Genomic DNA, 72,089 nt, shown 5'->3' with positions numbered 1-72,089 from the left:
AAGTGATGTGGCACTAAGCTAATTTAGAGCGGCCAAATCTAAAGCTGCTAACCGTAAGTGGCTAGCCCTCACCATCTTGAAAGAGCCAAATTATGAAGTGCTAATACCTAGGTGGATAACCCTTATAAGTGGACTGAAATAGCACTACTTACTTTAAGAAACATACCATAGGAAGCTAGTCCTAAGCGGCTAGCCCTAAGCGGCCAAGTTCGAGCGAGCAAAGAAAATATCGCTTTACATAAACAGCTTGAAACAGCCAAATTGCAAAGACCTAACACCTAAGAGACCAGCCCTAAACCCTAAACCCTAAGCGGATTGAAATAGCTTAACCATGCACCTACCCTAAGCAGATTACTGAAATGGCTAAAGTAATGTGACACTAAGCTAATTTAGAGCGGCCAAATCTAAAGCCGCTAACACTTAGTGGCTAGCCCAGCTTTTAAAATGTTTGCCAATATCTTGATTGAGCAGGTTCATGATGTGTTTAAAGATAATGATCTTGTTAATGCTTGGAATTTTTTTGTATAAACATGCAATAATGTATTAGAAATGTGGGGAAGGAAGTGGCTAATCAGAGATATTTTGATGAATCCAAGCTCATAAAGCAGGTTTTCACTCAAAATTTGTCTATGCTAACTGAATCAGAGTTGAAAAATCTAGCTGCAACAAGGCATATCCTAAAATATTTTGACTTTGGCATGGCCATCAAGGCAAGGTTCTTATGTAGACAGGCTGAACTCAAAAAGATGTACAATGTTCATCAAAGTCCTTCTTTAGCAGACTTAGGGAAAATCATTCCACAAAATGTATATCCAAAATAGTAAAAGAGGATGGCACCATTGTTAACAAACTCAAGATGATTATGGTAGAATGTAAAGAGTATTTTGAGGGCATTCTAAATAGGGAGGTTGATCAATATTATAAAGGGTAGCAAGTTGTTGATATCCTACTTTCTGTAGTGGATCCTTGTGTTGAGGAAAGCAATGCCAGAAGATTGAAAGAACAATCCGATCAACAAGAGCTACATTTTACTCTTAAAAAACTAGCTAATAATAGGAATCCTGGTATATGTGGATTAGCCAAGGAATTCTTGGTGGAATTTTAAGATCAATTGAAAGATTGGATTACTTTATCTATCAATAACATATGGCTAACTCAACACAAGGATGCATTACTGAAGCAGGGCATAATCAAATCTCTACCTAAGAAGACTTTTCCAACCTCTCTATCTGAATGGAGACGTTGGATGATGGGGGGAAAGGGGAACACAACCGACACAAAATTGCAAGCCTCTCTATAGCCCAAGATAATCATTGCACCCCGATCCACTAGACTTCACCTTTGAAACTCAACATTTCGTCTACAAATCTTGCACGCCCGGTGATTCAAATGCTCAATTGCAGATTCCCAACAAAAGATTTCTTTTCCGGCTCCAATTCCCCCTGCATGTGACACGCCCCGGCTATTCGATGACCTCAAACGATGTGTGTCAAAACTGGCAAGAAACATCAGACATCGCACTGCTAAGCATTGTTGGCAACTTCAAACTTCAATATTTGATCGATCTGGCCCCTGTTTGACGTGCAATCACTTCGTGTGGTCTCCTCACACTGCATACTTGGCATCCAAACCTGGGGGGGACTCCAAGATCATCAGATGGCACATTTGCGGAGGTGGCCCATCCTGCACAGACCTTGCCCCCAACAAAACTTCATATGGCAATAACTTGGTATATGTAGCTCTGATGGACGGTTTAAAAATATTGACACGCTCCATAAATAAAGCACTATATACCCATGGCTCCAAACTAGCATTGACCACCTGGCATCACTGGGCCTATGCATCTCAGATCTGCAACCACCTCCAACTTCAAAGCCCCGTATCTTGCACATCGTGGCTCCATTGGATGAGCCGTCTGGACCTGTTCCTTAAGCACTTAAAGCTCGACACATCTAGGCTAAAACCAACATCGGAAATTCTTCATCTGTCACCCTGCTAGGCCCTATCTGGAGCCCTTTTGGCCTTCAAAACCACATAAAGCATACATCTCCATTGCCACTTGCCTTCCCAAGTTCTTCCCCTCTGCTCTAGCCCTTTGCCATGTATCTATAAGCATATACATCACTCTCTGTGCCCTCTGCTAGGTTCGACACACTTTGTCTACAAAACCATTGCCTCACCCCCTTATTGAACATTCATGTTCAACCAAAAAGAATTTTTATTCTTCTATCTGCTACGAAAACTGCCAAACACTATCCAAAATTGTGAGCAAATAAAAAAATCTATTGTATGTATAGAATCTTATTCGCGGTTGATGTAAACCCTGTTTAGCCTGGTTTCCCAGCGCCTTCTATCAAAACCTGATGCACTACTGGCACCAATTCCCTCTCAAAATATGGTTTGAGACGCACACCATTCACCTTGTTCTTGAGAAGACGACCATTCATCCGCATCAACAAATAAGTACCATTAGGAAAGGCCTAATGAACTTTGTAAGGTCCTATCCACTTCTTCTTAAATTTTTTTGGAAGGTAAAATCTAGATAGCTTTCATACTTCATGACTTAATCCCCCTTCTCTGGCAAGTGCTGGTTGAACTTTGCTATTCTTTTCTCCCGCTGCTTCACATAGAAATCTGTTGCCGCTTCACGGTCCATCTTCAGAGCTTCAAGACTGGTTATCTTATCCCCTGCAAAACATCTTGGTGAGACTTGTTAACCCGCCACATACCTTTTAGTGCACCTGGCTGCACATGAACAGGCAGCACCGCTTCCTTGCCATAGACCAACGCATAGGGAGTAAAGTTGGTAGCCATCTTGTAAGAGGTCCTGTATGCCCAACAACACTTATCAAGGTTAGCTTCCCACTCTTCTACCTTTTTATATGTATACTTTCTGAGCATTTTGACTATCTGTCCATTTGCACTCTCAACCAAACCATTGCACTGAGGATGGTATGGAGATGAAAATCTATGCTGAATCCCCAACTTTTCTACTAGTGCACGCACCAGCTTGCTTCTAAAACCTTGACCTTGATTAGAAATGAGCACCCAAGGCACTCCAAAGCGGAAACATATGCAATAAAAAACAAACTAAGCAACTGTAAGGGCATTTATCTCCTTTACCGCTCTTGCTTCAACCCACCTCGTAAGATAATCAACGGCCACCACAATGTACTTCTTACCACTTGCAGACTTAGGCAATGGACCGATGGCATCCAATCCCCACTTCTCAAACACATTCTGAGCTATAATAGCCCCTTGCGGTTTAGCTACTAGCCTCCTTTCACCAATTGTTTGGCATGGATGGCATGTTTTGCACCAGTAGTGCACATCTCGTACAATTGAAGGCCACCAAAACCCACCCCTTAAAATTCAAAACATAACTTGATCCTTACCCTGATGACCGCTTTCCTCATGAAACTGTTCCAATACCATGCCGATCTCCTCTTTTTAAAGAACTCTTCTCAACTCTCTGTCTCTTCCGTAGGTCATCAAATCTTCTCCCACCAGAGTGAACCTCCGTGCCTTTTGAACGAATCTTCTCTTTTGCAGCTTTGACAACCCCTCTGAACATTGTTAATCTCAATCAATCAAATTGTTGACTCTAACAACCATCTTATTGCTTTTATGGTCGCTAGGAGAAGATTTAGACTGGGACATGACCTTAGAATTTCTTGGGGGCAGTTGTGTGCTTATGTACACAATTTGAGGCATCCATGCAATGAAGATGTCATTCAAATCTTTAGGGATTGGGCACTGCCAGACATTGGAACATATTGGTGGTCATCATCAACTAGAAATTTATATTTGCATCTGATCCCACAGTCTCAAATATAGCAAGAGGATATGGAAATTTAGTTACTCTCAAAGTTGGTGAGTAAAGAAACTATTGAATGTATGGTGTTCATCAAAGATCTTTAAACATAAATTATTCTTATGGAGGATTATGAGTGGGGCCCTCCCCATAGGTGAACTGTTGTCCAGGAAACGAATGTCTGATGGGAAATGCTCCAGATGTGGTTAACTTGAAACTTTTATAGACACTTATTTTGGAATTGCCAGATTGTACACTCATGGGGGCTGTTATGTTTGTATAATGTATGTATGATGAAATGGAAGGTCTAAATCTAGAAATACACTCTTTTCTTTAGAATTATTTAAATTGGTGTTGAAGTTCTAGATGTATGTATTGTTTGTCTCTCAGCATGGATGTTATCCTTTGTATGGAATGCTAGAAACTTGGCATTACTTGATTCACATCCTTTCCATAGTTTCACTTTGCCTTGGTCTATGATTAGAGACAATTTGATGGAAGATTGTGTAGCACATCCTATTCACAATTAGGATAAGATAATGAAATTTATCATCATGATGTAAACATGTAGCAAAATGTAATATAGAAATAAAGAGCCTCTCCACACACACACACACACACACACACACACACACACACACACACACACACACACACACACACACACACACACACACACACACACACACACACACACACACACACACACACACACACACACACACACACACACACACAGAGAGAGAGAGAGAGAGAGAGAGAGAGAGAGAGAGAGAGAGAGAGAGAGAGAGAGAGAGAGAGAGAGAGGCTTTGGTGGAGCTTCTTCTCACACTATATGGAGAGCTCCTTATTGTCCTACATTATCAATAAGAAATAATGAGATAGGATTAGTGATGGTATCAACCTAATGGCCTTTATCCCCAACAAGACAAAGATGTCTTTTATTGAGCTCATCAAGTTGAAGAAAAATATGCGATGATTAGTGTACCTAGGGATGGATACTAGGAGTCTATAATAGTGTTTGGAAAATGATGGATACTAGTGAATATTAAAGCTAAGACAAATTGGACTATAGTTGGTAGGACACCCTCAGTGATGCCCCTTGTTCGATTGTTCGAGCCCAGGAAACAGAGTGGTGAGGTTGTTATGACATGTGGATCTTCTTGAGTGTTTCATACAATAGTTTACAATCATCCCCTATCCTACCCATCCTTTTAGGTCATACTATTCTCTTGGTGAGATGTGTGCTACCTTTGGGTGTCTTCAACCACCTAGTATGGGAGGACACTTGATGGTTGTACCAATATTTCTTCTAATATAAGAGGCTACCTATAATGATTTGAAGGAACCATTCTTGGGTTCATTCTCTTTGTAACAAGTACGTTACAATAGTATATGGATTTTCTAATACCCTTTGGAAAGCATGTGATCTATAGCATACTAGATCAATGTACTAAAATAAAATACTATACTCCTAAGATTCTCTCTCTCTCTCTCTCTCTCTCTCTCTCTCTCTCTAAGGCCTATGCCTCTCAGTAAAAACTCCTAAAACACCTTCCTAGCTCCTACATTCTCTCACGTTGAGCTTCAAGTAGATAAAGCATCCACTTCTAGCATGCACGAACTTGGGTACTCCTAGGTGCTTCACCTTTCAACTCACATGCGTTTGCTTTCTCCTGTGCGTAGAGAGGGAAAGAGAGAGCCATATGCAAACAAATACTTGACTCAAATCCAAAAGTTTCACGAAAAGTACCTTACCTAAAGAATCTCAAAAAGATTCTATTTAAATATCTTGTTTCAAAAATCGTAGGTATATAGTAGATTATTTTCTATAGGGAGGGCAAAAACCACCTTCAACTTGCCTCTCTTCTTACAATTAGTTTCAAGTATTTTGAGAGACAGAGAGAGAGAGAGAGAGAGAGAGAGAGAGAGAGAGAGAGAGAGAGAGAGAGAGAGAGAGAGAGAATTGTAATTACATGTTTAGCTTACTCAAAAATGATGAACTTTTTTGTGCATCTACAAAAGAAAGATAAATGGGTATATACAATGATATGGCCCTAATGCGTGTGAGCCCACTCTATGTTACATCTTTAGCTTACTACAAAATGATGAACTTTCGGCCCATCTACAAAAGAAAGATAAATGGGTATATACAATGATATGGCCCTCATGCCTGTGAGCCCACTCTATGTTACACACAATAGCTTATGGTAGCAAATAAATAGTGATTTCATCTCTTTAGTACTAGTTCAATTGGGAACGTCGGTCCGAGCGGACAACGGGGAAGGAGGGTTCCATGTTGATGCCACAGAGTCCATCCGGGTCGGTAGAGCTGCCGTGCTGCATGCGCACGTATCATCCCTTAACCCATACGCTGCCCCACGAATTGCGTACCACCTAGTACTCCACTTGAGTATCCTTCCTATAGCCCACCACAACGACGCCATGGTTTAGACTCTTGCCGCAACTTCTAGTAAAAACACCCTGCACGCAGCAATGGGTGCAAGTTTTCTCAGATCGCGTTGTAGGATTACATATACGAGGTACGAGAGAGCAAAAAATCACACATACACTTTGGTACAGTTGGAAGTCACGGATGCTGGCGTCGATCGCCACACTGACAGGATGATTTTCCATGGCCTTGAGGAGAGCCTGCTCATCGGACTCCGACACATCCTGGTAATCCTCGATGGTTGCAATGTGCTTCTTCATCTGAAATAGTAATTAGCACAATAAGGGTCATGCGAGACTAAGCAAATCTTGAGCTCTCGAGTAGTATGATCATTTTGTGAACTTGAGTGATATATAGAAGACAGAGTCAGAGAGTAGAGAAGGAGAGAATAGACATAGAGATGGAGGTAGAGAAGAGAGAGAGGTGTGAGAGAGAAGGGAAGGGGGATTTGACACCAAGTAGAGGGGGAAATTCGAATTTGAATTGCATACAACCACTACTCTGGAACAATACAGAAAGGAGTTCCTTTTAAAGGCTTGGATAAGCAATCTACCTGTTGTAGGGATAAGGTATATGTGGTGAGGTTTGAGCTCCGCTTAGGTGTAAAGTGCATTGCACTTTCCACATCCCCCCTCAAACCGAAATCATAACAGAAAGCATAGAGCATTTGTGAGGAGATCCCCCCTCAAATGCGCATACAAAAATAAAACCATGCTGAAATACAATGAGTGTTGTTGAAGATGAATCTAGGGAGCTTCCAAACCGGCTCTTGCTGAGCAAATAATGTGTTTTCAAGGGGAACTGCTTTGGTAAGGAAATCGGCGACATTCTCTGTGGTAGAGATGTATTTGAGGTGGATGAAGTTGTCTTCTACTAGCTCCTTGATGAAGTGATACACGAGCTTTATGTGCTTTGTGCGCTCGGCAAGTTGAGGACTCTTCGCCATTGCAATTGCTGACTGATTGTCGCAATGTAGAATGATTCGAGGAGTGGCACATGGAATTGGCAGTTCTTCTAGGAGTTGGTGAAGCCACAATGCTTCTCGAGCAGCGAGGGATGATGCTATATACTTTGCCTCCGCAGATGATATAGCAAGTGAAGTCTGGCGCTTGCTTCGCCAAGAAATAGCACCATCTGCAAGAAGAAATACATGCCCAGAGATGCTATGCATATTTGGGTCTTGTCCGGCCCGGTCGGCATCAACAAAACCTTTGAGTTGCAGTGGTGATGAGTGGTGCTGACTATAATAGGTGAGAGAATGATGGCGAGTGTGGTGTAAGTAGCGCAATGATCTCTTGGCAGCGAGACCATGGCATTTGTGAGGTGCCTTCATATGGCAAGATAATACATGACCTGTAAAGCTAATGTCAAGCCTTGTGCATGATATGAGGTACCTTTGCGGCCGATTAAGCGAGAGTAAAGAAAGCTTGACATAGAATAAGTATCATCATCAGATGGTGGCAGAGAAGTGAATAATTTATGCTTGTCATGGAGTGGAGTAGAGAGTTGTGCATCGGAGGAGAGAAGACCATACTCACCCAATTTGTCTTCAATGTATTTTCACTGTGAAAGCTTGATGAATCTGCCATTTGGATCCCTGTTGACCTCTATGCCCAAGAAGTAGGTCATAGGGCCGTTGTCATGGATTGGGAATTCCTCCTTGAACATTTTCACAACATGTGAGACATATGTCTCATCACTAGCAATGATAGGAATATCATCGACATAGACAACAATGATTGCCCATCCATGAAAGAGAGTATGATAGAATAACTTTGGGTCAGAAGTGCATTGAACCCATCTCCATTTGATAAGAAAAGCATGCAAGCACTTGAACCGTTGTCGTGCAGACTGCTTGAGACCGTATATAGGCTTATGTAGCTTGCATACATAGATAGTGGGATCATCACAATAGAAGTAGGGCGGTTGAGCCATATAAATGACTTCATCTAGCCATCCATGTAAAAATGCAGTGCGAATGTCAATGTGATGAAGAGTAATGTCAAAGAAAGCGGCTAATGCAACAAGTATGCGAAATGATGTGATACCCATGACGGGAGAGTAAGTATCAATGAAATCTGTACCATGTTGTTGTGTATAGCCCTTCGCGACAAGCCTGGCTTTGTAGCGTTCGATAGACCCGTTGGGGTGATGCTTGTTCTTGAGAATTCATCGGCAACTGATGACATTGGCGTCGTCGGGCCTTGGTGTGATAGTCCAAGTCTGAGCTTCTTCATGTGCTTGAAACTCTTCCTTCATGGCTTCAATCCATTGTTCGCCTTCAGGAGAGGCAATGGCGTCTTCGACTGAGAGTGTGTTCTCTTCGAGTGGGTCGGGGATGTTGATGGAGAGGTCTTCTTTTTCTTGAAGCAAGAATGAGGTGAAGGAAGTTGCTTCGTAGATGGCTTTGAGAGAGTGGTGTCGAGGGCGAAGGGGAGGTGATATCCCTTCATCATCCATTGGGGCTGATCCGGAGGGTTGAATAGAATGATGATTGGATTCCTTGAGGGCTATGGAAGAAGAGGAAATAGTGATGGGAGTGATGGTGTTTCTACGAGTAGTAGAAGTAGGCGGGGTTGAGAAGGAGGATGATAGGACAATAGGTGTGTGTGCCATGCTTAGAGGCGAGGAAGGAGAAGCTGAGGGGCTAAAATGAGGGTTGTTGAGGGACGCTTTTGAATGAGGTAAGGGACTTGATAGCGGGAAAAAGAGCAGTGCAATCGGGTGGCCTCTGTACTCGTGCACACTCCACAAACGATGCCTCATGCAAACAAGCAAAGAACAAAACAAAGGGGGCACCACCCTAAATTAAGAGGTTTAGGGACCTCACACATAGTGCACATAGGCAAGTGATACTTTTGGCATTATGATGGCATCAAAACATATGGCAAAACACATAGAAACGAAGCTTAGGGACCTTATGTAGCATATATATACACAAGACATCAGCTTAACAATACAGCGGAATCTGATCATACATAACAAGGATATAGAGAAGCAAGCCAAGGATGGCATAACCCCTTGTCAAAAACAATCAACCCAGCAAGTAGGTATGATCCTACTAGCAACACATCAATACCTTAGAGAATGATAGCGAGGATGGTGGCCATGGAGCATGAGAGAAGACTCCTTATTTAGGTTTTAGGGCTAGTAATGTAGCATACTAGAGGGAGAGAGAGAGGGAGGGAGAGAGAGTAGAGCTCCATCCATAGCTCCTCGTTGTGAGCAATGTCGTCATAGCTTCGTTGCTTGGTGAAGTGGGTGAAGTGTTCGTTTTGAGTGAGAGAAGGCCTCCTTATATAGGTTTCTGAGAGGGTTTAGGATTAGGGATAAACATGCTTAAATCCGCTGATTGGGGTTACTTTTTGCTTAGGGTGGTCAACAGATTGAGGTCACCTGATATGTCACCATCAAGATATTCTCTAGAGTGATGTGAGAGGGGAGGGTAAATGCTGATTTTTCTGATTGTGACACATGGGGATAAGGCCTTGACCAGCATTTAAGAGCAGGTTAGGTGGCTGTTGAAACTGGAGGTTCTGCACATGTCAGGGGGGGACCTGCGGGGGGGAGGTGGCAGCTGGGTCCTCCTGAATATCAAATTCTCAAAAAATCCTCAACCATGGCTTCTTTTGACATGTGTTCTTTGAAAAAATCAGCATGTCTCTTTTCAACTCAAAAGTCTTTATCCCTGTTGACTCACCTTTACCATAAGATTTGCCCTTTTTCTCCTCCTGTAACTGCATTGTTGATGCCCAATCACTGCTTCTAGTAACAGTGAACTGTTACCTACCAAATACTTATGGTGCAGTAAAAAATATTTACCATGGGTAAACAGAGTTACTGTAGGTAAAAAGTGATTTGTATTTACCATGTAGGTGAAAAATATTTACTGTCGGTAAAAAGTGAAAACGGAGTATGCTGTGCTGTGAGTCCACACGAACATCCTCGTGTAAATTTCACTAGAAATTCACACCTAGAATGGGCTATTCTGTAAGATATAGGTTGTAGGCATGCATAAGAGCTCGTTCCCACGTATCTTCTGTCCATGGCACTTTTTACTCTTTGGTGCTTGTGAAGTAGATTTTTCTTCTCTTTCGAGATCCCTTGGACTAGAGTATCCTCATCTCCCCAACAACTGACTGTGCCTTTATTGCATTTTCAGAAGGGGTCCTAAAAACCATGCATCAGGACTGATTATGGTTGGAGCAAGAGATGGTGCAATGGAGCTTGTTAAGTGGAGCTCATGAGGAGATGAATGGCATGATACAGAGGGCTGAAATGGTGTGTGTGTGTGGCCTTCTGTAGTGTGCTGGAGAGTGGAAGAGACTGTGTGCGTGTACCATGAATTGGCGCATGTGGATGGGGAGCCAGTAGCGCTACCTGCTGTATGTGGTGTTGGCGTTTTTGATTATGTGCAAGCTGTGAGGAGTTGGAAGCTTGCGATTTTAAGCTCCTGAGGTATTGAGTTTGAATTAAAGTGGTGAAGGGTGTATTCACACCATGGTTCACTGAGTTGGTAAATGTAGTAGCTGTAGGATACTTACTAGATAGTGTATCTGGGGTAGGTAGAAGAGGCTCAGTGGTCGATGAGGGCGGACCATCACCGGGATGATTAAAGAGAAGAAATTCACAGAATACCACTGACTTGGAGAATAAAAACTTATTGGTTTTCGAATCGTAAAGGCGATATGCCTTAACGCCATGAGTGTCGCCGTATCCGCAGAAGATAGTGTGGATGCTCTTAGGAGAAAATTTGGGTTGAGGACTCGTGAGCAGAGGATATGCAGGGGAACCAAAGATCTTGAGATGGGTTATGTTGGGTGGGTGGTTGAACCGTAGCTGATAAGCAGTTTTGTGTGGATTGACGGATGAGAGGACTCGATTTTGAATGTAGGCTGCGGTAGCTATGGCTTCTTCCCAGAATGTAATAGGAAGTCGAGCGAGGGCTAGCATTGAGCGAGCAGCTTCAACTAAAGTGCGATTCTTGCGCTCGGTGACTCCATTTTGTTGAGGGTGATCCGGAATTGTAAATTCCCATCGAATACCATTTGATACACAATATTGTTGAAACTCATTGCTTTTGTATTCCCCACCATTGTCTGTCCTTGGTGCCTTGATTTTGCGATCCAGTTGTCTCCATCGCAACTTTGAAAGCTTGAAATTTGATAAATGTTGCAGCTTTATCTGCCAAGAAATAGACATGAGTGTATCTTGTATAGTCGTTGAAGATTAGGAAGTATTTGTTGCCAATGAGTGATTGTGTCTGCATTGGGCCGCATAAATCCGAGTGGATAAGCTCAAGAGGTTGAGCTGTATGGGACTTTGACCTTGGAAACTTGAAATGCTTAGCTTTGCCCAATAGGCATGCTTCTCAAAATGTAATTGGTGTAATTGTGGTTGGCAAACCTACCACTAGCTCCTCTGGTTGCATATCTTTGAGCACTTGTTGCGAGACATGACCTAGCGTGTAGTGCCAAGTAAGTGTCTCCTCTTTCTTAGGAGAATTGATGACTGTTGAAAGTCATTAGGAAAAGTTTGGACTCAAAAATGGGCCTTGTAAGAATTGTTGATGTGGCATAGCTTTCAAAAAGTGGGGATCGGTAAATTTTTTTGCAAATAAGATCCAAACTTGTCGGAGGTTGGATATTTAGAATCTACTCTTCAAATGCTATCTATTGATATATAGCATGCATGTATCAGACATTGCCTTCATGTAGATCTAGAAAAAGGTGATTTCAGATTACCGTAACGGTAACAAAACCTAGCTGATTGAAAAAAAATGGCATAACTTTCATAGAAGTCATCCAAACTTTTCGAACCTTGGCTGTTTAGAACCCATTTTTCAAGAACTTTGCAATGATAGGTCATATCATGGGGTTCTAAGCAATATTTAGAGGGGTCTACCGGGTTGCTTTCTTTTGTACAACTTTGATGATGTGGCACTCTTAAAAGGCCCAAAAATGAGTTCAAAATTTTCCTAATGTGCTTTGGCTTGGACTTTGCTGGAGCCAAGAGGATACAAGCGTCCTTCCTTGGGCCAAGATATAAAGAAAGGCTTGTGATTTCTGTCAAGTGGTTGCATGATGCACTTATCATGCGTGAAAGAAACTGTAATGCCCTTGGAGGTGAGCTCTCCTACTGAGATGAGATTCTACTTTAGAGCAGGTACATAGTATACCTTGTCTAAGTGAGCTATAGTGCCATTTGGTAGGGTAATGGAAACAATGCCATATCCTTGAGCATATTGAATGTTACTATCCCCCATGAGGACTTCAAGTGGGTGTTGAAGAGGAGTGTAGTGTGCAAGCCAATCAAAAAGATATGTCATGTGATGTGTAGCTCCAGTGTCTAGATACCAGATAGAAGAGTTGTGATGTGGCTTAGAGGAGCTGAAGATTGCAACAAAAAGTTGTATAGAAGTAGGGTGTGTATCATCATCATAGCTTGAAATATTAGTGAAATGAGCATGAGCTTTGTGATGATAGCTTCCATTTGCTTTATGTCCATTGAATCCTCCATGATTACCACCATGATGCTTGGTTTTGGACCTGCAGTCCTTTGCAATGTGTCCGAAATTCTTGCAGTTGTGGCATTGAACTTGACCATAAGGTGCATTTCTAGGGCGGTTAGAACCACCTTTATGCAACTGCCTTGCATTGTTGTAATGGTGGTTAGGACGGCCTTTTCTGAAATTGATATGCGCGGCTAGAGCCACTGGAGTAGAGGCATTAGACTGGTCTCTTAAAGCTTCTTCGTGACGGATTTTGGATACAAGGCCTTACAATTGCATCTGGGACAAGGCTTGAGTAGTAACAAAGGCTCTCCAACTTGCGAGTAAAGTCGCCAATAGAAGCATACATTGAAATTTCTCTGAAATCTCCATTCCAGAGATGAGAAATTCATCTAACAGTGGCTACCAATTGTCAAGGAACTTGAGTGCAGATTGGCCTTCTTGGATAGTATTGTTTACAAGCCTTTTGATCAGGGAGTCTTGATAAACAAGATCAGTGTGCTCATAACTATTGTTGAAGAACTCCCAAATAGCCTTAGAGGTGGATAGAGTCCACACCATTTGGACTTGCCTATCCTCACAATGGAGTATAATCTCCATTTGAGCCGTAATGTCCCTTGAATCCCATGCCGAGTGTAGTTCCGTGTCGGAGGCGTACTCGTCTTCACTTAGTCTTATTTCATCTCCAGAAACAATCTTCCAGAGGCCAAGTTGCTTCAAATATAGCTCTATTCTTAGCTTCCACACATTGTAATTTTTCCCATTGAGCTTGTCAATGGTGAAGTACCATGATTGGTGGTTGCAACCATAGGTGACGAGGCACTAGTCATGCTAGCCGAGTAAACCATGGAAGTGAGAGCTGGGCGTAAAATAGGCCGTTGCTTTGAGAGAAGGCTCGTGGAGGAATTATGAGCTCAAGTTCTAAAGCTCTGATACCATGTGAACTTGAGTGATATATAGAAGATAAAGTGAGAGAGTAGAGAAGGAGAGAATAGACAGAGAGATGGAGGTAGAGAAGAGAGAGAGGTGTGAGAGAGAAGGGAAGGGGGAGTTGACACCAAGTAGAGGGGGAAATTCGAATTTGAATTGCATACAACAACTGATCTAGAACAATACAGAGAGGAGTTCCTTTTATAGGTTTGGATAAGCAATCTAGCTATTGTAGGCACTTTCCACACATTTCACCTTGCGTCTGTTGTAGCAGCCCCACTGTGAGCGGTGTAAGGCTAGTCAGTTTTGGTGTCCAAGACGCCATTATTGTGTGGATGACATTTTTTTAAAGTTCGTGTTGCTGCCTCATTCAATCATGCTTGAAGCAATGTTCTATGTTGATTGACCTCTGGTGGCACTTCCCCAAAGTTTATTCACGGCAGTTGCAAAAGACCTTCAAGTTGACAAACACAAGGCACTTTTTGGAGAATTCTTTCCTCCAACAAATCTGTTGGTAGCATGTTTTCGTGAAGCAGATGTACTTCAACAAGCCCAAGAGGAGCAAGTAACAATGGTTGATGTTTTAAATCACTGATGATGCTTCCAGAGTCCACGCATCATGAAGAGAATTATTTAGACGATGGCCAGTCAGATGGTTTCCGTCTTCACAAAATCTTGGGTCTGATCCTCCCAAGCACCAATATGGCAGCAAATCACCAACATTCAACAAACAAAGATGCGGTCGCGATGATGGTAGGTCAAACTGCATCACCTTTGATGAAGCACCGACACAAGAAGATGCTTGCAATTATGCAGCCCCTACTGACGCGCCTATCCACCCAAGCCAGCATTGAATCTGCTCTCGACACTGTAGCTATCGGTCTCCAATCTAGTTCGCTTGCACACTTGCTGCAGGGCGATGAATTTGATGACATCATAGCCAATTTCTTGGCTCTCCTTGCAAAGGACCAAGTCAACCTTGACATGCAGATCATGGCTCCATTACAGTCCAGCAGAGAAGCATCTTGTTTGTGTGAGAAAGATTACATTAGTGTGTGTGTGTGTGTGTGTGTGTGTGTGTTACACAGAGAAATTGTTGAAAGAGAAGGTAGAGAGAGAGAGAGAGAGAGAGAGAGAGAGAGAGAGAGAGACACTACATGTAGAGATAGGTGGGTAGGCGGTTGTATTGATGGCTATGATAAACGCGTGGATACAAGGTTGTTATATAGGTTGATGATTAGGGATATGAGCAGGTGCTTGTACCCTTTGGGTTCTCGAGGCATGAAACTGGATATTATCTTTTATTTTATTCCAACATCCCCCCTCAGCTGAATGCCAAGAGAGAGGTGTTGATTATATCTCAATCCTAATACAAATGCATGTAGGAGTACCTATATGAGTTGGTTTGTGCTTTTTGTTTTTGTGATTGCAAAAGCAATCAATGTAAGAAGGAAAAACCAATTTTGGATTTGTACCTGGGACTTGGTGTCATCCTGGATCAATCAAGAAAGTGTTGAAGGTGGAAATTCGATGACAAGGTTTCATCTTCCATGGTGGCTTCAGATGCAACAAGCGTTGGTGAGAAAGCTTCGAGTGTCGTGGATGAAGTGCTATAGTTATTCCCCCCTTTTGTACATGACACGAGCCATAAAAAAGGATCACTTGTGCTAGCTGCAAACATTCAATAGCAAGGAGGAACATCAATGAGGCCAAGGAAGCATTGTTAATTGCTATTGCATTTTTTGAAAACTGTTCTTAAGCCGGTGGTACATGTGTATCCTTGACCATTGAGAGGCCGATTGCATCAGCAAATGGAAACTTAGAAACAACAATTGGAGCAATTTCACCATCCACATTGTCTCCCACAGGGAAAGCAACATAAGCTTGAGAAACATCTATGTGACAGAACGACTTCGGTTCTTGATTATCAGCAGCGTTGCATATATTAAAATCATTAGCCTTAAGAAATTCATGAGGACCGCAGATCAACGTGCCCATTTTCTTCCGCATCCATGTCACCAGCTTCATGGTGAAGAGTGATCTTCAGAGGGAGCCATGCTCCGGAATTCAGCCCAACAGTTTGTGGACCAAGTGCTACATTGTCTGATCCACCCTCTTGGCTTGACTCCTCTTCAAATGGGTAATCATCTACAACATCCATATTGGGCATCGAAGAAGGAGGCAAGTCTCCAAAATTTAGATTAGTGGGGCTGAAGTAATTTCATCTTGTTCATCTGCATGCGGATTCACATCAGGAAGGGTGTAATGACTACAACGTGAACTTGAGTACTATAGGAGTGAGAGAGGAGAGGAAGAGAGAGTAGACAGAGAGATGGAGATAGATAATGGAGAGAAGTGTATGAGAGAAGGGAAGGGGGATCTGACACTAAGTAGAGGGGGAAAATTTGAATTTAAACTACACACCCATTTGCACTTGTACAATACAATGGGGAGTTCCTTTTATAGGCATGGATAAGGCATATAGATGTTCTACGGATAAGATATCATTGGTGAGGTTTGAACCTCAGTGTTTAGGTGTAAAGTGCAATGAACTTTCCACATCCACCCTCAAACTAAAACCATAACAGAAAGCATAGAGCATTTGCCTGGGAGATCCCCCCTCAAATGTGAATTGGAAAATACAAAAATAAAACTATGCTGAAATACAATTAATGTTGTTGAAGATGAAGCTAGGGAGATTCCAAACCGGCCTTTGCTGAGCAAAGAATATGTTTCTTAGGAGGAACTACCTTGCTAAGGAAATTTGTGACATTCTCTGTGATAGAGATGTATTTGAGGTGGATGAAGTGATACGTGAGCTTGATGTGCTTTGTGTGCTCGGTAAGGTGAGGAACTTTGACATTGCAATTGCTGTCTGATTGTCACAATGTAGAATGACTGGAGCAGTGGCACATGGAATTGGTAGTTCTTCTAGGAGTTGGTGAAGCCACAATGCTTCTCGAGCAACCAGGGATGCTGCTATATACTCTGCCTCGGTAGATGATAGAGCAAAAAAATCTTGGTGCTTGCTTTGCCATGAAATAGCACCACGTGCAAGAAGAAATACATGCCCAGAGATGCTATGCATATTCGGGTCTTGCCCGGCCTAGTTGGCATCAACAAAACCTTTGAGTTGCAGTGGTGATGAGTGGTGTTGACGATAATAGGTGAGAGAATGATGGCGAGTGTGGTGTAAGTAGCGCAATGATCTCTTGGCAGCGAGACCATGGAATTTGTGAGGTGCCTTCATATGGCGTGATAATACATGACCTGTAAAGCTAATGTCAAGCCTTGTGCATGAAATGAGATACCTTTGCTAGCCAATTAAGTGAGCATAGGGAAAACTTGACATAGTATAAGTATGATAATCAAATGGTGGTAGAGATGTGAATAGTTTATGCTTGACAAGGAGTGGAGTGGAGAGTTGTGCATTAGAAGAGAGAAGACCATACTCACCCAATATGTCTTCAATGTATTTCCGCTATGAGAGCTTGACGAATTTGCCATTTGGATCCCTGTTGACCTCTATGGCCAAGAAGTAGGTCATAGGGCCATTGTCATGGACTGGGAATTTTTCCTTGAACATTTCCACAACATGTGAGACATATGTCTCATCACTAGCAATGATAGGGATGTCATCAACATACACACCAATGATTGACCATCCACGAAAGAGAGTATGATAGAATATGTTGGGGTCGAAAGTGCATTGTACCCATCCCCATTTGATAAGGAAAGCATGCAAGCGCTTGAACCATTGTCGTGCAGACTGCTTAAGATCGTATATAGGCTTATTTGGCTTGCATACATAGATAGTGGGATCATCACACTAGAAATAGGGCGGTTGAGCCATATAAATGACTCCATCTAGCCATCCATGTAGAAAGGCAGTGCGAATGTCAATGTGATGAAGAGGAATGTGAAGGTATGCAACTAATGCAACAAGTATGCGAAATGATGTGATACCCATTACGAGAGAGTAAGTATCAGTGAAATCTGTACCATGTTGTTGCGTATAGCCCTTCACAACAAGCCTTGGTTTGTAGCGTTCGACAGAACCGTTGGGGTGATGCTTCTTCTTGAGAAGCCATCGGCAACCGATGACATTGGCGTTGTCGGGCCTTGGCATGATAGTCCAAGTATGAGCTTCTTCATGTGCTTGAAGCTCTTCCTTCATGGATTCAATCCAATGTTCGCCTTTGGGAGAGGCAATGGCGTCTTCCACTAAGAGCGTGTTCTCCTCGAGTAGGTCGGGGATACTGAGGTCTTCCTCTTCTTGAATCAAGAATGAGGAGAAGGAAGTTGCTTCGTAATAGATGGCTTCGAGAGAATGGTGTTGAGGGCGAAGGGGAGGTGAGATTCCTTCATCATTCATAGGAACTAATTCAGAGGGTTGATTAGAGGCCTTGAGGGTTGAGGATGAAGATGAAATGCTTATGGGATTGATAGTGTATCTACGAGGAGTAGAAGTAGGCTGAGTGGACTATGATGATGAAACTACAATAGATGTGTGTGCCATGCTTAGAGGCGATGAAGGAGAAATTGAAGGGCTGAAATGGGGGTTGTTTAGAGGTGATTTTGAAGGAAGTAAGGGGCTGAGACTGTGAGTGAATATTGGAAGAAAATATGGCGCATGAGTTTTCTCTGTGTAGTGCTGAATTTCAGCCCACTTATGAGCATTATGTAGGAGCTTGGAGGGATTAGTTTGGGGGCATGGAATGCTTGTGAGAGGCGCTAGTGGATAGGGTACTGAGATGAGCGCGAGCGGCTCTGTGTGTGGGTGGCACATTACAGATGGTGCAAGCTGTGAGCTATTGGCAGCTTTTGATTTGAAGCTTGTGTGCATTTGATTGTGATTTAATGAAAATAAGGTGTTGTTCACACTATGGAGAAAATGGTTATTGAGTTTATTGTCCATGGTAATTAACGGTGTATCCGGGGTAGGCAAAAGAGGCTCATGTGGTGATGAGGATTGGTTGTCAAAGTGATGATCTGTGGAGTGACCAAGAAGAAGAAATTCACAGAAGATTACCATCCTTGAGAAAATAAATCGTTTGGTTGTGGAATCATTCAAACGATATGCCTTAATTCCATGTGGCTCGCCATAACTGCAAAAAATGGTGTTGATGCTCTTTGGGAAAAATTGGAATTATGACCAGTTAGCAGAGGGTATGCTGGGGAACCAAAAATACTGAGATGTAGTATGTTGGGTGGGTGATTATACCATAACTGGTAAAGGGTTTTGTGTGGATTAGCTCATGAGAGGACTCAATTCTGAATGTATGTTGCAGTAGCTATGGCTTCTTTCCAATAATTGAGTGGAAGTCAAGCGAGGGCTAGCATTGAGCGGGCAGCTTCGACCAATGTGCGATTCTTCTGTTTGGCGACTCCATTTTGCTGAGGGTGATCCGGAATTGTAAATTCCCGTCGAATACCGTGTGATATACAGTATTGTTGAAACTCATTGCTTTTGTATTCCCCACCATTGTCTGACCTTAGTGTCTTAATTTTGCGATCCAATTGTATCTCCATTGTAGCTTTGAAAGCCTGAAATTTGATGAAAGTAGCAATTTTATCTGCCAAGATATAGACATAAGTGTACCTTGTATAGTCGTCGATGAAGATCAAGAAGTATTTGTTGCCAGTGATTGATTGTGTCTGCATTTGGCGGCACAAATCCAAGTGGATAAGCTCAAGAGGTTGAGCTGTATGGGACTTTGACCTTGGAAACTTAAAATGCTTAGCTTTGCCCAATACGAATGCTTCACAAAATGTGATTGGTGTAATTGTGGTTGGTAGACCCACTACTAGCTCCTTCTGCTGAATATCCTTCAGCACTTGTTGTGAGACATGACCTAGCCTATCGTGCCAAGTAAGTGTCTCCTCTTGCTTAGGAGAATTGATGACTGATGAAAGTGCTCTGTCTTGGAATTTGCTAAAGCTGAGAGGACACAAGCGTCCTTCCTTGGGGCAAGTTATAGAGAAAGGCTTGTGATTTGTGTCAAGTGGTTGCATGATGCACTTATCATGCATGAAAGAAACTATAATGCCTTTGGAGGTGAGCTCTCCTACGGAGATGAGATTCTGCTTTAGACCAGGTACATAGTATACCTTGTCTAAGTGAGCTATAGTGCCATTTGATAGGGTAATGTCAATAGTGCCATATCCTCGAGCATGTTGAATGTTTCTATCCCCCATGAGGACTTCAAGTGGGTGTTGAAGAGGAGTGTAGTGTGCAAGCCAATCAAAATGATATGTCATGTGATGTGTAGCTCCAATGTCTAGATACCACATAGAGATTTGTGATGTGGCTTAGAGGAGCTGAAGCTTGCAAAAAAAGGTTGTCTAGAAGTAGGGTGTGTATCACTGTCATAGCTTGAAATATTGGTGAAATGAGCATGAGTTTTGTGATGATAACCTCTATTTGCTTTATGTCCATTGAATCCTCCATGATTACCACCATGATGCTTGGTTTTGGACCTGCAGTCCTTTGCAATGTCTCCGAACTTCTTGCAGTTGTGGCATTGAACTTGACCATAAGGTGCATTTCTAGGGCGGTTAGAACCACCTTTATGCAACTGCCTTGCATTGTTGTAATGGTGGTTAGGAACACCTTTTCTGAAATTGATATGAGTGGCTAGAGCCACTAGAGTAGAGCCATTAGAATGGTCTCTTAAAGCCTCTTCCTGATGGATTTTGGATACAAGACCTTGCAATTGCATCTGGGACAGGGCTTGAGTAGTAAGAAAGACTCTACAGATTGTGGGTAAAGTCGCCAATAGAATCATACATTGAAATCTCTAATATCTCCATTCTAGAGATGAGAACTTCATCTAATAGTGGCTGCCAATTGTCAAGGAACTTGACTGCAGATTGGCCTTCTTGCATAGTATTGTTTACAAGCCTTTTGATCAGGGAAACTTGATAAACAAGATCAGTGTGCTCATAACTGTTGTTGAAGAACTCCCAAATAGCCTTAGAGGTGGATAGAGTCCACACCATTTGGACTTGCCTATCCTCACAATGGAGTATAATCTCCATTTGAGTCGTAATGTCCCTTGAATCCCATGTCGAGTGTAGCTCCATGTTGGAGGCGTACTCGTCTTCACTTGGTGTGCTCATAACTGTTGTTGAAGAACTCCCAAATAGCCTTAGAGGTGGATAGAGTCCGCACCATTTGGACTTGCCTATCCTCACAATGGAGTATAATCTCCATTTGAGTCGTAATGTCCCTTGAATCCCATGCCGAGTGTAGCTCCATGTCGGAGGCGTACTCGTCTTCACTTGGTCTTACACTATGACATTTGGAGAAAATTACCGCTTAGATAGACGCACAAAAACAAAGGAAAAGTTCAAGCCAAAAAATCTCGAAGGTGGTAATTCTCGAGTCAATGCTTGCGGTAATGGTCCTTCAGCAATGCACGCGGTAATCGGCTCGGCTATATTTTTGCATTTATTTCCGCGGGACTTACCGCCAGTATTACCGCACTGGTTATCGCGCACGCGAGTATTTTAAAAAAAAAGCAGATGACCATTTGGATGGTCCTTGGTAGGACGCATCCAAATGGTCATTTGTCTTTTTTTTCCTATAAATTTAATAAATAGAAAAACAACAATTTCATTCCACAAAAACTTTGGACAAAATAGGCGATGCATGGCGGCTATACAACTGTGGCCAAAAGTTTAATTTTTTGCCCAAAGTTTAATTTTTGCCGCCATGCATTGCCTATTTAGACCAAAAAATTAAGCTTCTTTTGGCCACAATTGTATAGCCGCCATGCATCGCCTATTTGGACCAAAAAATGTTTAATTTCGCCTATTTGCACAAAATATCAAAACTTTGCTGCACCCTCGCCTCCACCTACCGAGTGTGCCTGCCACTCTCTCGTCCTCCAACTCACCCTGGGCTTTCTCCCACTCCTCGTCGTGAACATTTCCAGGGCGATAGTTGTGACCCTCAGATTCAAATGTTCGCTTTGCCGCCCTCTGCACACTGGACTTCTTATTTTTCAAGAAATTCTTGACGTACTCCTCGAGCCACTGCCTGGAGAACTCTTCCACTTCCACATTAGGAAACCGCATGAGCAATGTCGTTTGAATGTACGTCAAGTCGGCTGGGTCCTGATCTTTGAAAGATTTAAAGAAATCTTGGTATGTCGAGTGGATCAGTTGGTTAAGGTGCCCTCGAAATGTCCTCCCCAAAGAGGAACCTAGATCCACCTCCCCCCCTCAATGTATATAATAGTAGTAGCTACGAGCGTCCGGGGTGGGCGCATCGCGGTCCTCATCCTCATGTGGAGCTCCAAGGGGTGAGCAAGGAGGTCGGGGTGTAGGAGGAGGTGAATCTGTAGCACTGCCCCCTCCACCACCAAAGCAGCACGAGCCACTACCTCGACGAGAGCGTGAGCCACCACTACGAGAAGAGCGTTGGCCACCCGAAGAGCGCTAGCCCGAGCACGAACCGCTGGGTAGTGTAGGCGACGGATAACTCGACGGTGCGAGCGTGGATCGCTGCGAATGCAAGGTGGAGGGAGCTACGGGTGACAGGAAAGTCGAGGGTAAGGTGGAGGGAGGCCCACTGGGAGGCACACTTTGCACGATCGGAGTGCCGGCGTCCGGTGTTGCAAGCGGTGAGAGCCCATAGGCAGCAAACTGTGCTGGTGTGTACCGCCCACGAAGACTCTGTTGCGAGGATAGCCACTTTTCCTGGGCGCGGTATGCCCTCTCGAGGTCGGGGTTGTGTACTGCATCTCGGAACCATCGAAATGGATTGTGACTGGTGGGAGGAAGACTGCGAGTAGTAAGCATCACAAGCATCCTCGTAAGAGAGGCCCTCGGCGAGAAAGTCCTCTATGGATCGATAGCCGAGCGTGGAAGAGGATGCCATATCCTACAATTTCACAAAAAAAAGGGACCCTAATTAACATTGGATTCTAGTCAAAGTGAGATTCTTTATTGCATAGGATTCCTCCCTGCATAGGATTCTTTTTATCTCCTATTTAAGAAATGGTTTGTGTGCCTTTTTTTTTTGCATCCATTTAGAGTGTGTGTGTGTGTGTGTGTGTGCGCTTCTAATTAATCTATTGTGTGTGTGTGCGTTAGTGTGTGGCAAAGAAATCAATCTAGTGTGTGTGTGTTGGACCTTAATCTACCGTTGGGCTTCTCGGTGACCATTGGGGTCTCAATCAACTTCATCGCACACCCACATGGAGATATGTTTTGGTATGCTAATGCTAATGGAGGTGTGTTTTGGTATACTAATGCATACCCAAGCACACACTAATGCTAGAGTTAGTGTGTGCTTCTAACGCATACACACACTAATGCAAGCATTAGTGTGTGCAATTTTTTCACACACCAATGCTCACAATAGTGTGTGCTTGTGCACAAATTAGTGTGTAGACACACTAATTACTGCACAAGCACATACTAATGCAAGCATTAATGTGTGCTAGAGAGGTATGCACACACTAACGCTTGCATTAGTGTGTGCTTGGGCACAAATTAGTGTGTGGAAACACACTAATGCATGCACACACTAATGCTTGCATTAGTGTGTGTGTGTGTGTATAATGCATGCATTGTGCACAAAATAGTGTGTGAAAACACACTAATTTGTGCACAATCACACACTAATGCTTGCATTAGTATGTGTGTGTATAATGCATGCATTGTACACAAAATAGTGTGTGAAAACACACTAATTTGTGCACAATCACACACTAATGCAAGCATTAGTGTGTGTATAATGCATGCACACACTAATGCTTGCATTAGTGTGTGATTGGACACAATTAGTGTGTAGAAACTAACTAATGTGTGTGTGTATAATGCATGCACACACTAATACGGGCATTAGTGTGTGATTGTGCACAAAATAGTGTGTGAAAACACAGTAATTTGTGCACAATCACACACTAATGCAAGCATTAGTGTGTGTATAATGCATGCACACACTAATGCTTGCATTAGTGTGTGATTGTGCACAAATTAGTGCGTGAAAACACAGTAATTTGTGCACAATCACACATTAATGCAAGCATTAGTGTGTGTGTGTGTGTGTATAATGCATGCACACACTAATGCTTGCATTAGTGTGTGCTTGTAACGCATACACACACTAATGCTTGCATTAGTGTGTGTATAATGCATGCACACCCTAATGCAACCATTAGTGTGTGATTGTGCACAAAATAGTGTGTGAAAACACATTAATTTGTGCACAATCACACACTAATGCAAGCATTAGTGTGTGTGTATAATACTTGCACACACTAATGCTTGCATTAGGGTGTGTTTGTGCATGCATCAGTGTGTTTACACACTAATTCATGCACAAGCACACCCTAATGCAAGCATTAGTGTGTGCTTGTAACGCATGCACGCACTAATGCGGGAATTAGTGTGTGATTGTGCACAAAATAGTGTGTGAAAACACACTATTTTGTGCACAATCACACACTAATGCAAGTATTAGTGTGTGTATAATGCATGCACACACTAATGCAAGCATTAGTGTGTGATTGTGCACAAAATAGTGTATGTGTGTGCATGTGTGTACAATGTGTGTGTGCATGTTAGTGCATGTGTGTGTATGCATTGTGTGTGTGTGTGCAATGTGTGTGTATGCATTGTGTATGTGTGTGTGCAATGTGTATGCATTGTGTGTGTGTGTGTGCATGTGTGTGTGTGTATATGTTTGTATGTGTGTGTGTAGAAGAACGAGAAGAAAGAGAGAGAGTTCGAGCACTTACAGTCGTGACCTCGATCGCTTGGATATGGTGGGGATGGAAATGAAGAGAGTAATAGAGGTTGGAGATGGAGAGGGAGAAGAAGAGAGAGCTTGGAGATGGAGAGGGAAACAGGCCTGCGCAGAAGAGGAGTTCGTTTTTGAATTTTTGGCATTCAATTTCGCGGGGATACGCAGGTGCCCCTTTTACATAAAAAAATTTGCTGGAGATTTTACTGTGCATATTATCGCGCTTATTATTGCCTGTATTACCGCGTGTATTACCGCGAAAATCTCTGATGAGACATTAAGGTTACGCCGACTGCATGACCTCTTGTACCCACCTTGCCTCTATCCTTAATGAGTGTCAGTCATGTCGGTACCAACATTTTTTATTCTTCTTTTTCTTATTTAATTTTTCTTATTTAGTGTGTGGTGGTGTGTGCAGGTCGATTGGGATGACGTGGGTCCGCCGGTTGGTGCGGAACGGACTCGATGGTTGAGCGAGCGATTACCATGTCCATGTACGCGATGTAAGTGTGCGATTGCACGGCTTCAGCGTATATGCTTGGCTCACGTGGATGATTATGGACTATGGGACAATCCGAGAAAATACGCTCGAATGGAAACTAGCGATCCGAGGGTTTTGGCATCCATTGATGTCGCTCCCCATTGGAGTGTGATCGGGGACGGAGGTGGAAGAGAGATTGCGCCAGGAAGTAGTCATGGGAGGGGGGTCACACCCGCCGTCTGATGTGGGTGGGTCCACACGAGCGCATGCGCATCCTACATCCACCACATATGGGGATCTTCCCACCATCCCGCCCCACATGGAGGTGGAGGAAGATCATTTGCAAAATATGGTTGAGGATCTTCTTGCACGTGAGGCAGCGAATGAGTGTGAGCCTGAGTGTGCATGTGAAGAAGCTGCCCAAAAAACCAAAGATTCATTGCTAGAGGCAGCACACACCGCTCTTTACGAGGGATGCTCCTACTCCATATTACATTTGAGATCTTGAATATTCAAGCAATGTTTGGATGGAGCAATGCAGGGGTCGATGCACTATTGAGGTACGTTTAAGTGTAATAAGTGTTAGTTGTGAGTTTTTTTCGTGGTTATATGCAATAACGAGTGTTGTTTAATTATGTCATAGGCTATTAGGCAAGATGATGCCTAAAGGCAAACATCTTCCAGAAAATCCAAGGAAGGCACGACAGGTGGTGACATGGCTTGGGATGGACTATGATCGCATACATGCATGTGTCAATGATTGCGTGCTATTCTGCAATGAACATGCAGGGCTTGATGCTTGCCCCGAGTGTGGAGAATCAAGGTACAAAGAGGGAATGCAAGAAACCACAATACCTCACAAGGTTCTTCGTCATTTCCCCCTCATTCCCCGCATCAAGCACATGTTTAGCACCAAAGGAACAAGCGAGCTTCTTACATGGCATATGACAAATCGCTCCACCGATGGGGTTATGAGAGTGCCGACTGACTCGCCGTCATGGCAGCACATTGAGCAGACATGGCCGGAGTTTAGAGAATAACCTCGTCACTTGAGGCTTGGTCTGGCTAGTGATGGGGTAAACCCATTTGGGCATCGGTCTACCTCATGGAGTACTTGGCCAGTGGTTTTTGTGAACTACAACATTCCACCATGGGAGTCAACCAAGAAGGGGAACATTTTGCTCTCTCTTCTAATCCCAGGAAAACACAAGGTGAAGAACATAGATGTATATTTAGCACCTTTGATTGAAGAGCTTCAAGAGCTATGGAACGGCATAGATGTTTTTGATGTATCAAGACCACTTCGTGATCGGCGCACAATGATCAAGTGAATTCTCATGTGGACCATGCATGATTACCTCGGGCTTGGAGAGATTTCTGGTAAGCTCATACTTTGTGACGCTCTTTAATGTCTTTGCATTGGTCACTTATATGCGGTTATGTCTTTTGTTTTTGTAGGACTATCGACATCTGGACATAGGGCATGCCCAACTTGTGGACCCTCACTCGTGATAGAGAGACCCGCTCTACTTGGTAAGGTGATCTACCCCAATAACCATCGCTTCTTGCCTCCCACACATCAATCTTATGCTCCACCGTGCAATGGGATGGAGCCACTCCATTGGACCATGGCCGATTGGGCAAGACATTGGAATGAGCATCACAACACATTGCCTCCTCCCAATGATCCACCTAGGGGTATGTCTAGGTACTCTATTTTCTTATCACTACCCTATTGGGCTTCATTGAAAATCCAACACCTATTGGATCCAATGCATGTGTTCAAAAATGTTGGACAAGCTATATGGCATCACATAGTAGGCAAGAAAGATTCATTGGGGGCTAGAGAGGACATGAGGGCCATAAGGAGGCTCCCTCCTTCGGCCACACCTCGCATGGGACCTCGGGAGAAGATGGTTCTTCCAAAGGCACCTTGGATTCTATCAAGGGTGGATCAAGAGCGGATGAAACAAGTCATTGCATCCATCCGTACTCCAACATGTTATATGCGTTCACTCAAGGGTGCCTTCACTAAAACTAAGAAAGGAGGATCCACACAACTGTATGGAATCAAATCCCATGATTGGCACAAGATTCTTTAGGTAATGTGTGTGTGTGTATGTGAGTGTGTGTGTGTGTATGTGGTTTAGGGTTCTGGATACTAATAAGTCTTTTTGTTTGTGCAATAGTTTGTGCTTCCAATTAGCATTAGTGGATTTGCGGACACGAAGGTAAAGACTGCAATATTCAAGGTGGGAGAAGTTGTCAGGTATAGCACATTTGATCCTCCCTCCTAAACTTTACTTTGAAGACTAACTTTACTATGAAGATTATGAAGGGTTTTTTGGTTACAGGTTTGTGAGTTCCAAAGAAATCGAAGTTTTAGCCATTCCAACAGCTCGACTTCTAGGGATTGAAGCAACTTGTGCTATTGAAGATGCATTCCCACGCTCTATCCTTGTTAGCCAAGTTCACCTATTGCTCCATCTTGTTGAGGAGATAACCATTTGTGGTGTGGTTCACTCGAGGTGGATGTTCTTTCTTGAGAGGTTCCTAAAGACCTTGAAAGACTTTGTAAGGCTACGATCATAACCAGAGGTATTCATCGATTTTAAGCTTTAAACCTTATTAGGATTGGATTGTATTCACAACGCTTTTTATTGGTTACTTTAATCACTAACGGTTTCATGTGTTCAGGAAAGCATGACAGAGGGCTGGATTGTACAAGAGGCTTTTGTGTATATCTCTCAATATCTTTTCACAATAGACCATCATTGCCTCGTTTAAAGACGGAGGAAGAGGATCCAAAAAAACACACAAACATTCCAAGTGGGAAAGGTTCTCTCTTGATTTTGGATAGGGAATTTCAAGCCATAGTCAACAACCATTGTCTACTCAATGCTCCCATCATGGGCAAATGGGTGGATATGTATGTGGAGGTGCGTACAACGAGAGAAAGGGAGAGGGAAGCATGGAAGAGGTCGCATGGCGGTAGGCGAGCACCTCCCTTTCCTAAAGAGCTTTCCAAATACCCTGATCTAATTCTAGTTGGGTGGATACACAATGCCATGACCAAGGCCAAGGCACAAGGAGAACAAATAAGCCCTAAAGAATGGGAGTACGCACGAGGATGTCTACCAAGGGTAATATACTCAATGTGTTTAGTGTGTGTGTGTGTGTGTGTGTGTGTGTGTGTGTGTGTGTGTGTGTGTCATCTCTCTCTCTCTTTCATCTATCTTGATTGGTTTTTGCAGGCCTTCACATTCAACTCTATGTGGTCCGAAGGACGTCATTTTCGAACCCTCAAGATAGATGAGCGTCAAACCACTCACGATAGTGGAGTTATGGGAAACTTTGACACGACAACACAAGAGGTGAGGGAATGTGGAACAATAGAGAGGATAATCAAAGTGGATTTCAGAACATTTCACAAATATCTCTTTGACTGTCGATGGTTTGCGGGTGAGGTTAAGAGACATAAGAATGGGCTCTATATGGTAGACTCCGGGCAATTTCATCGCGGGAAGACCGACAACCTGGTGCAACCTAGTAGTTGTGAGCAGGTAAAGTCCTTGTGCAACTCACTAAAACATTATATGATACATATAAAACTACATTCATGTTGTTGTTTGCTCTATGACCTACAGGTGTTTTATGTGCCTTGTATGTATCGAAGACGACTTTGGTATGTTATTCCAGTCACACCACGGAGCAGATCTATCTTTGCAGATACGAACATAGAGACTTTGGCAGATCCCACCATACCATCTCAAGAAGACGCCAATGATGATGATGCAGTTGAGGTCGAGGAGAACCAAGCATTCCCAATAATCAACTATAGTGAGGAGTAGGACAAGGATGGAGAGGATGATGATGATTCAATAGGAGAGGCTGTAGAGGATGAATCAATAGATTTATTTGTTGATTTAGCTACCATGGGGTTGGACATGGATGTAAGCACTTGTAGAGATCTCTTGGAGGATGAAAATTAATAAATATATTTTGGATTTTGTCTTCTTTCTCTACTTATGCTGTACAAAAGGGCTATTTGTTTATGAACGCAAGACAATACAATTTAGATCATCGTTCGCTTGCCATTTCCATATGAATGCATAGTTGACATAAGATTTTGAGGTGGAAACAAAATATTTTTGTTTATAGAATCTCATGGAGTACAAATGAGTAGAGTAGGAGAATCATACCAATAGATGAGGCAAGAAAAGAGAAGAGAGGTACTAAAAATCCCAATGAGAATGGGATGTCTTACACTCCATGCAAAAAGGGGGTACGAATTTCTGAAAAGTAACAAAATAGAATAGGATTTATAGAAAGGGAAAAGTGGGAGAGGAATGGGCCGCGTGGATTCTTTTTCTATTGCGGTAATATGGGCGGCTATATATGCGGTAATAATTGCGGTAATGCTCGCGGAAAATCGAAAAACGCGCCAACGGGGCTGCAGCATACAATCTCTCTCTCTCTCTCTCTCTTTCTTGAAGCTCTCTCTCTCCTCTTATGCGGTAATGCTGTGCGGTAACAGCAGCATTCTCCCATAGTGTTATATTTCATCTCCAAAAACAATCTTCCAAAGGCCAAGTTGCTTCAAATATAGCTCCATTCTTAGCTTCCACACATTGAAATTGTTCCCATTGAGCTTATCAATGGTGAAATACCTTGACTTGGTGGCTGCAACCATAGGTGACAAGGCGCTAGTCATGCTAGCCGAGTAAACCTTGGAAGTGAGAGATGGGCGTAAAATTAGGCCGTTGCTTTGAGAGAAGGCTCCTAGAGTACTTAGGAGCTCAAGTTCTCGAGCTCTGATACCATGTGAACTTGAGTACTATAGAGAAGATAGAGTGAGAGAGGAGAGGAAGAGAGATGGAGATAGACAAGGGAGAGAAGTGTATGAGAGTAGGGAAGGGGGAGCTAACACCAAGTAGAGGGGGGAAATTTGAATTTGAAATACACACTCAACTGCACTTGTAGAATACAATGGGGAGTTCCTTTTATAGGCATGGATAAGGCATATAGCCGTTGTAGGGATAAGATATCATTGGTGAGGTTTGAACTCTAGTGCTTAGTTGTAAAGTGCAATGCACTTTCCACATACAGGTATTCATTCCATTCGAATTTGCTGCAGCAATTTGGGCTTGGTCAAGCATGAGACATTGCCAAGAGAGGGGGCGCATTGGAGAGAGTAAAGTTGGGATATCTGCTCCAACATCTACAAATTTGGATTGAAATTCAGCTTCGTCCATATCCTCATCGACTATCAATGACCTAGATATCATGGAATATGGTTTGTCAAGTGTCAGATGTTCAAGGTAGGATGAGCCAACAGTTCCTTCTTCCACTTGGGCAAATTCTTCCTCCAAGTGGGGATGCGTGATGCCTTCTCGGGCTGGCCTGCAGTGGTAAGAAAACATAGCATTGATGGACTCCTTAGTAGCAGTGAAGACCTTGATGGCATGGTCTACTCTTTCTCCAAAAATGGACAGGAAAGATGCTCAGCATTGAGATTGCCATCCCCATATTTTTTAAAGTAAATGCCACAGACTTTGTGAGGGACATGAACATAGTGAGGCCCGATAGACATTTTAAAGGGTACTTTGGGTATCTTGTCACCTGCCGCTTCACGTACCTCTTCGGTGGAAGCAAGAAATTCCTCAATAATGGCATCATCGTCCTCTATATATTCAAAGGAACCCCAACAAATTGAATTGCCTGTGGGAGCATCGTCAGAGGATGCAGAATGTAAAGGGTCAGGGGTCTTTGAAGGCTTGCATGGCATTAGGCATCATATTTGCACTTAGAGTTGGCATTAAAGGAGGGGTTGAGTGGAGTCTCTTGCACAGGACGAATATGATTTACAGTATCATTATTTGCATTCACCAAGTGATCTCTAAAATTGGGTGTGGTTGCACCATCTGTGGCTTGCCAGCAAGAGAAACAACGTTCATCAAAGCGGGTAGCACCAACAACAAGAATTGTCTCATGGTAGGTTTCTTTATTCGGGCAACACCAACATTTAATTAACACAAGAAACTTTGGAAGCTTTCCCACTTGATATTACCACAAGGGATATTACATTCCCTCTTTGTTTCCCATTTGATACTCAAATTCCCTAGAGTGAATAATTTATGGGGATATGAAATTCCCTTGATAGTACTAAAAATCCCTAGAGTGGATAATTGTGGGAATATGAGTCCCTTGAAGGGAATAGAATCTTCCCTCTTGGGATTGTTTTTTTGAATGTGGGATATTTACACTACACCGGGAAAGTTAGATTGAAACAAATTTCCCTTTTATCTAGAGGGAAAGTATCACCCTCTTGCATGTCCCACGTGGGAATGTTTGATTTCCATGTGGGATTTTTTTTCCCACCCTTTTGAAGGTGATAAATTTTTTTTCCCATAATATTTGCACTTAGCGTACGACCTATAGAAGACGTTAAAGCTATCCGCCCCGCACAACCCCCCCCCCCCCCCCCCCCCCCCCCCCCCCCTAACACACACACACACACACACACACATAAATAGTACATTCAATGCAAGAACTACTTGAATATGTTGCTAGTTACTGCCATGTTGAGAGTGTCCGTGTGTCCACGTTCCACGCATTCTCTGCCAATTGAGGATTATCCAACTCCTAGGTATCGTCCTACCTTGCATGAGATGCTAGTGTTCCATAAGTTACTGTTTTAAAGCATTGTTTCAACCTTATCATATTTTTGGTTTGCCAAATGAGTCGCATGGCAGTTTTTCATTTCCACATCAATCATTTGCTACTTTTTAATTGCCACATCAACCACCTGCTATTTTTAACCAACAAGCATCTCAAGCTCCTCTTCAACCACCTTACCATGAAAACCTAGCACAAACCTACTTCTCTGAAGAACCCTTCATGCTCACACAAGTACTAATACCTTGCTCCAAAGAGAAAAAGGTTCCTTGCACATCTACTACCTTTGGTAAAACTCATCATTAAATACCACTATCTTCGTACAAAAACTTAAGCATAACTTTATTATGATAAGAGGGATCACATATTTTGTGCATGAGAGAGAGAGAGAGAGAGAGAGAGAGAGAGAGAGAGTGTTTAACATCTTAGGAACAATTCCAAAAGACCCACATGACCTATCCAACAGGTTTTGTACTCAAAACTTATTACCTTAAAGAAAAGTGGGATAAGCAATCTACCATAGTAGAGAGAGAGAGAGAGAGAGAGAGAGAGAGAGAGAGAGTATATATGCTCTCATTAAAATGAACCACCAAATCCATGACTTTCCATATTGAGTGTTCCATCTGAGTTAAGATTAATAGAGGGATCTTACTATTCATATATTGGGAACAATGATTCCTAACTATTAGGTTGCGATTTTTAAATTATCAAATTGCATATTTCTATTTTTGAACATATCAACATGCAATTGTTCTTTTATACATTTTTGCTGATGTCCTTATTATATCACACTTCAAGACTCTACAATCACAAAAATTCGCATTTTTCTAAGATCATAATTTAAAGATTTTGCACCATCTTTACTTGAAAACAATGAACTCTCTTAATATGACTTTAATAGACAAAATCCATGAGTAAAGTCAAATGACTAAAGACAAGCCTTACATAAGTTATTTACATGAAAGCATTAAAAAAACTTAATTGCCACATTTTCATTGATTTTCAAAATGAAAGGTAAAATGTCACAAATTTTCAAATTATATTTAAACAATCATGCAATCAATAACCACCTTCAAAAACCCTTGTACTACTTTATATAGCAACAAATATCTTTGAACTTTGAGATGATAACTCACTTGTATTTTAGTGAAGCATTTATATTGGTCACCATATCAAAGTAGTCATTAATGTAAATCATATGAAGTAATAATGCATACAATTTACATAGTCTAATGATGTAAAATTCACCCAATAGAAAATAGAAATCTAACAAAAACATTTCCATAGTAACAATGATCCGACTTGGTTGTACATCAAACCTTTCAAATCTACTATTAATTCAAATGTCAACCAATACACTAGAAAAAAAAAAGCAATGATTAATTGTTATTACAAAGAAGACCTCAAACACCTTGGTTGATATTCTCAAACACCTTTTCACTTTTATGCTTCCTACCACAAAAAACAAACGTTGGTTTATTAAAGAAAGTATCTAGTCATTATGAACATTCAATACACGAGATGTCACTAATGCAAAGTCTAAACAATCACCATTCAATTGACGAAATGCTTAGCTTCATATTTAAAAGCAACATAGTTTTCATAAACCAATTATTCAATGCTAAAATCTCCCTAAATTGTTCAAAATCAAAGGTGTGAGAGACAAAGCAAGATGCAGTTACATATCCCCAAAGGTGGTGTCTATGTAGAGGAGACTAAAAGCTCTCAAAGCTATGCATGCAATGCTTTTTTATATAGCTTTGCTAGCAATGCTCTAAACATAACTTTGAAAGCCCTATTTGATGAAAATCTCTAACTGTGAGTAAAAAAACCCTTCGGAAAACAAGGAAAAACCCCACAAATCTACTTACTGCCACAGTATATTAAAACTTATGAGTTACATTTATCAAGTTTCAGAGCAATTTCGCTCTATTAGATTGAAGTATGTTGTTTACAATATGTTGGGTTAAAAACTCCAATGGGCCTTGTGGTGCGAGTTTTCTTCCGTTCACTTAATCTGCATTGTCATAAACTCACCGAGAAATAATGTTGAGAACGATGTTAGAACCATGAAAGAAACCAAAAAGCATAATATCTTGTGAGATGATGCATAAGGAAACTATTCAAGCACCACAAAAACACATGCAACATATTTTGCTCATGTACGAATTTAAGCCTCTATTAAATCATAAAAATGCTTCACATTAACAAAAAAAAAGTAAAGAATTAGCTGACACAAGCTTTTAAAGCTCTCAACTTTTCTTTTGTATAAGTTTAATAACCTATCACACATGTTTAAGAACACATCAACTTTAGCTCATGGTATCATCAATTCTCAACTTGGATCGACTGAAAGCTCTTGGAACCATCAAACCCAGTTTAACTTTTTAAACATCCTACTAACCAAGCACAAATCATTATGAGTGAGGAAGCAACAATAACCACAACAACCACACTTCTTCTTTCAAAATTTGCTATACAAAAAGAAGATTTTGTAGATCATGCACCCCAAAAGCACTTCACCATACCATTAAACATCATCGCACAAAGAAGAGACTCGCAATCATTACATAACTTGATGTAGAGAACACTTCCACATTGTTTAATCACCTTACAACCTACGACAACAAGCTGCTCCCACTGGAGCTATTGCTGAAGAAATTTCCATCAACCACGAGTAATAAAAAGGATACAACCCAAGAACCACAACTATTCTCTTGTGAGAATACCACAATAAAATCCGTACACAATACAATCCTTTTTCATCTTCAAAAAACCAATTTTTCACCTACAAAGAATCGACCATTCTTCGACAATTCTTCCCACCCTCACCTTCCATGAAACGTTGAAAGTACCTTACCAATGGAGTACAATCCTTGGTAGACTTCCACAATATACATAAGCATTAAACCACTTTGGATTAACGCTTCATCCTTCAAAACATGAAGTTCATTCAAAAATAAAACCTCCAAGTTATACACATTTGATGCACTACTTCAACATTACGGTTATGTTTTATGCAGTGATGAGTCATGATATTGAGCACAACTTACTGGATGGGAAAATACCACAACATTAATATTTTATTGGAAAAAAAACCCAAACTTACCTGATGCGTAAATGCCACAACAGTATATTTGGCTTATAATCGAAAGCAAAGATGTCAACAAAATGTTCTGTGTCGAAGATAGTGAGGTCGAGACGAGGTCTATGTCGAAGACAATGAAGTCAACGACAAGGTACTAAGGATCATTGTCGACGACGATAAAGTCGATGACGGTACTATGTCGAAGACGGTGAAGTTGACGACGGGTACTGCTAGTCTATGTCGACGACGGGTACTGCTAGTCAAAGACGGTGATGTCGACGACGGGTACTGCTAGTCTATGTCGATGATGATGATATCGCTGATGACAACGACGACAATGACGATGGTGAATGTGACGATGATGACGATGGTATCGTCGTCAAGTCCAACACTGCGATGACGATGACAAAGGTATCATCGTCAAGATAGGGATCTGCGATGACGAAGGTGTCGTCGTCAAGATGGGATCTACGATGATGATGATGATGTTGACGACGACGACGACGATGGTGTCAATGACGACAACGTCAAGGCTGAAAACTGAAAACTCTAGATGCTCTGCTGTGGATCTGCTACTGTGGCGGTACCGTGGCCTGGATCTGCAAACTGCTTCGCCAGGCTAGGGCTGAAATGAAGAACACTGGCTGATTTGGGTTGAAATTGCAAAACACTGATTGAGGTCTGCTAGACTGATCTAGAACTAGATGGGGAATCTAGCGAGGATCTACAACCAAAGGATGCAAGTTCTCACGAGGCTAAGACTGGGAATTGAAAACGCTGGTGGTAGTGGCTGAAAACGCTGATTGCTGGAGGCTGAGAATGTTGGGCTGATTGGTGAGAAGACGCTGGGACCTGTGGGTGCCTGCTTGCTCTATTGTGGAGGTACCGCAGCCTGGATCTGCAACCGCTTCGCGAGGCTAGGGCTGAAATGAAAAACGCTGGCTGATTTGGACTGAAATTGCAAAACGTTGATTGAGGTCTACTGAATCTAGTACTAGATGGGGAATCTGGCGAGTCTAGTACTAGATAGGGGAATCTGGCGAGGATCTGTGTAAGGTGCAGCGGAATGAATGTTTGAACTTTGCTCAAGATGAGTGCTCCGAACTATGCTCAAGGTTCCTTTTGTTCTTATGGAAGGGAGAGCCTTCCGTTCTGAATGAGAGAGTGCAATGGACACAAACAAAGTGAATGGACACTGTGCGTGAAAGTGTATGAGACTGAGAGATAGAGAAGAGAATACGACACCAGAGACATTGTAAAACCCTCCTCCGAAGGCCCCACTCTGTATGGCGAGAGTGGTCTACTTATGATTGCACAAATCTCTACAATGCTTGGACTTGCCGACGATGTCGACGACGATGAGGACGACGACGAGACGGGCTGAAATCTGAAGACGCTATTGGCTGAAATCTGCAAATCTTTATCTGCTGAATTCTCACTCGATGTCGGTGACGATGTCGATGACGACGATGCGACGGCGACGCGCTCAAAACGTGGATGCTGAAATCTGCGTTTTCCGGGTTGAAAGTGCAAACTGCGCGGGATCTGACCTTGCGGCGAGGATCTGCTGTGGGAAGGTGAGACCTGCGAGATTCGGGGGTTGTTCTGGGAGTGCTAAAGGCTGAAAACTGAAAACGCTGGTGGTTCTTGATGTTCCGTCGCGGTGAATCTGCAAAACGCTGGGGTATGATGCAGATTCAAAAACGCTAGGACTGAAATGGTCTTCTGCTGTCGCCGGTTGTTCTGCAAATGCAAAACGCTAGGGTTTAGGGTTAGATGTGTCACGTGACAATCTTCAACCAAAGGATGCAAGTTATCGCGAGGCTAAGACTGGGAATTAAAAATGCTGGTGGTAGTGGCTGAAAACGCTCATTGCTGGAGGCTGAAAACATTGGGCTGATCATTGAGAAAACACTGGGACCTGTGGGTGCCTGCTTGCTCTACTATGGCGGTACCGCGGCCTGCGTCTGCAACCGCTTCACCGGGCTAGGAATGAAATGAAAAACGCTGCCTGATCTGGGCTAAAATTGCAAAAGGTTAATTGAGGTCTGCTGAATCTGAAACGCTAGGCTGATCTGGTAGTAGATGGGAAATCTGGGAAGGATCTGCAACCAAAGGATGCGGGTTCTCGCGAGGCTAAGACTGGAATTGAAAATGCTGGTGTTAGTGGTTGAAAACGTTGATTGCTGGTGGAGGCTGAAAACGTTGGGCGGATCGTTGAGAAAACCCTGGGACCTGTGACACCAACACAAGGGTCTGACATTGCGCGGTTAAAATCTTCCAAGCTCGCTTCAGAGAGGAGGTGCAACTCCCATGGCTGAGGCTAGAAGACATGCGCCTCCATAGCATCGTTGTCGATTTTATCGGAATTTGACCTTGTTGTTGCTTGATTACTATTCATTAACAATGCTTCCTCAAGTTGAAGGAAAAGCAGCACAAAAACACCTCACCATATCGATTCAATGCAAGCTACAATTCCACAAATTTGAAGGTTCTCTAGAATATACATCCTTTCCCATTATCCCATGCAGGACCACAACTCAAAGCATAAAAAACTCATATGATGAAAAGATATCAAAACTGTATCACAAGAATAGTAGCGACCAAAATACAAAGCCACAACAAGGGCCCAACATAGAGCTCTTGTTTTACAACTCACAGTAAATGGAAGCCAAAATACCCTCATAAGCGCAATCCAAAGATACCTCGTTATCCAGATAGAGATGTTATATTGTATACTGCAAAGAAACCTCCATTGAAAACCCATTACTAACTAGTTACCCTGTCGTCATGCAAACCCATTTTATAGACTGCATGGGACCTAAGACTTCAAAGCCAACTTCATGGGACCCAAGATCGTCCCATGGTGTGGACCAATTGAGACAAAACCATTGAACAAAAAGTACAACGATTTGGTTGTTGTTGAGAGAACATCACTAGCCTCATGTCCAGATTTATCCTTGCTATGCATTAAGATTCTCATCTCTTGCCACCTTAAAAAAAGAAACAATTATAAAGTTAATTGCATATTCAAAATATGAGCCAAGGAAGAAAAAATACGTACATTGAAAAGTACCTCGATAGAAGAGCTCGGAAGCACACAGACAATCAAATTCCAATCAAACCATAAAGCACTCGCATGGTGATCATGAGCCCAAAAGAGCATAGCTTTTTTGTTATGGTTGTCGACTTCTACGACAAAAGCTTCTCTCATCTCAGAATCGGTATAGAATGCAAGTACAAGATCCCCCAGCTCTGGCCATGGTGGAACACAACCTGGCTGCCCCGAACACACCAATCTGCTGCGAACCTTATGCCCACTCAACTCATACATAATATCCATTTCAGTGATGGTAGATCTTAGCCAAAAAAACTTATGCTTTACCCAAGCAACGGCCTTATGATAAGAATGGTGTTAGCCTTCTCGCTTCTATGCACAAAAGGCATCCGGCCTGTCACCTCATCCATTATAAAATCTCTTTGCAACAAAGCCTCTACAGTCATAAATAATTCAATCTCCCCCCCTTGTTCATGAAGAAATAACTTCTTCAAATGTCCTCTCCATACGATCTCTTCCGATCTACTTGGTTGAGAAGGTTGGTCTTCCAAAACCACATAATCACCTATTGCATACCTACATTCATGCAAAAAGGCCTTTGAACATAGTACACCACCATAACGGATTGTCTCTAAAGTGTTTGATGAAGGTTGCACCCAATTATAGATGGCTAGCAATGACTCCTTCTCGAATGTGCTGAGTGTAAAGAATTTTTTCTTGTTGCCACCAACTACAATGCCCTTTTTGTCTATTAGATGCTTGCAAATGCTTGGGAGAAGTCTACGGCATGCATTCCATGCATCTTGCGCTTTTCGCTCCGATGAAACTCGCATAATGCATCTTTTATGCCAATCTTCACATTCCTTCGGATAATCTCCATCTTCATTACCCTCCGGAAGAACCAAAAAAGAATGAATGTACAAACATCTGATCTCTGTCGAAGCACCTTGTTTCAGCGTTCTCGGTACTCATTTGTTTCCATACCCTTGTAAACAAGTGGCGACTATGAAACTTCGTGTATGATATCTCATTTGCCTTGTTGTTGGTATGTATACTCAAGAAGCCTGAAATGCTCCTCTCAAATGAAAAGCACCAAAGGCAATCGTGAGATCCATGTCTCAAGATATCATCAAGAAGTTCACCGTTCCCTATAAAAAAGAATAGATGACAAAATGTTTATTGATTGTTTCAACTCAAAATTGTAAACCACAATAAAATGCCCAGAAGTAAGAACATACCTGCAACATGCTCTAAAGAAGAGCTATTTGGCCCCTCCCATTCCTCCGATAAGATGCGCCATGAAAGAAAGAGAGAACGACAAACTTCAATGTCATTCTTTGTCCAACCCTTCCATCTTGTGCACTCAAAAAACATGTGTGAAATATCAATCAATAATTTCCCAATGACAATGTCCTCTTTTGAAATGCCATGAACCACATTCAAGATATGAGGTAAGCACCACTGAATGAACTTTTGGCATTCCTCTGCTTTGAACATCTTGTAATGGCGAGAAGGATTACGGGGCCACCTTCTGCTATTCACAATAGCTTTGGGAATTGCTTTCTCTACTTCTTTCACGGCCTTATCAATCTCTTTCTTCATAGACGTTGCGGCTTCAGACATCAACTTCCTTAAAAACTTTTGAAATAAGTTCAAAGACAAAACATGCATCGCATCATAAACCAAGTCCTTGGAAATATCAAACCCATATAAATGAAAAAGCCTCCACAATTTAGATTCACTGGATAGGCCTCCATCTCTAAGGACTTCCTCCTTTCTCTCCTTTGTCATGCATCTTTTGGATTATCTTATGCTATTACACATGTCCTCGGCATGCCGCTTTTTTGGAGGATATCGACCTTGATATCGATTTGCATCATAGACATAGCGGTCATTCACAAGTGTTGCCTTTGGAATATCCCGTCTACAGAAACTCATCCCTCCATCTTTAACCTGTCCTAGCTTACACTGTGCAGGATGGTCTCCTGTGCATAGCATAAGCATGCTCCTCAATGTCACTCTTCCACCTTGTATTTTGTTACTAATGTCATTCGCAAGGTAAGCATAGTTCACATCAAAACCCTCCAAAAAAGATCTTTCTAGATCAAGAAATAAGGGATGTAAGAAAGCGTTAAGGATGTCACTATGCTTTCTCTCCAAGTCCATATGCGAGAGGGGTAAAAATAATACGGGCAAAGATCCCACAATTGATCTTTTACCCCCATTTAGCACCACTATTTCAACCACAGCACTATCTTTTACCATTGTAGAGGCGGCTTGAAAGCCATCCCAATGTAGCATAAGAGCGAAATTGCGCGGATCTCCCTTTGTTTTTTTTTTTAAAAAATCATTGAGTTAACCAAAAGTGCATGCAAATAGTCAAAATACAAATATGCATTGCTAAAGATGGAAAAAAATGTACCTGTATCATTCTTCGTTGAGAATGAATATCCTTAAAACACTTTGAGCATTTGAATCGATACTCTTGGAGATCCTCTCTCCATCCTGATAGTAGCTCAGGACTTCTTAAGTCTTCTGGAAAAGCCTTGTACGAGTGTTTGCAACATTCATTATTGCAAATCATTGGCGCCTCCCAATGCACATCTGGATTCCAAAAATCTTGGTACATTCTTGTCTTTTCCCCATCCCAAAACTCATTAATATGTGATGGATAGTCACATGTTTCTCTGCCAAGCCACTGTGCTCTCTCTCTCCACGTGGCGAGAAAATCATGGCAAAATGACTCACTGCCACATATCAATTGCAATTGATCTATAAAGGAGGTATATTGAAATGATATCATTTCTTTTCTTGGCTTCCTACATTGGGGACATTTTGTACAACACGTACTACAATCACGTTGCAAAGTTGAAGAATTGCCTTCCATACTACATCTACACTTTAGAACAACACCCTCGTATGCATCCTCCATGCTAGGCTCAAACACTTGAGGTCCATGTGGAGTATCCTCAGTGCCAACACAAAGATTCCATTCTTGAGGGGTGACCATGCCTTTCTCTTTGTACATGCGTAACAACTGAGAAAAGTTGCATGGAATTTGTTTTTCCCCTACTCGTCCATTCCAATTGCTTGGCTTACAAACCAAGAGCGATGCCAAGCACTTCTTCTCAGGGGATGTCACTGTTCTCTTTCCGACATTTGGATCTAAACCTTCAAAGAGAATCCTCAAGAGATCATCTTGAAATTTTACAGATGTCCGATGTTGATCACATAATGATTGGATTCGAATCACACAATCTAGAAGATCCGAATCCAATTCCTTCTCATTGGGATCCATTAGCGGTGTTGACTGAAAATTACCAAACGATGAATTTTAAGAGATCCAACCAAGCAAGTACATAATCATTATGTAGTCTAGGTACTAGTATCTAAACGCCATTCCTCACATTAAAATTGACCTATTAGACTTGGCCAATCTGAGGACATGTATAACATGCACACTTGGCTCCGAATGCCATTCTTTGAATGCATTCATTGCAAGTATGGCCCTTATGGGTAGGGCCTATTTGCGACAAATGTCAAGTGGGGGCTTCACTATATGCTACAAAGCAGCAAGCCAAGCAGCTCTCAAACATTTTTATAATGTACAGTGAGGTTTTAGGGTCGTACATACGAACAATTGAAGATATGTGGCATTATGCAAGACATATAGACAAATCAGACTACTATTCATGGGCTAATGAAAATAGGCGTGCTTTCTACAAAAGCTTTGTTTACAAGCAACGGCTAGACATGAAAGTTACCGAGGATGACCAAGACCAACTGACACCCAGATTTGTGACATGCTACAAGTTGTTTAATTAACTCTACAATATTGATTTCAGTTAGCAAAAGCTACCATACTTAGTTTGTTGATGGGACAAAAACGCAATGATACAAAGCAAGTGATCGACTATAATTGAAATTTGCTCGTAGTGATGACAAAAGCAAGAAACCATTCAAAAAGAGAACTAAAATGACAAGATCTGGCACCTTAGAGTTGTGTCCCGAAACCTTCTAGCACCAACAAAAGGCAATATGCAGATTTCGAGAAGCTTGGAAGCCGCAACAATGCAAGGCCTTCACTATATTTGAGGCAGTCACACTCTCTCGATAGATGTCACAATAGGTTGCCGGTCAATGACATAGTTCTCTGGACCAATAGACATTAGGCTTGAAATTAATCAAAGAATCACCCCTAATCACGATGCTGGAAAAAACCCAAATTCAACAGAGCTAATTCAAGAAATCTTACCAAAACTTCAAAGGACTTCTCAGATTCCCAAGCCTTAGATTGTCTGAACAGAGAAGAATAACGTGCCTCAGGTTGCAGACCAATATGAGCCACGCCAAGATTTGCGTTGCAACTGACCACTGGAGATAGCTGATTGCAGCATGCTGACACCAGAATTGCAGACCAGTAAATCACTCAATGCACGCGCGCAGATCAGACATCGTCCAGCAGCTCCTGCGCGATGAGAAAAAACGAAAACCATAGTCCGACCTAACTTTGACAGTCATTTTTTTAAAACACTATAACTCACCACGTTAACATTAACGTTAACAGCCTTGTCTAAAAATATCATTGTGAATTTTGTTGCCCATATGTGCGTCTTGTGTAGTGTCACATGCCTTCAAGACGAAAGCATAGGTCGTTGCATTTGGAGGGATGCCGTCGATTTGCATCAGTTGAAAACAACCCAAAGCTTCCTGGCTCCACCCCTGTTCGACTAAAAATGGCCTACAATTGCTTGGCCCAATAGACTCCAAGAGATGTCATTCCCATCATTGTATGCATCTGACAGGCAACATTTCCTTCAAAATGGCCATCAAGAACATGCCCATGTCATATTGCATCTAAGAAAAACATTTTAGAACTTTCAAGATGAAAGCATGGGTACCCTGATTGCAGTTGGGGAGGTGCTCTCATATTGAATCCAACAAAAAGTATACAAACAAATTCAAGGAAGGAAAGGTGAAGTCACAAGTGAATGCACTAGGTTAAGCTCCATAATGGGATTGCAATAACATGACAAACGGATGTGTGTTTTTTAGAATTTTGAATAGATATACCCATAAGTCACAACCTACGTATATATATATATATTCCTCTTGTCTTTGGAAAACTAAAGCAAAGGGGATAAAAATACCCCTTCATTTGAACTAGTGCACCCCTCGAGCCAAAATATGCTCAATATGTACTCATTTTAAAACGTCACTAACCTAGCATATTTTGCAATCAATCTAATCCAAGATCACTAATTCAAAGTGAGATTCTAATATCTAATTCTCCCAAATGATTTTTCATGTTAAACTGATCATTTAATATGGGGAAGTATTGCCAATGCCAAATTAGCTAGGTGTAATTTTCTAGGTTGCTTTCTCAAATTAAGTACTCTCTCTATGCTCATCATAAACTTGTTCTTAATGAAATGCTCACTATGTCATCAATTTGCGCTACACACAAGCTACTAAGTGCATTAAATGTTACAAAAAATGCCCTAAATCCTCATGGTTCTACCCAACATGGCATTTCATGCAATCAATCAAGTCCAAGCTACGACAATCGAGATAAAAACTTATCCGAAGACTTCAAGATGCAGGCCTAGGTGAAGGAATTTTGAGAGCGGTCCTGGTTTCGCATCTGATAAAAGAAAACCTAGAGTCTCTTTCCCGGGATACCATATTACACCTAAAGCCCTCATAACACCTCAATGATGTCCATGCAATAATTTCTCATCAAATTCAGAGTGACATTCATTGAAATAGCCCAAACCCTCTTGGCCCTACCCAATCTAGCATACGTGCAATAAATCTAGTCGAAGAAACCTGGCATATTGTGCAATCACCCTAATATAAGATCACTACAACCACCACACCTTGACTTCTTTGACTTCTCTCTTGTTTCATTGATTCTTCCCCCTCTATGATCCTTTTTAGTAGCACTCCGATGTTATTAATTAAAAATAGTAAAATGCCCTAAATCCTCTTGGTTCTACCCAACCTGTCAAATAAAAAAAGGAATAAATCTTGAACAATCCGACCAAAATAGATACAAGGGTGTTCTGGAAATTTTTGATATTTGAAGGGTATTTTGAGAATTTCCACAAATTAGAGGGGTATTTTGGTAAATTTCCCAATAAAAAAAGAGTCTCGTTTCCAGCATACCATACACCTAAAGTCCTCATAACACCTCAGTGATGTTGAATTTGACAACGTTCCATACATGAAGTGCATACTTCTTTTTCATAGTTATCAAGCCTACCAAAGAACTTCATGCTTAGTGGAGCTTATTTTCTCCTCAAGCATTCACGCAATAGTTTCTCATCAAATTGAGAGTGACATTCATTGAGAATAGCCCAAACCCTCTTGACCCAAACCCTCACTACACTTGGCATGCAATATATGGCCATCACACCTTGATCATTTTCTATCTCCAAGCATGTCAACCTCTCTCAATGGGCCTGAATCCTCCTCGCCCTACCCAACATTGCATATCATGCAATCAATTGAGTCCAAGCTATACTAATCGAGATAAAAACTTACCCGAAGACTTCAAGATGCAAGCTTAGGTGGAGGAATTTTGAGAGCGGTCCTGGTTTTGCATCCGATAGAAAAAAAGAGGAAATTACCAAAATATTCCTCTAATTTATGAAAATTCATAAAGTACCCCCAATATTTTGTCATGAATTCCCAAAATGCCCTTCAAATTTTCCAAAATTCCCAAAATACCCCTCGCAGTGAGAGTAAATTTCTCTAATGATAAGCGGTTTTGTAGCTTTTCATACGAAGAGGGATTGTCTATCAATACAAGATGCTAAAACTAGAATTTGATTCCTTTATGTGGGCTTTGGAGATGAATCGCTTCATTGTTTTTAGACATAATCACCTTTTTTTGCTAGTTACTCTGTGAAAAATTATATACTAAGCATTAAAAAATGGATCTCAATTGTCAAAATTCAAAAAAGGAATAAAGCTTGATCAATATGACCAAAATAGATACAAGCGTGTTTTAGGAATTTTTGAAATTTGAAGGGTATTTTGGAAATTTCCACAAATTAAAGGGGTATTTTGGTAATTTTCAAAAAAAAAAGTCTCTTTTCCAGCATACCATACACCTAAAGTCCTCATAACACCTTAGTGATGTTTCAATTTGACAACGTTCCATACATGAAGTCCATACTACTTTTTCATAGTTATCAAGCCTACCGAAGAACTTCATGCTTATTGGAGCTTATTTTCTCCTCAATCATTCGCACAACAGTTTCTCATCAAATTGACAGTGACATTCATTGAGAATAGCCCAAACCCTCTTGGCCCTACCCAATATGGCATAAGTACAATAAAATATAGTCCAAGAGATTGACAACCCAATTAAAAATTTTCATCAACCTGGCATATTGTGCAATCAATCTAATCCAAGATCACTACACTTGGCATGCAATATATATTACCATCACACCTTGATCATTTTCCATCCCCAAGCATGTCAACCTCTCTCAATGGGCCTCAATCCTCTTGGCCCTACCCAACATTGCATATCATGCAAACAATCGACTCCAAGATATTAGCATCGAGATGAAAATTCATCGAAGATCTTAATAAGTGTTCAAACTCATTGACCGTCACTGCTCATAAGGAACCTTCTCCTGCTCATTGATTGTCTATTGTTTCCACAAGCTACACAAGGCACTCAACAACTTGGCATACATGTCAACCAAGGAAATTCTCTGATTTCTCTATTGTTTGAGTGATTCTACTTCCCCTCGATCTATGATCCTTTTTAGTAGCACTGCGATGATATTAATTAAAATTAGTAAAATGTGTGGTGCTCTTCTCCCGGAATGATATCCCTAAGTCGTGCTCGCGTTGAAAAGCATCAGATTCACGTTTCAATAATGCACCAAATTTCTCTATCATTAACTTTGTAACTTCTGGCGACATGTAGATCACTCGACTTCCAGCAATCCACTCCATCGCACGCCATGTTGGTCCTCTCGTTCCCAACAAAAGTATTGGGTGCAGGCTTCTTTGCCATTGCTGTTGTCTTTGTACGGTTCAATATTTTATTAGCTTGTTTAGTTTTTAACCGGCATGAGGCTAAGCTGAGGCAAACCTTTTTCGAATATTGGGTTATGGGTAGGTGCAAAACAACTCTTACAAGCCTTTGATTGAAGATCGTTGAAATTAAAGCTCTCCCCCAGCCATGATGCACCGATCTGCTCTCCCCTCTCTTAGGCTACAGATCCACGTGGTACCAATCAGCGCTAGCCTCTCATCATGACTCGTGCACACCCCTCTCTGCCCTCTCTCTCTCTCTCTCTCTCTCTCTCTCTCTCTCTCTCTCCCCCCGTGGTCTCCCTGGTTCTCCCACGCGCGCCACTGCCCATGCCTGGTGACCTGCGCGCAAGTTTCTACTTTTTGCAATATTCGCATGGTTAATTAAATGATTATGGCCGGCAGGCGCTGATCATCCGCTTGGCGCATTGACGATTAATTTCCGACACTGAGCTGCTGCAGGCTAGGTCGTTAGCTGCGCTCAGCTCATGGGCTAGTTGCCTCTGCTAGTCGCCTGCGTGCACCTGCACTGTCCACCGCCATCGCTAGTAAGATGATCTTTCCACTCTTTCTCTATTTACACACATAAATACTTTTTTTTTTACTTATACTTTTTCTCTATTTATACACATACTCACACATATGACCTCTCTCTCTCTCTCTATCTCTATTTACAAACACACATACACTCACACATATGACCTCTCTCTCTCTCTCTCTCTCTATTTACGAATACACATACACTCACACGTATGACCTCTCTCTCTCTCTCTCTCTCTCTCTCTCTCTCTCTCTATGAAGTACTCTCAAAACACTACTAAGATGATCACTCCTTCTCTTTCTCTATTTATACACACACATGACCTCTCTCTCTCTCTCTCTCTCTCTCTCTCTCTCTCTCTCTCTCTCTCTCTCTATATATATATATATATATATATATATATATATATATATATATATATATATGCACACACACTTACGCATGCATACACACATGACCTTATAAAAAATCTATAGATGCAAAAAACAATTTGGTTTTCCTCTCTCTCTACTCTCATTTTATGCATGTAATTATCATTGCAATTACTAGAGACACTTATCTTTTAACATATGGCATAGGTTGATCAAACATCTATCCAAGAAAATGGAAAGAAAAAAATTGTGAGTCTCAATACTATGATGGTAAGTGGTAACTAAAGAAATTTTCATGATTCTTGCTATAAATTTTTTTTTAACATGCTTGTTTTCTTGAGAGAAAAATAAGATCAAGGGTAACCATCTTATGAAGCAAGGGAATGAAATTTTACCAAGAAAGAGAAAGGTAATTTCTTGTCAATAAACCATAGTGAGTAATATATATATATTTGTTAAATATTTGCATACTTTTGTTTGTTTTGGGGTTACTTGCTTTGTAGGCATTAAGTGAGATTTCAAACTCAAATATGCCAACCGTCAAGGACAATCAAGACAATCTCACGGAGAGTGATGTATGATACCTAGCATAATGTTAATTTTTTGTATATCATGCTTTTGATATAGTATATATAGGTCACCAATTACTTGAGTGTTTGAGAGCTTAGATGGACCAACACTACAAGAGGCTATTCATATTAGCGACGTTCACACAGCGACGCTAAAAAAAAATATTTCCCGACGTCGCTATGAGCTCATAGCGACGTCGGCTGGGCTAAAAAAAATAACCGAGCGCACCCAAAAACTCAGATCTCAGATCTGAGTTTTTCGGCGCCCTCAAGCAAGGAGCAGGTAACGCTCTCCCTCACTCTCTCTCTCTCTCTCTCTCTCTCTCTCTCTCTCTCTCTCTTTTTCTTCTCCACACACACACACACACACACACACACGAGGAGAGGAAGGAGAGCCAGGTATGCTCCTTCCCTCTCCTCATTCTCATGTTCCCTTCCCCTCTTTCTCTCTCCCTCTCTCTCTCTCACACACACACACATACACACACACACATAGTGTTTTTGAGAGAGAGAGAGAGAGAGAGAGAGAGAGAGAGAGAGAGAGAGAGTACAAACAAAAACAAAAACGCACACACACATACATAAACAAAGAATGCACACACACATTGAGAGAGAAAAAGAGAGAGAGAGCATGCATAACCAAAAAACCCACGCATTGAGAGAGGAAAAGAGAGAGAGAACATACATAAACAAAAAACGCACACATTGAGAGAGGAAAAGAGAGAGAAAACATGCATACGATCCAAAAAAACGCACACACATTGAGAGAGAAAGAGAGAGAAACTAATTTAATGTCGTAGGAAACTAATTAAAATTAAAAGACCTAAAGATCTAGCCGACGAGGAGTTGAACTCAAGACCTATTATTCAAGAGGGAAATGGCATAATCAATCTATCATACTTGGCATGGGTGATAGAAAGGTTATACCAATTATCTCTTTTTATTGGCACACACATCCACACACGCGCACACACACAAGAAGAAGAGAGTTATAACGTCGTAGGAAACTATCTTAAAAGACGTTAAAGATTAGGTTATATGTAGACTTACATTAAATTAGATTTAGGTTTATTTTTAACTAGATTTACGTTTATTTACGCTAGATTTAGATTTATGTTATATTAGATTAGATTTAGGTCTCCATAGACTGCGATGCCTGCATGAAGCGGGTGAAGAAAGCCCTCAATGGAATATAGGGTATTGCTGCCTTCACTCATGGTGGGCTCCGTCGATCCAAAAGTACTGGTGAAATGTCTTCAGAAGATAGGGAAGAAGGTGGATCTTCAGGGCGGCAAGAGTCACTACATCCCCGACACAATGACCATCTAGACAACCTCTAGTCATTCAACAGCAACTTCAAAGCTAGTAACAAGAGCAAGAACGGTCTAAAGGGCCAATTGCTGTCGTCAGATGTGGATGGAGACGAGGCAGCGTCACCGCTGGAAGTTAACTCTCACATCTTTAGTGATGAGAATGCCAACTCTTGCCGAGTTATGTGAAAAATTATGTGTTAAATCAGTTTTAAGGTTCTTATAACCCCTGTTAGTTTAGTTCTTTGTTTTTAATATAACATAATTTACGTTAGATTTAGATTTATGTTATATTAGATTAGACTTAGGTTTATTTACGTTTACCCACACACACACACACACACAAGAAGAAGAGAGTTTTAACGTCGTAGGAAACTATCCCAAAAGACGTTAAAGATTAGGTTAGATGTAGACTTACGTTAAATTAGATTTAGGTTTATTTTTAGTTAGATTTACGTTTATTTAGATTTACGCTTATTTACGTTAGATCGAGTCCACGCAAGAATTACTTACGGTTTAGGGTTTAGAGTTAGACGAACAGTGAAAAGATCTACTGTGAAAAGATGTTAAGATGTTGTGAAGTGCTACAGCTAGAGAAGAGGCAAAGGGGTTTTGTCCACTACATGCAGTATCATGTAGATGTGGGTGTGTAGATTTCTTGTACCCACAAATATAGGTATTGACCAATAAAGACGAGATTATAACCCGGTGGTTCTGATCTCCGTGCACCTCTAGAACGAGGTGTGCGGGGATTGGACATGACTAGAGAATGTGAGGTAAAGAGAGAGAGAGAGAGAGAGAGAGAGAGAGAGAGAGAGAGAGAGAGAGAGAAAGAGAGAGAGATAAGACGAAGAATGCCAATAGAATATTAAATTTGTTGTCCAGGTTATAAGTTTTTTATCCTCATTATGAGTAGCGACGAGGATGTGGGACCGTCCAACCGAAACACCTATCTCTCAACGAGGGTCTTATGTCCTTGTAATCAATGCAAGCATGCTGTGCGACGGACAAGACGTGTTTCTTTGCAGCACGTTCGCGAATTTGGCGAGTTCGATCCATCTATTATAGATCGAGTTGTTGCCAATTATAACTCGTCGGACTCTGACGCTGGCCAACAAGCAGCAATCTTGCAACCCAATAGACGTGTTCGCAGGCGCTTTGGTCAAGCAGCATATGTGAGGCCACAAGATGTAGCCTCTGACAGCTCGGGGGATGATCATGCAGAGCACATTCCCAACGAGGCAATGTTTGAGCCCGAGATTGATGAAATGATCGAGACGATCATGGATTCAGAAAGGCTTATCTATGATGATATGAAAAGTGAAGCCGATACGCCATTGTATAATGGAGCACGTATGTCTAGATTGAAAGCACTCCTGGTTCTTCTCAACATGCAGGCAAAGTTTGGATGGAGTGACACTAGCGTCACAGCGCTTTTCAGGTGATCTATTACAATTAGTTTACTTTAATAAAACTCTAAATGTATAATGATCTGATAGATTTTTACACGACTGTATCATATTTTTATGTTGTGTAGATTGTTGAAAGAGCACATACTACCAACTGACAATGTGATGCCAGATTCCCGAGATGAAGCAAGAAAGATTTTGCGAAACTTGGGGATGGATTACAATTCTATCCACGCTTGTCCTAATGACTGCATTCTTTTCAGAGGGGAATACATAGACATGGAGAAGTGTCCGAAATGTGATTCCGAAAGATATCGAGTAGATCTCCACGGGGCAAAAATTCCACAAAAGGTTTTGCGACATTTCCCTCTGCTTCCTCGTATCAAGCATTTCTTCGAATGTAAGTCCATGGCCGCCCTAGCATCATGGCATAAGGAGAATAAATCTTCGGATGGTGTGCTACGAATTCCTGCACATTGCGTAGCGTGGAAACATATAGATGGAACATGGTCGGATTTTGCCAGGGAAGCTCGAAATTTGCGCTTAGGCCTGGCTATGGATGGCGTAAATCCATTTGGTCAAAGATCAACATCTTACAGTGTATGGCCCGTTGTCATCGTCAACTACAACATTCCCCCGTGGTTGACTATGAAGAAGGGGCACCTATGGCTAAGCTTGATTGTGCCAGGGCGATATAAAGTGGGGAATATGGATGTGTATCTTCGTCCACTATTGGAAGAGCTACAACAATTGTGGATTGGCATAGAGGTGGTGGATATGAGCCGACACACAGGACGACGGAATGCTTTGATCAGAGGCATTCTAATGTGGACCATGCATGACTATCCCGGGCTAACAGAATGCTCAGGTGATCTATTGACACTCCTCACTCATACACTGTAAATCTTGTTTTTTCCCATAGTTGATCTATTATCATGTGTATACATGCAGGGCTTCAAACAAGCGGATACAGAGCATGTGTCACATGTGGACCTAGACTGAATGCACGTAGGGCACCCTCACTGAAGAAGCAAATCTACGAAGGTCATCAAGCGTATCTTCCAGAGAATCATGTGTTACGCGACGGCTTTTTGGGAAGAGAGCCACCAAGGATGTCTGCACAAGCATGGTTAGAGCAGAAGGAGATGTGCGATGACGGATTGCCTCCAGGGATGAAGAGACTATCTCTATGGTACGAGTTACCATACTGGCCCCGACTCATGATCAATCACTTGCTCGATCCAATGCACATATTCAAGAATGTGGGTAATCTACTATGGGACCATCTGACTGGCAAGAAAGATACTTTGGGAGCTAGAGTTGACCTTAGAAATGTGGATCGTATGGAGCAATATTGGCCGCAAACAGCGTCTGATGGATCGATAAAACTCCCTAAAGCACCATGGATTTTCACAGGAGCCCAAGAACGCAAAGTAAAAGAGACCATTCGATCTTTGCGGACCCCCACTGGCGTAATGCACTCGCTCCGAACGTGTTTTACTAAAGAAGGAAAGCTTACCGGTTTGAAGTCACACGATTGGCATAAAATGTGTCAGGTACGTTCATAGTGGACTTTAATATCATTGCATAAAATGTGGACTTTAATATCATTGCTGCACATACTTTACAGTTTATTTTACCGGTTGCCATTGAGGGATGTTTGTCTCTCGACATCCGTAACACAATCTACAAACTTGCAAAGCTGGTGCAATGGATCTCACAAAAGGAGATCAACGTAGACTCCATACCATTCGCCAAACTAAATGCTGCGGAGCTTGTGTGCATGTTTGAGAAACATTTTCCTACTACAATGCTAACCATTCAGGTGCATCTTCTTGTTCACATAGTTGATGAGGTGGAAATAGCTGGCACAGTTCATTCTAGATGGATGTTCTTCTTAGAACGTTTCATGAAAACGCTTAAGGGATATGTGCGTCAAAAGGCACGTCCGGAGGGTAGCATGGCAGAAGGTTGGTTGGTATCAGAGTCCCTAGTGTACATTGGAGAGTGGCTAGACGGATTTGATAAATCCCGGGACACGCTATGGCGAACCATAGATGATGAGCGCATATCTGGGATTGTCATGTGCAATCTCGGTGTTGAGAAGAAGATGACGGAAGATCTAGAGGCTAAAATCAACCGATTTTGCATGCTTCACAATCCAGTGATGCAAAAGTGGATTTCACAATATGAGGATGCAAAGCAAGAGCGACAAAGGGCACGAATCGAGTGGAGACGGGGAAGACGACCACCGATGCACTATCCAGCGGTTCTGGAGAGCCTACCAACCTTCATGAGCTTAAGATGGTTGCACAACCAATTGAAAAGCGCACAACAATGCGGTGACGAAGTGACTGAAGAAGAGTGGGAGTACTCTCGGGGTTGCGCGACCAAGGTAAGTTTGCAATGTATGACTAGCAAGTGACTTTATTTATAAACGTTTGAACGGCCACTCATAATCTTTGTTCGTTGTAGTATAAGTCATACACAGCAGCATGGTGTAAAGGTCGACATTTTAGGGTGGAACGAATCGACAAAAAGCGTTTTACTCAAGATTGTGGAATCATGGCAAAATTTGAACAGTCTAGTCGATGACGTTCCTCTGATGCAGATCCTGTGGTGGCGGAACTCACTTACTTCGGCACGCTGCAAGAGATTTTGAGGATCGATTACAGAGGATTTTTTGTCGACTTGTTCGACGTGCAATGGTTCAAGATAATCATGGAGGGTCGCAACGCTACAGTGCGTAGAGGAGAGTCTGGTTTTCTTGAGGTGGATTCTACTAAGAAATGGACTGACCTAAGAGACACTTTCGTACTACCCGAGCATTGTGAACAAGTAAGTATGTAAATAGTTAACATCCCCCTTTTACAAGTTATGTGCTTGAAAGCTCTCATGTAAGTTATGTGGCTCTGGCAGGTAATATTTCATCCTACAAAGTCTACATCAAACTGGTGGTACGTCATAGAGGTAGCCCCTCGTAGTGCAAGGATGTATGAAGGCTACCATGTGCCAATCACAACGGCATCAATGGAGGAGATCAGAGAAGATGCTCAATCAGAAGCCGCTGCGGTGGTGCCAGACAAGCATCAAGATGCTACTACTCTATATGGGGTGCATGCAGAGGAGCTACAAAATGAAACAGAGGATATGTGTTTAACCGGAGAGCTCTATATAGATATAGGAAGTTATGCTGACTTATGCGAGGATGAGAGAGAGATCTCTTAAAGCCACAAATATTGTATTTGAACAATTTTGCTCCGTGTTGTAAAAGCTCTGGCTCTCTAAGTACCTTCCATGGTGTATAACGCTCTTTTCTACTCGCGCTCACATCTTTTGATTGAAAATTCTGAGTTTTCGACTTGCCTCTTCTATCACTCAATTCATTGCGTCATTGTATTTATATGCGTCATTACGTCATTGTATTTAATGGTCTTTGCGTCATTGTATTTATATGCGTCATTACGTCATTGTATTTAATGGTCTTTGCGTCATTGTCTACTCTATTCATTCAATATTAAGTTTAAATATTCGTGTGTTTAATGCAGGTATGGATGATGAGGAGTTTCTTTCTTCTTTGTCACCGCAGCACAGACAGTGGTACGTGGAGCGTCATCGCTCTGGCGCATCATCGCGCGTTCCTACTCCATCCGCATCTCCCTCTCTTTCAGAGCATTCGGCGCGCTCCGAAGCTTCGGCGTCGACGAGACGAGCTTCACACTCGTCTAGACACCGGCGCTCTAGTGGTGGCGGTGGCGGTTGTTGTGGGGATTCCGCCACCGATGCCTCCACACCGCCTCGTGTTCGACGAGGCTCTTTACCCTCCCCTTCTTTGCCCGCCCCCACACCAGCCACAGCATCGCCATCTACACCAGGTTTTGCACGGCTGACTGTTCCTAGAAGCTACACACCTCTACCTACTCCGCCAGGAGCCACCCCACTCGACACTCCTCGCTTCGGGGCCCAGACGCCGGTGGAGACACCTGACGTCCGTACCCCCATCGACACGCCACTAGAGACCCCTGCCGGGACACCCAGGTTCACGCGTCACCGGCCAGAGGGCTTGTCTTACTCCATCGACTTCAGCGGCGGCATCATCATGGATGATGACGGCAAGAAGGTGATCTCGCGCATGCGTTGTCTTTGCTCTCAGCTGTTTAGACACTACATACTAAACAAATGGAGTGAAGTACCAAGTGATTTAAAAAACAGAGTCATCAGCATACTTCATGATGAGTTTCCCGTTCCAACACGGGATCAGCGCTTCAATGAAGACCTGATGAAGATTCGAATGCGCGAATACTGCAAACACAAGCGTTCCGAAGTGCAAAAAGCAATCAAGAATGGGTGGAACAGGCCAGATTGGCTGGCCAAAGAAGATTGGAAGAATGCGAAGAAAGCAGCGCGCGAGAATCCCGACAAGTGGAAGCAACAAAAGGATGCAGCTAGAGTGCGAGTAGAGGCAGGGAGCTCGCACCACTTGGGGAGCGGTGGATGGGCATCATTTGAGGCCGATTTTGTAAGTGTTTTCACATTGCTCTTTATGTTCGATAGTTTAGGATTTATGAGTTTTTTAATTCTAACATAATGAAATCTTTGTATGTTTTGACAGTGGTCGATGACAGGACGTGATCCCACACCGTACGAGCGCGAGTACACAGGCAGGAAGGGCTTAAACACCCTGATGGACATTCTCAGTTCTCGCGGCGGCATGGTTAGTATTAGGGTTTACTCTTTTTTATTTTTTGTATTGTTTTATAAATGTCGTTATATGTTTATACTTACTGAAAGCTGTCTTATTGTCTTTTTTTGCAGAATCCGACAGATACGCCGCTTGGACGCGATGAGACGTCTGACTAGACGACGTCAGTTTAGCCGTAGCTAGATAGCATTAGTTTAGGGTTTCTCATAGCTTATGTATCATGAGACGGATTTTATACGTCTTTTTGAACCATGTATATTATTACATTTGTCACCGCAGTTCCTTTTGCCAATCAATTCTTTATGCCTATGATGTTGTACAATTGTCGTTATTACATTTGCCAATCAATTCATTTTGCCTATGATGTGTACAATTGTCAATTTTGCAAACAATGCGTCTTGTGGGTGACTATTTTGGGTCTATTATCTACCCTTGCACTTTTTTTAAAAAGTGAATAAAGTACAATATGGTTGATGGGTGGCAGGGCATTGAATGCCCTGCCCTGCCACCAAAAAAAAATTCTCTCGGGCATCACTATAACTGTCACTATTTATGGCTCTGTAGCGTCGCTATGAGCGTCGCTATAATCTGCAGTATAACCGTCGCTATAACCGTCGCTATGAGCGTCTCTATATAGCGACGCCTATAGCGACGGTCATAGCGACGGTTATAACGACGCTCTCGTAGCGACGCTATTAGCGACGCCGGGGGTTATAAAAACCCAATGTATTTCCGTCGCTAACAGCGTCACAAGAGCACACAACCTCTTGTAGTGCAAAGCATGAATAATTACTAATGCATTACACTATGTTTAAATGTTATATAGATAATGCCAAAATCACGATCTTCTAGGCCAATAAAGATTCCATCTAGATACAAACAGGATACTCTCTTTGAAAAGGTAAAGTATTCAACCGCATTTCCTTAGCAATTGATATTGATCTCTAATGGGATCAAAATTTGGACTTAACATTAATGCTAATATACAAATGTATGTTGTTAAATAGGAGAATCATGCAAAGAAGATGGTGGCAAAGCATAAAACGAAAACATGTACTTCAAGCAAGGTACGTATTAAGTAACTCAAGTACTTCTAGAAAAATTATTATGCAAGTGCTTGATTCAAGCTTTTTTGGTGTGTATTTTACTTGTGACCATGTGGTTTTTATTATGAAAAAATTAACTAACTTATTCTTTTACTTATAATATTGCATGTATAGCTCCTTGAAGTAACTAATGGCATGAAAGAAGAAGATGATTGAAATTGGAATGGAATCAATGGGCTTACACGATGTTGATGAGATGTTTGGCAATTTGTTGAATGCAATACGAGATGCAAAAAAGTCAAATAAGAGTTTTTTTTTAGATTGCTCCGTTAATTCCAAGCCATCATATCTTTTACGATGCTATGTGAGTTGGATATTACATTCTAGGCCTTCTAGCTAGCCATGTCATAACTTTTGGTAGACTCTAATTTTAGATAGCCCACTACCTCCTCTTAGCTAATCTCACACATTTTGATAGGTTGATGGTTGTCGGACTAAGTATGTTATTGTTATGGTTTTTGGTATACACACAACTTTTTGGATCTTGTACAAGTATACCCTTTGACAAATTTATGCACTATTCTCAATTGTGATTTTGATATCCACAAGTTTTGTATATTGTAAAGTTACATTCGAACATAATGTCAATGCGTTATATTATTGTATATTGATGAAATGTAAACATTCAAATCTCTCTCTCTCTCTCTCTCTCTCTCTTATGCATCCTCCTTGCTAAGAAATCAATAAAGATAGATCATTTATGCATTTTTATATTGAATATGCTAGTTGAATTGGAACGTAATCCACATAACATGCATTCTAAAGTGAACAATATTATATAGATTTCATAGTAAGTCTTTAGTCTTCATCCATACTCTTTGTAAGTAGGTAAAGAGTCTTATGGACCCCCATGGTTGCTTTTCTTAAAGATAAATGTAATTAATATAGTTGGCATAAGCTACCCTTCTATATATTTTGTTATTACGAAAGCATTTATAACCCTTAGCTAGAGATAGATTGTTCATGCATATTTGTACTAAATGTGAACTATGCTGAGAACGTGAATGGTATAAAACTTTGACAAAGATTAACTTTTCAATGTTTTGTGCAAAAGCATTCCTAACCACCATTAGGTAGAGATAAATAGTTCATGTCTTTTTGCACTATATATTAAGTTGCAATTCTATTGCATGCCTTCCTTTAAGATAGGATAATTCTTAATATTAAAGTGTACTAAAAAAATGGGTTTAAGAGAAACAAGATTGATATACAATATTTAGATATTTAAGATTTGATTTTCACATGCATGAACTTGGTGTATTGGAGATGGCCTCCTCCCATGGGAACTTCATCGCATCATATAATATATAATGAGTAGTATGTTGTCAATAATGGATTCTGAAAGACATGTTATTTCTATGTTCTTGACTCATAACATTGGCCTTTAGCTCCCTGCCCCCTTTTCTCCCTACTGTGAGAATGTGAGAAGTGAACCCACCCTCTCTACCTTTATCTACTCTCTTATATTCCTTGTTAAAGTCGATGCAACAATGTATACCTCACTCTACACTCTTTCTTTAATTTAGGTGCACCATTCCAAATTTTGTTATTGTATTTATTACAAAGTGTGTGCGTGTGCACGTATGTTACGCATTCTTTTCTGATCCGGGTGCACCATTGCAAACCCAACCGCAAATTGATTTTAAAGACTCTATCTTTCAAATTGATTGTAAAAACTCCCTCTCACTCTCTCTCTCTCTCTCTCTCTCTTTAAAGTCTCTTGGGATAGTTTCCTACGACATTAAAGTACTCTTCTTCTTCTTCTTCTTGTCTCTCCATGGGTTGAGATTGGGGCACGAAGAAACCTCAAGGATGCGCCTTGGTGCATGAGCAACCACAAGGATTAACTAAGAAATGAGTAGGCTTTTTGAGTCTCGACAAGAATCATAGAGTCAATAGATCACAACTACTAATGAGCAAAAGTGTTGCTAACGGAAGTGCATCTATTAAATCAACTTTTCATTGACAAGGTAATTTTACATGTTGTTCGTGAAAATTGGTACACTCATGGACAACTAAGTGATCAAGACATGGTCGAGGAATGCACATTGTGTGAGTGACATGAGTCATGTGCACACTATCCTAGTCCCTCTTACTTCCACCTTAATAAAGTGGGGATACAAACAATTTCCATAAGGGAATATGTTTCTTTCACTTTCCCTCCTTCATAATGTGGGAATATGAATAATATCCCAAGAGGGATAAAGTATCTTGTGCTTTCCCATGTTCAAAAGGTCGGAATGTCAATAGTCTCCCATAAGGGAAAAACTCTCTTGTGTTTTCCCATGTTATGAAGGTGGGATTGTGAATAGTCCCCACAAGGGAAAAGTTTACTCTCATATTCCCCTTTTAGACTAAAAATTTTCCCTCATGGGAAGAATGACCGTTTTTTGACCCCACAAAAGGGAAAATTTTCCAAAGAGGTGATTTTTATCCCGACGTTGAAAAGAGTCTTTCCCTTTATTTTCCACTCTTTATTTGAGGGAAAGGAACTGGGAAATCCCTCTTTAATCAAAATTGGGAAAGCTTCCAAAGTTTCTAAGAATAGTTGGCGCCATCAGGAAGTAGGGGTGTGGGAAAAGCCAGGCGATTGATACCATGTACTGGGAGTGAAAGGCCAGGAGGCCTCCCACTTGTTTGTGTGAGAGAGATTACGTTAGTGTGTGTGTGGTTACACAGAGAAAGTGTTGAAAGAGAAGGTAGAGAAAGAGAGAGACGATACACACATAGATAGGTGGGTAGGCGGTTGTATCGATGGCTATGATAAACGTGTGGATACAAGGTTGTTATATAGGTTGATTAGGGATATGAGTGGGTGCTCGTACCCTTTGGGTTCTCGAAGCGTGAAGCTGGAATTATCTTTTATTTTATTCCAAGATGTTGATGATGAAAGTGTAGGCATAATCCATGAGGCCGCCATTGCAACCTTGGTTGTAGGCACGGTCACAGTCCACAAGCTCCTGCTCCGACAGCGATCTGCGGTAAGTACTGGAGTGCATGGTGAGCAGCAGTCTAGTACAAACCCTACATCCGAGAAACTAAACGAAATTCTAATTTTCATTCTGCAGGAACCTAGTTGGTCCTTGACAGGGTTCACCACTGCGCCCCGCTTTCGCCAGTTCACCGCCTGCGGGATATTGTCGGTGGCATTTTCGTAGAAGAAGGAGCTGCGCCACACTTTGTTGTGCTTTGCCATCCACTCGCTGAAGGCGCGGAGGACAGGCACTGACGTCGAGGTGGCCGACAAGGGCTCACCATTAATATGAAGCTTGAGCCCAAGTGCAGGCTTCTCCTCACTTGTACTGGTAACCGGCACATCCTTGTCTTCTCGCAGAAGCGCCAGCTCCAGAATCCCCTCTACGTCCTGCTCAAGCAAAGCTCCCACTTTAACCTCCACATTATCATTAGGGATGTCAAATCGACCCCTCGACGTCCGCCCTGCAGCTGCTCCTTGAAGATGACTACTCGATGCGGCCGTCAATGCGACCATCAGCAATAGCATTGACACCACTCTGTAGTTGATCGTCATCCTGGTCTAATTCAGCAATGGCTTTATGATCTCACGTACAGATTCTTAGGTTGCGATCATGCTCCATAATTACCCGCTCAACCTCGAGTCGGCCTTGGGTGTCGTCGTTTCCATTTTTTCAGCCTAGCTGGGTATAAGAGAAGCCAATTTAGAGGCAAATGGAAATCGTCATTTTGGGGCATCATATTCCTCATGAAAAGACGAAGAGTAATATTTACTTTCCTTGGCTTAAATACTAACGACTTCAATAAATAAATAAATAAATAAATATATTCACCACCTATATAGTGCAACGACACTCTAAAAAGAGTTTTCACACTCTAAAGAGAAGAAAAATTAAGAGGAAAAATAAATGAAAGATAAACACAAATGTACCAATGTGCACTCTAACATCTCTTCATCAAAGATTTGCAAAAGGAGCTTGAGCATGAGACTAAGTTCAAAGAAGAGGAACAATATAGAAGGAGTGGTACTGATGATAGACATGATAGCAAAACTGAACACGCCAATTAACACGTTAACAAAGGCCGTAGAAGAGATGAATATGATGGAGAGATCACTCTAAACACGATGATGGAGATTGCGGTTGACATAAGAGAAGGCATGTGTGGAAGATGAAGAGAGCATGACAAAGAGGATGAAATAGCTGAAGGGATAATAGCCACAAGGATGGTGATCGCTTGATGATTGAAGGACTCACAAAGAGCATGATAATCACAGAAATAGATATTGCATACATAGACTGGAGCAAGAGGATGGAGATGATAGTTCTAAACCCGGCCTAGCTCTTCAGAAAAACATCAACCATAGAAACTTTAGTTGTTCAATGTTTACTGAGGTAGGGTTTCACGTGTCATGGATCATGGTTGCTTTGGATAGCTTGCAGACTTTGTGCCAATAAATAATTATAATTATTGATATCTTGAAAGTTGTGTGCGATTCCAATTGCCTTAAAAGACCACTAATCTCATATTCTCTAGATTCTTTTGATTCATATTCTCATACAAACAAAAAACTCCTCCTTAAGTTAAGTTTATAATTTACATCTTTTGTATACGTTTTTAATCCTTGTGATGTGTGCCATAGGAACCATATATATTCATAGCGGCAGATGCTTCAAATAGATAAGTACGCCTTCACCTCAATGAAACTACAAGGTTCAAAATCTACATCCAAAATTCTATGCCTATGTGCTTGCTTGGACTACACGTAAAGACTATGGGGGGTAGGGCATGGCTTCGGTTACTTATAATACCTGGAGAGACCACAATGCCAACTCTTTACTGTACTTTTGTACGACACTTTTGCATTGGAAAACATAAAAATCACCAAAAGAATGTCTGTAGAAAAGTTTTGGACACAATTATGTAGCACTTAAACTTATCACGTGAAATGATTCTCCAAATGAAAGTAAAAATAGTGAGTCACTTGTTGTCGCTAAGAATGATTCTGATTTTAATATAAAAGAATCTTTGAAAAGTTGCATTGTAAGCTACATGGAGCTATTAGGTGCCACAAACCTTAAGAAAGAATAATTATATGATATTGAATCCAAAAGCCGATAAAATTAGCTGCCCTTAGATTGTAGAGAGGTACTAAAAACATTATCCAAGTTCAAACTTTACCACTTAATTAGCATAGACAATTTTTCATAAATAGACCATAGCTTAAAATAGGAGATGACTTAACTATAGAGCACTTTATGTTGAGCTTATATGTGAAGCTACTCAATATATGGCTTCTCTATATATGGCACCCATTTCCCCTCTATATATACATCATCTCATGTGTGTATTCTATACACTTTGGGATTCTATTCTTGTGCTCTCTCTCTCTCTCTCTCTCTCTCTCTCTCTCTCTCTCTCTCAACATGGTATCAAATTTTGCACTAATTTTTAGTTATCGTTTGCGGACTGCGTACATGCCTAAGAAGCAACTTTTGTTTTTGGTTTTTTATTTTTTATTTTTCTGCTAATTGCAAATGATTTTGCAGAAACTATTCACTTGAGCCATCGGAATCGATATGGTGTATAACTTTGCAGAAGAAAGTTTCTCTAAATTGTGCATCGATTTTGGGTTATCGTTCTCGTACTGCGAATATGTTTGAAAAGCAAATCTTACTTTTTGCTTTTGAATTTCCTCATTATTGAAAAATTCTCAATTATATTTTCTCTTCATCAATCATATATTTGTTCTTGACATAACTTTGCTGCAGAAGCTAGTTACATTTCATTCCGATTCAGTCGAGCCGTTGATGATCGTCCAAATTCTATTGAGCTACTGTTGGTACATGATCTTTTGTTATATGACATACTCGTTCATTGATTCTCGTATAATTATTCTTCTAGAGATATAGTTTACACCGTTTTATTGATAATCTCTCGTTGATACCATAGTGATTTTGATGGTACCATGATGATGTTTTGTTAGTACTTTGGTCATGGTGATTTTCTTTGATACCATGATGATATTTCGTTGATACCATGGTTATTCTCAGTGATGCCATGATGATATTCCGTTGATTCCATGGTTATTCTCTGTGATACCATGATGTTGTTTCGTTGATACCATGGTTATTCTCGGTGATACCATGACGTTGTTTCGTTGATACAATGATTATTCTCGGTGATATCATGATGTTGTTTCGTTGATACCATGGTTATTTTCGGTGATACCATGATGTTGTTTCGTTGGTACAATGATTATTCTCAGTGATATCATGATGTTGTTTCGTTGATACCATGGTTATTCTCGGTGATGCCATGACGTTGTTTCGTTGATACAATGATTATTCTATGATGCCTTTCGTTGATACCATGATCACTACAAGAGGCTATTCATATTAGCGACGCTCACACAGCGACGCTCAAAAAAAAAAAATCCCGGTGTCGCTATGAGCGTCGCAAATTTACAAAGAAATTTGCGACGCTCATAGCGACGCCAACTGGGCTAAAAAAATAACAGAGAGCGCCCAAAAACTCAGATCTCAGATCTGAGTTTTTCGGCGCCCTCGAGCAAGGAGCAGGTAACGCTCTCCCTCTCTCCCTCTCTCTCTCTCTCTCTCTCTCTCTCTCTCTCTTTCTTCTCCACACACACACACACACACACACACACACACACACATACACGAGGAGAGGAAGGAGAGCCAGGTATGCTCCTTCCCTCTCCTCACTCTCATGTTCCCTTCCCCTCTTTCTCTCTCCCTCTCTCTCTCTCTCTCACACACACATAGTGTTTTTGAGAGAGAGAGAGAGAGAGAGAGAGAGAGAGAGAGAGAGAGAGAGTACAAACATAAACAAAAACGCACACACATACATAAACAAAGAATGCACACACACATTGAGAGAGGAAAAGAGAGAGAGAGCATGCATAAACAAAAAACGCACACATTGAGAGAGGAAAAGAGAGAGAGAACATGCATAAACAAAAAACGCACACATTGAGAGAGAAAAAGAGAGAGAAAACATGCATAAACAAAAAAACGCACACACATTGAGAGAGAAAGAGAGAGAAACTAATTTAACGTCGTAGGAAACTAATTAAAATTAAAAGACCTAAAGATCTAGCCGACGAGGAGTTGAACTCAAGACCTATTATCCAAGAGGGAAATGGCATAACCAATCTATCATACTTGGCATGGGTGATAGAAAGGTTATACCATTTATCTCTTTTTATTGGCACACACATCCACACACGCGCACACACACAAGAAGAAGAGAGTTATAACGTCGTAGGAAACTATCCTAAAAGACGTTAAAGATTAGGTTAGATGTAGACTTACGTTAAATTAGATTTAGGTTTATTTAAGTTAAATTAGATTAGATTTAGGTTTATTTTTAATTAGATTTACGTTTATTTACGCTAGATTTAGATTTACGTTATATTAGATTAGATTTAGGTCTCCATAGACTGCGATGCCTGCATAAAGCGGGTGAATAAAGCCCTCAATGGAATATAGGGTATTGCTGCCTTCACTCATGGTGGGATCCGTCGATCCAAAAGTACTGGTGAAATGTCTTCAGAAGATAGGGAAGAAGGTGGATCTTCAGGGCGGCAAGAGTCACTACATCCCCGACACAATGACCATCTAGACAACCTCTAGTCATTCAACAACAACTTCAAAGTTAGTAACAAGAGCAAGAACGGTCTAAAGGGCCAATTGCTGTCGTCAGATGTGGATGGAGATGAGGCAGCGTCACCGCCGGAAGTTAACTCTCACATCTTTAATGATGAGAATGCCAACTCTTGTCGAGTTATGTGAAAAATTATGTGTTAAATCAGTTTTAAGGTTCTTATAATCCCTGTTAGTTTAGTTCTTTGTTTTTAATATAACATAATTTACGTTAGATTTAGATTTATGTTATATTAGATTAGACTTAGGTTTATTTAGGTTTACACACACACACACACACACACACACACACACACACACACACACACACAAGAAGAAGAGAGTTTTAACGTCGTAGGAAACTATCCCAAAAGACGTTAAAGATTAGGTTAGATGTAGACTTACGTTAAATTAGATTTAGATTTATTTTTAGTTAGATTTACGCTTATTTACGTTAGATCGAGTCCACGCAAGAATTACTTACGGTTTAGGGTTTAGAGTTAGACGAACAGTGAAAAGATCTACTGTGAAAAGATGTTAAGATGCTGTGAAGTGCTACAGCTAGAGAAGAGGCAAAGGGGTTTTGTCCACTACATGCAGTATCATGTAGACGTGGGTCTGTAGATTTCTTGTACCCACAAATATAGGTATTGACCAATAAAGACGAGATTATAACCCGGTGGTTCTGATCTCCGTGCACCTCTAGACCGAGGTGTGCGGGGATTGGACATGACTAGAGAATGTGAGGTAAAGAGAGAGAGAGAGAGAGAGAGAGAGAGAGAGAGAGAGAGAGAGAGAGAGAGAGAGAGAGAGATAAGACGAAGAATGCCAATAGAATATTAAATTTGTTGTCCACGTTATAAGATTTTTATCCTCATTATGAGTAGTGACGAGGATGTGGGACCGTCCAACCGAAACACCTATCTCTCAACGAGGGTCTTATGTCCAGCTTGTAATCAATGCAAGCATGCTGTGCGACGAACAAGACGTGTTTCTTTGCAGCACGTTCGCGAATTTGGCGAGTTCGATCCATCTATTATAGATCGACTTGTTGCCAATTATAACTCGTCGGACTCTGACACTGGCCAACAAGCAGCAATCTTGCAACCCAATCGACGTGTTCGCAGGCGCTTTGGTCAAGCAGCATATGTGAGGCCACAAGATGTAGCCTCTGACAGCTCGGGGGATGATCATGCAGAGCACATTCCCAACGAGGCAATGTTGAGCCCGAGATTGATGAAATGATCGAGACGATCATGGATTCAGAAAGGCTTATCTATGATGATATGAAAAGTGAAGCCGATACGCCATTGTATAATGGAGCACGTATGTCTAGATTGAAAGCACTCCTGGTTCTTCTCAACATGCAGGCAAAGTTTGGATGGAGTGACACTAGCGTCACAGCGCTTTTCAGGTGATCTATTACAATTAGTTTACTTTAATAAAACTCTAAATGTATAATGATCTGATAGATTTTTACACGACTGTATCGTATTTTTATGTTGTGTAGATTGCTTAAAGAGCACATACTACCAACTGACAATGTGATGCCAGATTCCCGAGATGAAGCAAGAAAGATTTTGCGAAACTTGGGGATGGATTACAATTCTATCCACGCTTGTCCTAATGACTGCATTCTTTTCAGAGGGGAATACATAGACATGGAGAAGTGTCCGAAATGTGATTCCGAAAGATATCGAGTAGATCTCCACGGGACAAAAATTCCACAAAAGGTTTTGCGACATTTTCCTCTGCTTCCTCGCATCAAGCATTACTTCGAATGTAAGTCCATGGCCGCCCTAGCATCATGGCATGAGGAGAATAAATCTTCGGATGGTGTGCTACGAATTCCTGCAGATTGCGCATCCTGGAAACATATAGATGGAACATGGTCGGATTTTGCCAGGGAAGCTCGAAATTTGCGCTTAGGCCTGGCTATGGATGGCGTAAATCCATTTGGTCAAAGATCAACATCTTACAGTGTATGGCCCGTTGTCATCGTCAACTACAACATTTCCCCGTGGTTGACTACGAAGAAGGGGCACCTATGGCTAAGCTTGATTGTGCCAGGGCGATATAAAGTGGGGAATATGGATGTGTATCTTCGTCCACTATTGGAAGAGCTACAACAATTGTGGATTGGCATAGAGGTGGTGGATATGAGCCGACACACAGGACGACAGAATGCTTTGATCAGAGGCATTCTAATGTGGACCATGCATGACTATCCCGGGCTAACAGAATGCTCAGGTGATCTATTGACACTCCTCACTCAGACACTGTAAATCTTGTTTTTTCCCATAGTTGATCTATTATCATGTGTATACATGCAGGGCTTCAAACAAGCGGATACAGAGCATGTGTCACATGTGGACCTAGACTGAATGCACGTAGGGCACCCTCACTGAAGAAGCAAATCTACGAAGGTCATCAAGCGTATCTTCTAGAGAATCATGTGTTACGCGACGACTTTTTGGGAAGAGAGCCACCAAGGATGTCTGCACAAGCATGGTTAGAGCAGAAGGAGATGTGCGATGACGGATTGCCTCCAGGGATGAAGAGACTATCTCTATGGTACGAGTTACCATACTGGCCCCGACTCATGATCAATCACTTGCTCGATCCAATGCACATATTCAAGAATGTGGGTAATCTACTATGGGACCATCTGACTGGTAAGAAAGATACTTTGGGAGCCAGAGTTGACCTTAGAAATGTGGATCGTATGGAGCAATATTGGTCGCAAACAGCGTCTGATGGATCGATAAAACTCCCTAAAGCACCATGGATTTTCACAGGAGCCCAAGAACTCAAAGTAAAAGAGACCATTCGATCTTTGCGGACCCCCACTGGCGTAATGCACTCGCTCCGAACGTGTTTTACTAAAGAAGGAAAGCTTACCGGTTTGAAGTCACACGATTGGCATAAAATGTGTCAGGTACGTTCATAGTGGACTTAAGAGTTACATTACTCATATCCTATCAAATACAATAATGAATACAAAAGTTCAATGAAGAGGTGTAAAGGCTATCGATTAGCTCGTAATCAGAAGTGTCTCCAAGGATCTGTTGTGTATCTTGTCATCACTATCGCATCACCAAACATATCTTCATGTTGTCATCAATATGACATCACCAAACATGTCTTCATAAATCTTTTATTGTCATGAAAATTATTAGCATCGTTAGTGAAATAATTACATTCACAATGCCATAAGAGATGGTTCGCGACGCCACTCTTTTGACGACATATATACGCACGACAACATATGTGGACATAAAGTATGAACATAAAAAAAAAAAAAAAAAAAAAATAAATAAAATTACAAGATGCATGATACGTGATGCAAATGACATGTGTATATACTACATAAAACGACATTTATCAACGTAGCGATATCAATGAGTATCATCAAAGCATTAACAAAATATCATCATTGTATCAATGAAAAAACATCCACTACAAGAGGTTGTGTGCTCTTGTGACGCTGTTAGCGACGGAAATACACTAGGTTTTTATAACCCCCGGCGTCGCTAAAACCGTCGCTAATAGCGTCGCTATAGGCGTCGCTATATAGCGACGCTCATAGCGACGGTTATAGCGACGTTTACACAGAAGTCTATAGCGACGCTCATAGCAACGCTCCAGAGCCATAAATAGCGACGGTTATAGCGACGCCCGAGAGAATTTTTTTTTGGTGACAGGGCATTGAATGCCCTGCCACCCATCAACCATATTGTACTTGATTCACTTTTTAAAAAAAGTGCAAGGGTAGATAATAGACCCAAAATAGTCAACCACAAGACGCATTGTTTGCAAAATTGACAAGCGTAAAATTGACAATTGTACACATCATAGGCAAAATGAATTGATTGGCAAATGTAATAATGACAATTGTACAACATCATAGGCATAAAGAATTGATTGGCAAAATGAACTGCGGTGACAAATGTAATAATATACATGGTTCAAAAAGACGTATAAAATCCGTCTCATGATACATAAGCTATGAGAAACCCTAAACTAATGCTATCTAGCTACGGCTAAACTGACGTCGTCTAGTCAGACGTCTCATCGCGTCCAAGCGGCGTATCTGTCGGATTCTGCAAAAAAAGACAATAAGACAGCTTTCAGTAAGTATAAACATATAACGACATTTATAAAACAATACAAAAAATAGAAAAGAGTAAACCCTAATACTAACCATGCCGCCGCGAGAACTGAGAATGTCCATCAGGGCGTTTAAGCCCTTCCTGCCTGCGTACTCGCAGTCGTACGATGTGGGATCACGTCCTGTCATCGACCACTGTCAAAACATACAAAGATTTCATTATGTTAGAATTAAAAAACTCATAAACCCTAAACTATCGAACATAAAGAGCAATACGAAAACACTTACAAAATCGGCCTCAAATGATGCCCATCCACCGCTCCGCAAGTGGTGCGAGCTCCATGCCTCTACTCGCGCTCTGGCTGCATCTTTTTGTTGCTTCCACTTGTCGGGATTCTCGCGCGCTGCTTTCTTCGCATTCTTCCAATCTTCTTTGGCTAGCCAATCTGGCATGTTCCACCCATGCTTGATTGCTTTTTGCACTTTGGAACGCTTGTGTTTGCAGTATTCGCGCATTCGAATCTTCATCACGTCTTCATTGAAGCGCTGATCCCGTGTTGGAACGGGAAACTCATCATGAAGTATGCTGATGACTCTATTTTTTAAATCACTTGGTACTTCACTCCATTTGTTTAGTATGTAGTGTCTAAATAGCTGAGAGCAAAGACCACGCATGCGCGAGATCACCTTCTTGCCGTCATCATCCATGATGATGCCGCCGCTGAAGTCGACGGAGTAAGGCAAGCCCTCTGGCCGGTGACGCGTGAACCTGGGTGTCCCGGCAGGGGTCTCTAGCGGCGTGTCGATGGGGGTACGGACGTCAGGTGTCTCCACCGACGTCTGGGCCCCGAAGCGAGGAGTGTCGAGTGGGGTGGCCCCTGGCGGAGTAGGTAGAGGTGTGTAGCTGCTAGGAACAGTTAGCCGTGCAAAACCTGGCGCAGATGGCGATGATGTGGCTGGTGTGGGGGCGCGCAAAGAAGGGGAGGGTAAAGAGCCTCGTCGAACACGAGGCGGTGTGGAGGCATCGGTGGCGGAATACCCACAGCAACCACCACCGCCACCACTAGAGCGCCGGTGTCTAGACGAGTGTGAAGCTCGTCTCGTCGACGCCGAAGCTTTGGAGCGCGCCGAATGCTCCGAAATAGAGGGAGATGCGGATGGAGTAGGAACGCGCGATGATGCGCCAGAGCGATGACGCTCCACGTACCACTGTCTCTGCTGCGGTGACAAAGAAGAAAGAAACTCCTCATCATCCATACCTGCATTAAACACACGAATATTTAAACTTAATATTGAATGAATAGAGTAGACAATGACGCAAAGACCATTAAATACAATGACGTAATGACGCATGTAAATACAATGACGCAATGAATTGAGTGATAGAAGAGGCAAGTCGAAAGATGTTATACACCATGGAAGGTACTTAGAGAGCCAGAGCTTTTACAACACGGAGCAAAATTGTTCAAATACAATATTTGTGGCTTTAAGAGATCTCTCTCTCATCCTCGCATAAGTCAGCATAACTTCCTATATCTATATAGAGCTCTCCGTTTAAACACATATCCTCTGTTTCATTTTGTAGCTCCTCTGCATGCACCCCATATAGAGTAGTAGCATCTTGATGCTCGTCTAGCACCACCGCAGCGGCTTCTGATTGAGCATCTTCTCTGATCTCCTCCATTGATGCCGTTGTGATTGGCACATGGTAGCTTTCATACGTCCTTGCACTACGAGGGGCTACCTCTATGACGTACCACCAATTTGATGTAGACTTTGTAGGATGAAATATTACCTGCCAGAGCCACATAACTTACATGAGAGCTTTCAAGCACATAACTTGTAAAAGGGGGATGTTAACTATTTACTTACTTACTTGTTCACAATGCTCGGGTAGTACGAAAGTGTCTCTTAGGTCAGTCCATTTCTCAGTAGAATCCACCTCAAGAAAACCAGACTCTCCTCTACGCACAGTAGCGTTGCGACCCTCCATGATTATCTTGAACCATTGCACATCGAACAAGTCGACAAAAAATCCTCTGTAATCGATCCTCAAAATCTCTTGCAGCGTGCCGAAGTAAGTGAGTTCCGCCACCACAGGATCTGCATCAGAGGAACGTCGTCAACTAGACTGTTCAAATTTTGCCATGATTCCACAATCTTGAGTAAAACGCTTTTTGTCGATTCGTTCCACCCTAAAATGTCGACCTTTACACCATGCTGCTGTGTATGACTTATACTACAACGAACAAAGATTATGAGTGGCCGTTCAAACGTTTAGAAATAAAGTCACTAGCTAGTCGTACATTGCAAACTTACCTTGGTCGCGCAACCCCGAGAGTACTCCCACTCTTCCTCAGTCACTTCGTCACCGCATTGTTGTGCGCTTTTCAATTGGTTGTGCAACCATCTTAAGCTCATGAAGGTTGGTAGGCTCTCCAGAACCGTCGGATAGTGCATCGGTGGTCGTCTTCCCCGTCTCCACTCGATTCGTGCCCTTTGTCGCTCTTGCTTTGCATCCTCATATTGTGAAATCCACTTTTGCATCACTGGATTGTGAAGCATGCAAAATCGGTTGATTTTAGCCTCTAGATCTTCCGTCATCTTCTTCTCAACACCGAGATTGCACATGACAATCCCAGATATGCGCTCATCATCTATGGTTCGCCATAGCGTGTCCCGGGCTTTATCAAATCCGTCTAGCCACTCTCCAATGTACACTAGGAACTCTGATACCAACCAACCTTCTGCCATGCTACCCTCCGGATGTGCCTTTTGACGCACATATCCCTTAAGCGTTTTCATGAAACGTTCTAAGAAGAACATCCATCTGGAATGAACTGTGTCAGTTATTTCCACCTCATCAACTATGTGAACAAGAAGATGCACCTGAATGGTTAGCATGGTAGTAGGAAAATGTTTCTCAAACATGCACACAAGCTCCGCAGCATTTAGTTTGGCGAATGGTATGGAGTCTACGTTGATCTCCTTTTGTGAGATCCATTGTACCAGCTTTGCAAGTTTGTAGATTGTGTTACGGATGTCGAGAGACAAACATCCCTCAATGGCAACCGGTAAAATAAACTGTAAATTATGTGCAGCAATGATATTAAAGTCCACTTCATAAAACATTCATTGTAAAAGGAGTGATGTAGCTCCTCATAAAATATTCATTGTAAAAGGAGTGATGTAGCTCCTCATGAACATTTTTATATTCAATGATTTTTATAATATAACGGTGGGTGTATATAGAGCTGTGGGTTTTTCCCTTGATCCCCTAAGGGTTTTTTCATCCACAGTTAGGGACCCTTATTTGAGCGGGAGTGTTGAGCTTATATGTGAAGCTACTCAATATATGGCTTCTCTATATATGGCACCTAGGTCCCCTCTTTATAGACATCATCTCATGTGTGTATTCTACACACTTTGGGGTTCTATTCTTGTTCTCTCTCTCTCTCTCTCTCTCTCTCTCTCTCTCTCTCTCTCTCAACACTTTAGACCTCACTAAGATGAGTTATGGGGTGGTATGGCGCCAATATTATCAAAATGGTAAAAATTAGTACACAACTTGTAAGTTGTGGCACCGATTATATTGAAAAATGTTTTGTAATCCATAGCGCCTCCATTAAAACCCTTGTGTTCTCCAACTAATAAGCCAATTTTTTGGATATAAACACTTAAAACTCAATGTGCATCTGTTCGAATAATTTTAGAGATTTGCTTAATTGGGTCAAAATTAAATCTATTAATTAATTAGAGTGAAAGATTCCCTCTTCCATTTTAGACAAAGTAAAGATTATGCTTCTTGCTCTAGTTCCCATGCAGATCAATTCTCACCTTGCTTTCTCGTGTTGGGATGCACATACAGGCTCTCATTGCATCGTGCCCGCCAAAACGCAGCAACCCTCGCTCAATCCATTTCTGCTACGAGTTTGGAAACACAGACCACATGCTCTAGACTGATCACCCCTTTTCCTTCATGCAACCAAAACACACAAAGCGTGGCAAGATCACCTGCACGCAGCTCCACTGCGCTGGCCACACACACACACACACACACACACACACACACACACACACACACACACACACAAACGACATTCTCGAGCCAAGCTTCATCTGTTGTACTGCTCTGCCAGCTTCTCCCTTGCTCTGTCAGCACCATCGTCAAGCACGACAATTTTTCCAATAGTGCCAAACTAGCAATATTGTCGTGTATTGTCTCTCCATCTAAATATGTTGTGAAGCCACAGGCATCAAGGTGCTACTTGGACTCCTGCACTCCTCTCCGCCCGCCTTGGTAGCAGCTGCGCTCTTACCACCTCCAAAAGCTCCACCTAAGCCTCACTCCATCTCGTGCACGTCCAAACTAAGACAAAAGAAACAAAACACACACACACACACAATAACTCAATCGCATGCGCACCACAAACTGCTGCAACTCTGCTCTCTCACAAAATACAATCTTTTGACACGATTTAAATTATTATGTCTACTACAC

General features: G+C 41.8%; 1 protein-coding gene, 1 long non-coding RNA gene and 2 pseudogenes across 3 annotated transcripts; 1 reads left to right on the top strand and 3 right to left on the bottom strand.

Moving 5' to 3' along the window:
• The first annotated feature begins 21,004 nt into the window (after positions 1–21,004).
• Positions 21,005–30,108, top strand: LOC147455979 (uncharacterized; annotated as a pseudogene).
• A 3,368-nt stretch (positions 30,109–33,476) lies between these two features.
• On the bottom strand, positions 33,477–42,313 carry LOC147455976 (uncharacterized). The gene is made up of 3 exons (XR_015188426.1): positions 42,027–42,313; positions 41,765–41,924; positions 33,477–33,642 (listed from the first exon to the last, which is right to left on the bottom strand). It is a non-coding gene; the product is annotated as an uncharacterized LOC147455976 (long non-coding RNA).
• LOC147455978 (uncharacterized) lies at positions 33,661–38,615 on the bottom strand (annotated as a pseudogene). The gene is made up of 2 exons (XR_015188425.1): positions 37,790–38,615; positions 33,661–37,706 (listed from the first exon to the last, which is right to left on the bottom strand). The product of XR_015188425.1 is annotated as an uncharacterized LOC147455978 (transcript).
• Positions 40,119–41,069, bottom strand: LOC147455977 (uncharacterized). Its single transcript, XM_086514579.1, has one exon. It carries the CDS (start codon positions 41,067–41,069, stop codon positions 40,119–40,121), a length of 951 nt encoding a protein of 316 aa, XP_086370705.1.
• Positions 42,314–72,089: the final 29,776 nt, after the last annotated feature.

The sequence above is a fragment of the Adiantum capillus-veneris genome, chromosome 6 (genome assembly GCF_014529385.1).
Source record: "Adiantum capillus-veneris isolate H3 chromosome 6, ASM1452938v2, whole genome shotgun sequence".
Classification (NCBI taxonomy): Eukaryota; Viridiplantae; Streptophyta; class Polypodiopsida; order Polypodiales; family Pteridaceae; genus Adiantum; species Adiantum capillus-veneris.
Note: the sequence above shows the minus strand (reverse complement) of the source record. Positions and strands in the feature narration are given on the sequence as shown.

Excerpts from the sequence above, each read along its gene's own strand:
- LOC147455977 (XM_086514579.1), bottom strand. The coding sequence starts at position 41,069 with ATGGATCCCAATGAGAAGGAATTGGATTCGGATCTTCTAGATTGTGTG.